This window comes from Pan troglodytes, chromosome 5 (assembly GCF_028858775.2).
Source record: "Pan troglodytes isolate AG18354 chromosome 5, NHGRI_mPanTro3-v2.0_pri, whole genome shotgun sequence".
Taxonomy (NCBI): domain Eukaryota; kingdom Metazoa; phylum Chordata; class Mammalia; order Primates; family Hominidae; genus Pan; species Pan troglodytes.
Window position 1 is genome coordinate 38,811,980 of NC_072403.2, and position 69,790 is coordinate 38,881,769.

The following is a 69,790-nucleotide window of genomic DNA, read 5'->3' on the forward strand; positions in this document are numbered from 1 at the left end:
AACCCAGATGTGATGGACAGATGGCTAAACTAACTGTGCTATACCCATACCATATAATACAACTAGGCAATAATAAATTATTGATATATGCAACAACCTTGTATGATCTCCAGAGAAATACATTGAGAGAAAAAAAAGTCAATCCCAAAAGTGTATATACTATATGTTTCCATTTATTAATCATTTGTTTTAAAATGACAAAAAAAAATTTGTCTTGAAGTGACAAAGTCATAGAAATGGATAAGAGATTAGTGATTGCTAGACATTAAGGAGGGTATGGGATGGTAGGGAAGTGGGTGTGTCTAGAAAAGGGCAAGGTGAAGAATCCTTGTGATCATAGAAGTGTTCTGTATTGTGGCTGTATCCATGTATCCTAATTGTGATATTGTACCATAGTTTTGCAAAATGTTACCATCAAGGGAAACTGGGTAAAGGATACACAGGATTGTTTTTATTATTTCTTACCACTGCATGTGAATCTACAATATACAGCAAAATTTATACTTAATGCAGAATATTTAGGTTTATTTCCTTTAAGAGTAATGCTCATTATCGCCCTACTGTTTGACACAGCATTGAAGATCCTAGTCAACAACATGAAAAATAAAACACTAAGGATTAAGAGGGAAAACACAAAACAATGCTCGCAGATGATACTATTATCTACCTGGAAAAAGAGAGAGACAGAGAGAATATCAATAACAACAATGACAACAACAACAACAAAAACCCCACTAAAACCAATAAGAGGATCCAGCAAGGTTGTCCCATATAAGATCAACTTACAAAAATTATTAATTTCTAATATTTGAAAATCATATATCAGTATTTGAATATCATATATCCAATAAAGGGTTAATATCCAGAATATGTAAAGAACTCATAAAACCCAACAATAATTGTTTATACAAACAGTTAAAAAGGGGGCAACAAACTTCAACAGACATTTTTCCAAAGATGATATGCAAGTGGCAAACGCACATATGAAAAGATGCTCAGCATTACTTATTATTAGAGAAGTGCAAATTAAAACCATAACATCATCTAACTCTCATTAGCATGGCTATATAAAAATGAAAGGAAAAAGGAAAGAAGGGTGGGAATGAAGGAGGGAGCAAATGAAGGAGGAAAGGAAAGAAGGAAGGAAGGAAGGGAGAGAGGGAGGGAAGAAATAAGTGTTGGTGAGGATGTAGAGACTTTAGAACCTTTATATGCAATGTTCGTGGGATTGTAAAATGTGTAACTGCTATGGGAAACAGTACGGCAGTTCCTCAAAAAATCAATAGTAAAACTACTATATGACCCAAGAGTCCACTTCTGGGTATAAATGCAAAAGAATTGAAAGCTGGGACTTAAGCAGATATTTTCCCCCATATTCATAGCAGCACTATTCTCGATAGCCAAGAGGTGGAGGCAACAAAATTGTCCATAGACAGATGAATGGTCAAACAAAATATGGCATATACATACAGTAACTTATTATTCAGCCTAAAAAGGAAGGAAGCACTCTTACATGCTGCAACAAGTATGAATTTTAAGGACATTATGCTAAGTGAAATAAGCCAATCGCCAAAAGACAAAAACTCCATGATTGCACTTGTACAAGGTATCTGAAGTAGTCAGATTCATAGAAACAGAAAGTAGAGTGATGGTAGCCAGGGGCTAGAGGAAGAGAGAAATGAGGAGTTGTTGTTTAATGGGTGTGGAGTTCTGGTTTTGCAAGGTGAAAAGGAGTTCTGGAGATTGGTTGCACAAAAATGTGAATATACTTAACACTGCTGAGCTGTATACTTCAAAGTGGTTAAGATGGTAAATGTTATGTTTTTTTTAACCACAATTTTTTAAATTAGATACATTCTTCTACATCAGAAATTACTGATTCAAAAGTAGAATTGCAATAAGATACCAATCACAATAGCAGCAAAAGCTACAACATGCCTAAGAATTAACTGAGCATACTCAGGACTACTATGAAAAAGTAAAATTTAAAAACCATAATAAAGAGCAAACAAAATGATTTCAATAAATGAGAAAACATCCTGTTTTTGCATGGTATGATTTAGTAATAAAAACAAGCCAGTTAACCCCAAATTTCTATAAATTCAGTATAACCACAATCAAAATTCAAGTGGGGAAGACAGAACTAGAAGTGAGTGTCCTCCCAAACTCCCCAGTAGGAAACTACAAACTTAGTTTCTGTTGCTACTATGCGCTTGTCATTGTCCAAGGCCAAAAGAAGCCCAAATTTTGCACCTCTCTCTCCACCCCACAACACTGACGTTTTTCCTTCTTGTTGTGAATGTACTTCCTGTCCTCCATCTGTCCTTCTGGACCCACTCTCAATACTTCTGCACCTGGGGTCTGCCTCAGGTGCTGACCTGCATGACATTGAATGGCTCCCATGCTCCCTGGCTTCTTCTTGCTTCCAGCATCAGCCTAAGAGCAGAGGGAGGAGGGGAGTGAGGTCAGTGTTTCTAATCCCTTGGCTTCCTCCCTACAATGTCACCTTAAGCTGTTGTGTCCCTTGACTGAAGGGCACTGCCCTTGGCAAGGTGGTGACTGTACAGGGCTTGCTGTCCTTCTGAGTCCTGATAACCCCTTCTGTCCCTGGCCTCTTTGGACCTTGGGGTAGTAACAGCTATCCTCCACCCACTTCTTTGTAAATACTTTGCTAATAAATAAACTTTCCTTGAAATGCCCTATTTCGAGTATGCCATCTGTTTTCTGTTGAGACTCTGATACAATAAAAGCCATTTCTTTATTCCCTGCCCCAGACCAGCACGGCCAGGGGCCTCTTGGAAGCCTCATATGAAATGGAAGAGGAAGGGTCTGGAGAAACAAGGAGCCCCCCATCTGGGAGTAGTCTCTATAGGTTTGGGGCCTCTCCACTCTCTGAAACCCCTGGAGACTGGTCTGGCCAAGTAGTGGCAGGAAGCACCACGGAGAAATCCCCCATGCCTTGCTTCAAGGCAGTTGGAGGGCTCTTGGGAATGACAGACACTCAAGCCAAAAAAAAAGGATTTGAGGATGGGGTTGAACTCCACCCTCGTTTGTCATCTGATTTGCCCAATTTTACTTTGGAAAGAGAAAAACTTGAGAAAATGGCCTAAAGATAATTTTCATAAATAGACATTGGGATTAAATGTCAATCTTGTCTGTTTCTTTCACATGCATGTGTTCGTGGGTAGGGAGGCAAAGAGAACCTGGAACCTAGGAGCATGCTCTCCCTCAGGGAAAAAAAAATGCCAAGGATACCACCTCCCGTGGTGTATTTGAGATTTATTCTCATTGTGTTTAATGGTCAAAAGAAGAAGCTCAAATGTGGGGTCCACGCATTTCTCTAAAATATTGTTATCTGCCCCAAGTGTTGAAGGAACTCCCTGCACTGTGTGTGCCCTTGTTAACACAGGCCCAGTTCTTTCATGGGAGGGGAGTTGGACTAGATGACCTTTAAAACCAATTCTAGCTCCAAGTTCAGTTTTTAAAACAACAAGACATTGAAGGGCGAAAACAATTCTTTGTGCAGCTTGGATTACGTATAAACCAAAAGTCCAGCTCTCTCTCTCTTCCCTCCCTCCCCTCCCTCCCTCTCTCTATGTCTCTCTCCTTCTTTCTCCCACTCCACTTCTCTCCTCTCACCCTTTTGCTCCCTCTCTCTTACTCTCTTCCACTCCTCTTTTTTTCCTTTCTCTCACATGTGCTCAAGTGCACACACACACACATACACACGCACTCCTTTTTTGGCAATCCATTATGTTTGACATTCCATTCTCCTCATGCAGCATCCATTCTCTTCTCCTCATCCTCCTACAATTGGTGCACCATTACCCTTCTTCCACCTTCAAGTACCACTCATTCCCCTGTGTAAGAACTCCCCTTTCTACCTATAGTATTCTGACTTTCTGGATCCTAGGAGACCTACATATACTTTTCCCTATTCCTTACCTGGAAGGGGACAGCCTTTCCTATAAAACAAAAAACCTACAAAGTTAGGGCAGAGAAAAGCCTGCACTGGGAATCTCTAGAAAAGGAACTGGAAGCCGTCCCGTTAGCTAACTCTCTACTTCCTTTCTCTGGGATCCTGTCACTTTGATTCCCACTGCTGTGACTAGAACTAGACCCTTCAGATCTGCAGCTTCTCCTTTAAAACTGTCCAGATAGGCCTAGTGCGGTGGCTCACACCTGTAATCCCAGCACTTTGGGAGGCTGAGGCAGGTGGATCACTTGAGGTCAGGAGATCGAGACCAGCCTGACCAACATGGTGAAACCCCATCCCTACTAAGAAAATACAAAATTAGCCAGGCATGGTGGTGCACGCCTGTAATCTCAGCTACTTGGGAGGCTGAGGCAGGAGAATCGCTTGAACATGGGAGGCAGAAGTTGCAATAAGCCAAGATCACGCCATTGCACTCCAGCCTGGGCAACAAGAGCAAAACTCTGTCTCGAAAATAAATAAATAAATAAATAAAATAAAAATAATAAATAAAACTGCCCAGATATAGACAAGGCCCAAAGCCCCCCATTCCTAGACTAAACTAGAATTTCAAAAGGAATTTGCTTTGTCAAACAAACAAAAATAAAAACAAAAACAGTGAATAGAAAAAAATGAAAATGAAACATAAAAATGGTAAAATGTAGAGATTAAGTTCCTTCCACTGACTTCTTCTGTTAACCCCTTCCAGAATAGATGCTCTAATTCCAAGGATGCTTCTGAAGAAATTATGGAGGTGTTCCAAATCAACTCATTTCTTGGTTTCTTTTTCTTACCCATATTCTAGTATCTAGCTCTAATTCCAAAAACAATTCCACACCCTAGGTTTCTGTGTCCAGCAGGTGTCGCCCTTCACGGGCCAACAAACCACCAGCCAGCATCCTCTCTTCCTTAGGGTGGAGTCCATTCCCCCAAAGGGCTCTCCTTGGTCTTGGGGTAGAAGGGAATGGAACAGTGGCTCTGAAGAGATGTGTGCTCACCAGCATGACGGTCTTCAGAATAAAGTAATCTGCTACTTCCAGCTCAGGTAGACAAACATCCTACAGAAATCTGTTCTTTGACCTTGGACAAGTCACTTAAATGTCTCTGAGCCTCACATCTTTTGTCTGTAACATAGAGGGAAACAATCTGTCCCTTGTGTGGTTATTGTGAGAAGAGAATGAGCTACAAATATAAAGGTCTGAGACCAGTGCCTAAGACATAATAATCACTCAAGCTATGTTCCCTTCTGCATTCAGGGTATGGAAGAAATAACTGTCTAGAACTCAATCTGGAGTTAAGCTCTGTCCCCTGAATCCTGAGGGGTATGAGGGGTCTGCCTTACGGTTGTGATGAGGATCAAAGCACCTGGTACAATGCCTGGCCAGAAAGTTGAATAATCGAAAATAGCTAACGTCACTATTGCAGGCTGGCTATGTGCCTGGCAGTGTTCTTAGCCATTTACAAGTATGAACTCATTTAATCCTCATAAGATCCTGTATGAGGTGAGTAAGCTGTTAATTCCCTTCCTTGCCCATACTCTGTGACTCCAACCCACCACAGTTGAATTTCTCCTTATGAATTATAAATCAGAAAATGGCCCCAAATTCTCTCATGTCTAAGTGGGAAAATGGAAGAAGGCATTGATTTCTCCCCTACTCAAGCAGAAGAGAATTAACCTCAGTCCTTGCTTTGCCCATATTCCTTCCCCAGGGCCCCAGGAAGAAGACACGAAAAACAATATTTCCACCAAAGTTTATTTCTCTGAAACAATCATCAGTTGCTGTCCTCTATGGCACACTGAGGGCCCCAGGAGGGTCTTTAACTCCCTTCCTCAGATTATATTCATCCCAGAAATATAGCCTTGGACAATAATTTGGTTACAGCATAGTCCCAGGAATGAGGTCCCCCAAGTTGCTAAGTTTTACATAGGGGAGACTGGGAAATTCAAAGAATTGGATGGAGAAACCATACGATCCAAGATAATGTCAGGGGGTTGAAGATGTTGGAGAGGTATGGTAGCATCATTGAGTTTGAATCTCCTTCTCACTTGGAGTGGAAGTTGTAGGATTCTGCCTCTAGGAAATGTGCCGTCCTACAGAATAAATAAAAGGGAGATAATGAGGCTTCAACCCAACTTGCCCCCATCGTTTGTCACTGTAACCATCCCATGCCTTAATACAGTGATACTGAAAACTCCAGGGCACCAACAACTAATACAAAGGAAGCACCTTCAGCCTCCTCTCCACAGACATCCCACTTGGTAGAAGAGGAGGATGCTCCTTCCTGCTCTTAATCCTAGCAATGGCAGCTTAAATCATGCCCTTGCCTAGATCCTCATGGAAGCTCACCCATATAATAATCAAGATTAGTTGAACCCAACACTAACCCCTCTAACCCGCACCCCTACCAAAGGACAAGTAGGGAAACAGACCAACAGAGATGTTACCTTCTGAATAATTGGACCCAGGAAGAGGAGTGTAACCTAAGAGAGGAAGATACTTGATTATACCAGTCTTTGTGGATGAAAATATCTAGCAGTGTTCACAGCAAATGCGGTAGGAAGGAGAGAGTTAATCACAAACAGAAAGTAAGCAGAGAGTGGGACCAAGAGTGGGGATGGGAGTTCAGAGAGTCACTCACTAGAGTGGCCAGCTCTCCGCCAGCTGATCACACCAAGAGAGAAGATGATGAGGCCCAGGCCCAGAGTCACTGCAGACACAGAAACCTTCAGGGTCTGCATGGGGGACAGCCCAGGTGCTGCAAAAAATAGAAACTTACTTGACCCAGTTCCTGTTGCTCACCCCCAGGGCAATTCCATTTATTGCAGCCACCTCTCAGTGGGTTAAAAGGTCCTTTATCCCAGCTCCAAGGGTCTAGCTCACACCACCCACTCCCAAGAAAATGATCTTTCTCAAATCAAACCCTCGTCCCATGGACCTCTACTCCTAGAGTAAGCCTGGGGAACCCATCTCCCCAGAATTAGCATCCTGGCTTCCAGGTCCTCTCTAATACAGTGGGGCCTCTCAAGGCATCCTCTTTCCTTCCTTTACCCCAAAGCCATCCTTATCAGGATAAAGGGCTCCTCACTGTCCTCTCCATTGCCCCCATGGTAACAATGTTTGCTTCCTTACTTTCTCCAACTGAGCAGCTTCCTATTACACTGTCTTACCACATGTCTTAACCTCCAGTGGATCCATCCTGTGAGTTATCCTACTACTTGTGTACCTTCTACATCTAGGTCTCCCATGTGTCCTTTCAGAGCTTGTCTCCATCCCACTCCACAGCCCCTGCACTTCCTTGGGCTGGTCCTGTTCTGTATCATGTCCCACTCAGATTCTTTTCCCATGATAAAATGAACACTCCACTACTAAAGGGAGGTTCTTGTGCACGCTGTGAGGAGACGTTCCCCAGGAAAGTTCAAGTGAGCATGTGATTTCCACTCTCTTCACTGTTCTCCATTCCCTTCCCAACTGCCCAGCAAGAAACAACACTTCCCACAAGGGGAAACCTGGTTACAGCAGCTGATCTGAGATCCTGTTCTCTGGCCCTTTGTAGACACCCTTCCTCTTCCTCATTTCTTCCTCTTTCTTTTCCAAGAGTCCCCAAAGCTGTGTGCAACTTCTCACGATACCTTTAACTACTCCCAACACTGAGTTCAAACAGTGTTTGAACTGTAATTAATTCTTTATCCACTGGCCCCTGAGCATGCATGCCAAATGGTCTGCCAGCCGTGGCTTTACTACTCCCGTATGCTTGGTAGAGCAGGCCAAATGTAGTACTGCCCCACACCAAGAAAAGCCCCCCTTCTTCAACCTTCATCATTCCTTCAGCTCCCATCTGCTTCTGGCACCGGAATAGTTGAAATCTAAGGAGGCTAGAATAGTGTATTACAATTTGGGGTTCTGAAAATATGATTGCCAAATTTACATCCTCATTTCAAAGCAAGCACGCTCCCCTCTCACCCTCAAACATAGACGCAGCAACATCAACCACACCACCAGAGCAACAATAGCACAGACTAAATATTAAATTGGTGCAAAAGTAATTGCGGTTTTTGCCACTGAAAGTAATGGCAAAAACTGCAATTACTTTTGCACCAACCTAAATATTTCCATTTCTTTATCCCATTTCCCCGTTCTGGTCCTAAGTCCCCCATAAGTTCCTCCAGACTCAGTCCCCATTTTCAGCACTTCGCTGTCTACCATGTACCATGTATCGATCCACATCTCATTTTCTCTGCTTTGACCCTAATTCCATCCATCTGCCATACACTTACTCCAGTCCCGAAGGATGGGCTCAGGAGCCCCAATGTGCTCTACCACACAGGTGTAAGTGTCCCCGTAAGAGGGGGTTAAGGCTAAATGGGAGAGGGTCTGGTATGTCCAGTCTCCATTGGGCTGGGCAGTCTTGTGCGCACTGCTGTGAGGCATGACAAGCTTCCCGTTCTTCCTCCACGTGATGGTCACTTCTGCTGGATAGAAGCCCCACACATAGCAGGCCAGCATCACAGGCTCCCTCGTGTTAAAAGGAGTGGTTTTGGCTACTTGCACAGATGGTGGCCCTGTATAGGAGAAAAAAACATGTTTAGGAAGGAGGGTGATATTCTGGCTGCTTCCTCAACCTGGTTTCTTTCCTATCGCAACTCTTCGTAGATTTTGCAACCCACTTTCCACCCCAGCCCCCTCTGCCATGCTGCCCCTTGAAGGGGAACTGTTAGAATGTATTCCTGCATTACTCTTTCTTCTCTCCCATTCCTTCATTGCCCCTTTCTTTCTTTCCTCCTCCAGAATTATGTTTGATTACAATTAGTAAAAGCCAGATCTGAACTGCAAGCTGTTCTAGAAGTCGTTGTATTTATTTCAAGTACATAAACTGGAAAGTATTTGAAATAAGGAAGCTAAGAGTAATCCAGAGTTGTACTTTGGGTTTTTTTAAGGTGGAAAAGGAATTTTTCTCCAAATCTTGCTTAATACGTTAATTTGCTAGTTAAAGCCTTTTCTCCTCACATAGTTTGAGGAAACAAGCCTAACTTAGGACTCACTCTTAAATTTGGAATGAATGTAGTCAAACTAATGAGATTGCTAATACTGCCATCTTTTAGTAATTTACTCTCCTAGGTGATCCTCTTGCTTGCCTCTATCTTGACATTTTTCAAACACAATCTTAAATAAAAATCCAAGAAATTATGTTAAAATGCAGATTTCCTAGGCTGTATCCCCAGATACTTTCTTTCAACAGATCTGGAGTGGTACTAAGGGGCTTGCATCTTTAACAAGCACCTCCTCCAGGCAATTCTGAGAAAGGTGGTTCAGAAACCACCCTTGAGACACACTGTTCTGTACTGTGGAGATCTTCAAGTTTACTTTCACAAACTTCAAGCCATTGTCAATGCAAGAGTTTAAGGGTGAGAAAAAGCATGTGTCAGAATCCCCTGGGATTCCAAATATTCCCATGCCTGGGCCCACATCAGATCTGGAACATCAAAATCTGGGATAAGAAGGCAAGAACATCTTGGGTATGCATCCTGAGATGCCCCAGCCTCTGCATAACCTCCCCACATGGCTCCTCGCGGTTCAAGCCTCACCTCCCCTTCTTTACTCCTGTTCCACTCACATCAGCCACCTTGTTCCCCTTGAGGTTCAATCCTCCGTCTTTCTACATTTCAGATCCACACATTTTCTCTTATTTGCTGCTCAAATCTCAAACCCCTGGGCCACTGTGGGATCCTCCCTGGCCTGCCCTCCTAACTGCACTTCCTGGTAGCCCCTCTGCACCCCTCTCTCCTCACGTGTCCTGTTGGTCAGTGATCCCCAGAAGGGCTGGGTGTGTGTGGCACAATTCTGAAGCCCATTGCGCAAGCGCTGCATCAGGGTGTCTTGTTGGTTGAGGTGCTGTGAGAGGAAATTCGCCAAGCTATTCAGCACCCCAAATTCGCAAGGGGCCATCTTATTCTCCTCTGGATCCCAGCAGGTCAGCAGATCCTTGTTGAAGGAGATGCAGTATGTGAAATCCTTTGGAGTCCCAGCATCATCCAACAGACAGGAGCTTTCCACGTGGGCCACGAAGCCACCTAGAGGAGCCAGGGAAGGGAGAACAGGTCAATGTCTTCTACTGGCCTGGCAATAAATAAATAAATAAATAAATAATAAATATACACAAATAATAAATATATAAAACATACAGACGTATATTTAGGAGCTCTGCACAGAGCTTTGTCTTTGACCCTGGTTCCTGACATAGAGTGCCTAATCGCTTAGAATTTCCTAGATAACAGGAGTGTCTTTTGTTCTAATGAGGTACTCTTGGTGGGCTCCTGGAGGAGGGGCTGGTCACCAGAAAGACCAAGTCATGATTAGAAGCCTGGAACTTTTAGTCCCATCCCCCATACTCCCTGAAGGGGAAGGGGCTGGAGATTGAGTTAATAATCAGTCATGCCTATGTGATGAAGCCTCCATAAAAATCCCGGAACTATGGAGTTCAGAGACCTTCTCAGTTGGTAAACACATCCACATGCCAGGAGGTGAAGTACCCCAATTCTGTGGGGACAGATCTCCTGTGATTGGGACCCTTCCAGATCTGGTATCTCTTCATCTGGATGTTCATTTGTATCCTTTAAAATATCCTTTGTTAAAGGATGCAAAATTATGATCTAGTGTTCTATATCACTGTGGATGACTATCATTAACAATAATACATTATATCATTTCAAATCGCTAGAAGAAGGATATGGAATGTTTCCAACACAAAGAAATGATAAATGAGATGATGATCTGATCTGATCACTGTACATTACATGTACTAAAACATCATTATCCACCCCGTGAATATGTATAATTATTATTATCAATTAAAATATCCTTTGTAAAAAATCTACAATAATAAGTAAACTTTTCCTGAGTTCCATAAGCCACTTTAGCAAATTATCAACCCCAAGGAGGGGGTCATGGGAACCTCTGATTTGTAGGCAAGTTGGACAGAAGATGTGGGTAATTTGGGAACCTACTACTTGTGATTGGAGTCTGAAATGGAGGCGGTCTTACGGGACTGAGTCTTTAACCTTTGGTGTCTATGTTAACTCCAGTTAATGTCACAATGGAATTGAATTATAGGATATCCAGCTAATATAGGAGAATTGGTTGGTATGAGTAATAAAAAAAAAACCTTACACAGTTGGTCAAAGAAGTGTTGAGTGTGAGCATATAGAAGAAAAAAAGTTGATTTTTCCTATATTCAGCTGAGAACCTAAGCCTTGGTGACATCCAGCTAGTCTGGAACAGATTTCCTGCTCAGGGAACATCTACTGACCAAGCTCATACACTGAAGTTTCTGAAAGTCTGATTTGAGGGAGTCAGTAGAAGTAGTAGATAAGTTTTTAGATCCAATCTCCTCTTTATGCAAGACTAAGCACAGGGATAGGAGTAGCCCCCCGAGATTATTTGCATGTTTAAACATGACAATTTGCCCAGAACACAGACCTTCAATAAGACAAATTATTGAGAGAGTAAAAGGGTCAAGAGAAAGAGTCAGCCTTGTACTGTGCTGGAAATATTAAATATTCACTTAGCACATATTTATGAAGCACTTGCTGCATGCAGGCACTGTGCTAGGAGCTGAGGAGGCAGCAATAAATAAGATGAACATTGTCCTTGCCTATATTCCAGCAGGGAATATACACTGCACAGATAATTATACAGATTAATTACATTAAAATTGCTACAAAGGTAAAGTACAAAGTGCTATAGGAATGTATACCAGGGAGACAAACTATCTGGGGTGTCAAATGCAATTACAAAACGGAACACCCTTACCCTGAAACAGGAGCAGGGGAAGGGAGAGTCCCCAGAAGAAGTGTCCTTACCTGCTCCTGTGCAGCCCAGGCTGAGCCCCAGCAGCAGCGGCAGGAATGTGATCATGCTCTGCTCTGTAAAGATGCCGGGAGTTCAGTCCCCTGGACCAGCTCTTCCAGCGTCCGTGGGTCCTCGCCTGTCCCAGAAGCCCCAGCCTGGGTAGATGATCTCCAGACACTGAGCAGAATACTATATTGCCCGGGTCCCTTGACCCCCCAAATGAGTGATTTGGGGATACCCAGTCCCTAGATATTAAATCTGTTCCTTCCAGCTCACGGGAGTCCAGTGTCCCAAACAGGGACAGATTGGCTAGGTAGGCAGGGACAGATGTAGAGACAAATCGCTGAGTGCCTCAGCCTAGCATCATCAGTTACTAGGTAAACCTCATCCTGCCTTAGTCTTAGACAACAGGTTTCCTGGTCTCTCTTAATTCTTTTTCTGCAGAACAACCAGTAGATTTCCGTAGATTACTGGAGAGAATAATCGCAATATTCCCAGGATGTATGCAGCCTGGGCTGCCCACTGGTTTAACTTTTTCTTCTCAATGCTCTCTCAAAAGACCAGGACCAGATAACCTCTCCTATTCCTTACAGGGAGGTTACCCAAGAAGATAATTACAAAAACCCTTGTCTGTCCTGAGATGAGAGGACCCAGAGCCCTTCTGGGGCAGGTGGCAGAGGCAGGGCTGCTGAGAAGGAAGAAGGCACAGACAGAGTACAGAATTGTCTGGTCTCAAAGCAAGACTGCAGAATAAGGGAAGCAGCGCCACCATAGAGATCAGGAATAGGGGCCTGGAAAATCCCTCCATGGGCCTCCATTGTTGCTTCTGTTCTAGCCAGTCAAGCTTCATTTCCTCCTCAGTTATAATAGCTGCTTTCCGGAGCTAGTAAACCATATCCTCCTACACTCTGAGCAATCTCATGGGGTAGACCGCAGGTTAACACCTCTCAGACTCCTTGAAAAATAGCTGGTGATGGGTCAGTGCCCAGAGCTCACCTGCCTTCCGCCAAACCCTAAACACCCCTGTGTTTCCCCTACTATACCCTGTTCCCTGGGGGCAGGTCCCTGCATTATGAAGCCACTAGGAAAATGAGATAAAGCTTTCCTACTTTTCTTCCCCTGAAAAGACAGATTTTGTTTTTTATTTTTTGAGAATATCAAGTAAGATTTTATTTTTTATTTATTTTTAATTATTTTAACCTTTGTTTTAGGTTCAAGGGTACACGTGCAGGTTTGTTATATAGGTAAATTGTGTGTCATCGGGATTTGATGTAAAAATTTATTTCATCACCCAGGTAATAAGTATAGTATCTGATAGGTAGTGTTTTGATCCTCTCCCTCCTCCCATCCTCCACCCTCAAGTAGGGCCCAGTGTCTATTATTCCCTTTTTTGTGTCCATGTGTACTCAATGTTTAGCTCCCACTTATAAAAGTGAGAACATGCAGTATTTCATTTTCTGCTCCTGCGTTAGTTTGCCTAGGATAACAGCCCCCAGCTCCATCCATGATGCTGCAAAAGACGTGATCTCGTCCTTTTCTGTCTGTGTAGTATTCCATGGTGTATATGTACCACATTTTCTTTATACAGTCTACTGTTGGTGGGCATTTAGGCTGATTCCATGTCTTTGCTATTATGAATACTGCTGCAATGAGCATTTATGTGCATGTGTCTTTATGGTAGAACAATTTATACTCCTTTGGGTATATGCCTAATAATGGGATTGCTGGGACGAATGGTAGCTCTGTTTTAAGGTTCTTGAGAAATTGCCAAACTGCTTTCCTCAATGGCTGAACTAATTTATGTTCCCACCAGCAGTGTATAAGCCTTCCGTTTTCTCTGCAACCTCTCCAACATTTGTTATTTTTTGACTTTTTAATAATAGCCATTCTGACTGGTGTGAGACGGTATCTCATTATGATTTTGATTTGCATTTTTCTAATCATTAGTAATGTTGAACATTTTTTCATATGCTTGTTGGTCACGTGTGTGTCTTGAAAAGGCAGATTTTATGTATTTGCGTATTTATTTTTTTCACAGGTTTTTTTTTGAAAGTCTCACTCTGTTGCCTAGGCTGGAGTACAGTGGGATAATCTCGGCTCACTGCAATCTTCGCCTCCTGGGTTCAAATGATTCTCATGCCTCAGCCACTTGAGTAGCTGGGGTTACAGGCATGTGCCACCACTCCTGGTTAATTTTTGTCTTTTTTTTTTTTTTTTTTTTTGGTAGAGACAGGGTTTCATCATGTTGGCCAGGCTGTTCTTGAACTCCTGACCTCAAGTGATCCACCCACCTCAGCCTCCTAAAGTGCTAGGATTACAGGCATGAGCCATCGTGCCTGGCCTGAAAAAGCAGATTTTAAACGGCAATTCATTCTTCTATCCCATTGTGAACTATACAGTTGATGGATTTTCCATCACTAACTTGAAACTCTAAATTGGCTTCCTTCTGCTCCCCAGTAGGTTTCAGGGCTGCCTCTTCACATCTTAGTTTCTGAGAACTCTTGGATTTTATTAAATAGTGAGCTAAACAAAAGAGGATGTGGAAGGGGCCCCTTGACACCACACTTACCTGCCCTCCCTCAAAGTCCCTGATCTCAGGAAAATCTAATACCTATGAAGAAAATGGGGATAGAAAAATGCATACAAAGATTATTACCAAAAACGAAAGATTCGTTGTGTAACTAATTGAGATTAACTGAAGCTCTGCCATAGCTCCCAGCCACTGCCCCCACTCACCTTGCTTATGTACTCTAACTCTGCTAATGAACCGTCAAGTGTGTTGGAATGGGCAGAATATGGGATGGGGAGTGCATAATCTGTAGAGCTTCTACAGATACAGTGCTAGGTAGGTCCTTTCTATAATATCTCATCTCATCTTAAAAGACTTGTTGGCCGGGCGTGGTGGTTCACGCTTGTAATCCCAGCACTTTGGGAGGCTGAGGAAGGCATATCACCTGAGGTCAGGAGTTTGAGACCAGCCTGGCAAACATGGTGAAACCCCGTCTCTACAAAAAATACAAAAATTAGCTGGGTGTGGTGGCGCGTGCCTGTAATCCCAGCTACTCTGGAGGCTGAGGCAGGAGAATCGCTTGAACCTGGGAGGTGGAGGTTGCAGTGAGCCGAGATCGTGCCACTGCACTCCAGCCTGGGTGACAGAATGAGACTGTCTCAAAAACAAACAAAGAAAAAAAAACTTGTTAATTGTCCTCATTTCCCAGGTTGGAAAACAGGTCCAAAGATTCACACCCAAGGTCTAAAGGCTGTAACTCCTCTTCTTATACAGCTGTTACACATGCATGTGTGTACACACACACACACATACGCACTCTCTTGAGCATGCCCACACACTCACTACATCCTGGAACTGGGATGGCTCAAATAAAGGGAGTTAGTGAGGCCTCTGCTGAGAAAGGGAGAAAGAGAAGAGTCACAATCCATAACCCAATTCACCCAAGTCTTATCTTTCCTGTCCTCAGAGTTCCTTCTGCTCTGAGAACCACCTTCCCTTCCACTTTCTCTTTTGACAAGTTTCAAAACTGTATTTTCCCCCACACACCCCCAGTACATTTCCCCCTCACATTCCTCCCCATCCTGCCCAGGTAAGCTGTTAGCCTAACCTTATAGGAACCAAGTCCTGGGATCCTTTTCAATGTCTACAAAGCCTAGCCCTGGCAAGGGAGCACCGGCTGTGTGGTCCTGTGCCAGCACTGAACATGGCCCTAGCCAGTAACAGTGAGGCTGAATGTAGTTCCCTCTTATGTCTAGATCTCTGCTCCGGCAGTCAAAGGAGATGTGAAACCTTCTGTGAGGCCACAAAAGGAAATGGTAGGAGAGGATTTCACTTCTCTATTAATTCAAACACTGAGGGAGCTTTTTAGAATAAAGAAGGACAGAAAACCCAGACACCTGTGCTCAGCAGTGTTTTCCTTCCTCTCCTCCTCCCAACCCTTCCATTTTTACAGATATAGCTCTGTCTTTCCACCTCTAGCCAATTCAAAATAACATTTCAGTTGCTCTGTCCATTGTTACTTATTTGTTAATTATTGATATAGCACCGGGACCAAAGAGGTATGGAGCCCCAACCAGGTTCCCACATGTTGCCTTTCTTTTATTGCCTCTACACAACCACCCAAAGAGTGAGTCCTCTCCTTTCCCATTGCCTCTGCCCTTAGCCTGACCACCACATGCCTGCAGTAAACTAGTCCCAGGGTTTGTGTGCAAAGCATTACCGGGAACATTCAGAGTGAGAAGATACGGATTCTGCCCCCATATCGCTTTGCTTGTAGGTCAGCTGGGGAGTGAGAACAAACACTTTAAATAGTTTATATTAAAGTAAGTAAGCAATAAGAGAGCAATAAGGCCAGTGGTCTTAAAAGAGAAGAGAGAAATCACCATGGACATGGTAGACAGGGAGTACTCTCAGTTGAGAGGGCCTGGAATGAGCCTTGAATACTGGGCTGGATTTGTGTTGGAGAGGAGGAAGGCAGTTGGCATTGTAGGTCTGGTGTATAGCTCCACAAGCTTGACAATGCTGTGAGGTGCCATCAGGGAGGAGGTGTCCTACGAGAGCCTGGGTTAGCTAAAACAAAGACAAGCTACAATAATGTCACTGGCACTGCACGTTGGAGGAAGTCACAAATGTGATTTCTTGTTTTTTTCTGAGAGTATGGCCATAATAATAAATCTCTTCTAGGCACTTCCTAAAGTTGCTCCATGTCAGTTCTCAGGTTCTTGGGGCAGATGGTTTTAACTGAAGTCTCCATTTTATAAACACAAAATTGCTCAACCAGTTAATCATGCCTCATAGCATAAGACCACATTCGTGACTTCAGTGTCTTTTCAAAACTACACACACCTACATCCTGCCAAGATTATATTACTTGCCCAATCTGTCCAATCCCCACCCCACCCCTGCCATCTACCCCTTACCTCACCTCTGCCCACACACACACCCTCCTCCCCTGTCAGGATTCACTGCTCTAGACTCTGACCTTTGGATTATAGTTTCTGTAGTCAGTTCACCATCCTTCCAACCTACAGTCAAATTATTTGAACTACTAGGGATAGTCTATCTGATTTGCCACTATTTTCCCTTTTTTAATGTTATTTTTTGCCACCACAACTATTGAAGAATGCTATCTTCATCTTACCCATGAGAAAATGGAGGCAGAGGGAGGTTAAGTGGTTGCCCAGATTTACCCAGATACTGAGTAATAAATCCATTACTTGAACTCAGGATTTATTACTTTAAATCCTGTATTGCCAATAATCAATTGGAAAATAACTGAAAATTGCCTATTTATAACAATAAAAACCATAGCATATTTATGAATTAACATATCAAATATAAGAATTTTAAGAAAAAAGAAAACTTTATTGAAGTGCACAAAGAACTGAGAGGTGTAGAGATATACAATATTCATGGATAGGCCATGCTAACATAATGACAACCTCTCCCCACATCGCTAACCTAAATGCTACCCCAATTAAAGTAACAGTAGGATTTCAGGAGAATTTAACAAACTGATTATAGAATGTACATGGAAATAAAGTCCAAGAGTATCTTAGAATATTTTGATAAAGAAAAGGAAAATAAGTTTTTTGGGAAGGTGGTGAAGGAATGGAGACTAGTTCTACTAAATAGTAACACATATTAAAAAGCCAAAATAATCAAACAATATGATACTGATTAGTAATGAGAGAAAAGCAAATTAAAACAACAAAATACCACTCTACACCCACCATGTTGCCAACATTTGAAAGTCAAATAATTACAAGAATTAGTGAGCATAAAGGGAAATGTGAACTATCTTGCTCTGTTGGTGGGAGTGTAAACTGTTTATGATCCCTGAATTATAGAAATTATAAACTAGTTGGGCAAAAAAATTAACACATGAAATAAAGCGGCATATCCCAATCCTTAGGTTGAGTGCTTTAAGTCTTGGAAGATTTCAATAAAGAGAAATTAGGGGCAGGTTCATGGAATAAGTTGAACTGGAGTTGGACCTATGAAGTGGGTTAAGACAGGAACAAGATGAGCAGAATAAAGAAAGCATTCTTGTGAGAGGAAAGAGCCTGGGCAAATGCCCTAAACCAAAACCAGATATAATACCTCAAGGAAGAGTGAGGAAAAAAGATTTATTCAAGAATAGCATTCCTGCTGGGAATAGTGAGTAATATTTTTTATTAGAAAAGGGGCACCAGACTAGAGAGGATACTGAGTGCTTCTAGAGTACTTAAGTAACAGTATCATAGAAGGTTTCATCAGAGAGCATCTAATCTAAGCCCATCATTTTACAGATGAAGACTTTGAGGCCCAGAGAGGGGAAGTGACTTGTCTAAAGTCACACAGCATAATAAAGCACTTTTAAAGCTTGCCTGACAGGAAATATCTAGATAAGTTGGAAAACAGAGAGACAGAGAAATTAGGAAGAACTAGAAAGCACCACATCTAGAATTACTAACGTGAGAATAAAAAGAAAAACATCTAAAATGGAGAAAATACAATACTTGAAGCTAGTATTGAGGTATATTTCAGAAAAGAGAAAGAAGTCTATGAGGCAACTAAGTTCTCCTCTGAAGATCAAGACCAATAATGATAAGGTTAGGTTATTCAGCACATTTTCTATATGCCAAACACTATTTTAAGCATTCTGTAGATATTAACTTATTTAAGCTTCACAGCATGAGAATATGCTGCCTTATTTCCTATATTAATTTTTTCACTCAACTAGTTCATAATTTCTGTAATTCGGGGATCATAAACAGTTTACATTCCCACCAACAGACCAAGATATTACAGTTCACATTTCCCTTTATCCTCGCTAATACTTATTTGACTTTCAAATGTTGGCAACATGGTGGGTGTAGAGTGGTAAGGTGGACACCATTGTTATCATCATCCTTTTACAGAAAATGACACCAAAGCACAAGTTAAGTAACTTGCCCAAGGGCTCACAGCTAAACGCTGACAGTTACGATTGAATCCCCAGCAGTCATGTTCCAGAGCCCATGCTTCTTAACCGGTACACATGATGCTGTTAGAAATGAGATGGTTCAGAGACAGTGCCAACTTCTCTTAGGGAGAATTTAATATTTTCTTTTAGATTAGACTTTAGTACAATGCCGAGAACAGAAACTCCCTCACCAAATAATTGCCCTCTCAACTTTATTGCCACCCTGTCATCCAAAGCAACTCCCAGACCCTAAGGAATGCAAGAAAGCAAGCATATGCAAAGCAATTTACCACCAGTGGTCATGTGCTGCCACCTTTCCTTATCTTCCCAGGACAGCACCTGTGCAGTTCTCCTTGGACAGTTCACTCAGGCCAAGGAACAGATTGTCAGGAAAGACATGTGAATTCTTTGCCTTTCCAGGCTGTTTTCACTTCATGTTAGGGGCTTCATGATACTGTTTTCCCAGAACTGACATAACTGATTGGTATAGCACTTGGGGGCTTATTCTTCCCATCCCTGAGCTTCTGTTTCCCAGTTACGGTGAGGGTTGAAGGGAGTTGTATGTTCCTCAGGGCAGCCTCTACGAGACATAAACATTTTCACAAACAGTAAAATACACAACACCACACACACACACACAAAACACACAAGCAGCTTCCTTAACCATTTTGTAAGCAGATTATTAGAAAATAACTCTGCCTTCGTTTCGCACATATTTTGCACAAACCAGTAGACGGAAAAACATCATGTACCGCCAAGACCAGGGAATAAGAGCTCAGCTGGCAAATTAGGGGTTTTCCCTATTTCCCTCCCTAACGAGGTCAAGCTGTGTTCAGGTTAAGGCATGCTGAATTTGAAACGACAACCCACTCAAGTTGAGATATCCAGAAACAAATACCATGAGTTAAGAAAGAAGCCACACTGATATAAAGAAATGAGATTTATTGCCTTGTGGAAGGAAGGGATGTGGTTGTGACAGGCAGGCCACTCTGGGATCCCTGGGATGCAAGCCCAGGGACAGCAGAGTCCCCAGGTGGGAAATCTACACACACACCCCAGGGATGTCCCAGAGACTTCTTCTACCCTAAGAAGAGATCCTGGGCAGGATGTGAGAAATCTGAGCATCCTCTGTTTGGATGGCCAAAGCTGTTGGCATCAAACTCTGATCTGGAAGAATCAGTCTGGGGGAGAGACAGGGATGGAGGAAAGGCATCAGGGGATCCATCCTCCTCCTCCTCCTCCTCCTCCTCCTCCCCAAAGGCCTTGCTCGCCCTGCCTGCACCACACCCTGCAGAAGTTGATCTCTCCTTGTTCCCAAATCATCTCCAAGCACCCTTCCTACAGCACCCCATGATTCCTTTTTTCACTCAAAGCAATTCTTGTGACCCATAACTGTGTGTGTGTAACTGGGTCCCCAACTGGGAAGATGTGCCCCCATGGTGCTGGATACAGGCCCCCACACCCAAGGGCCTGAGGATCGCTATATGTCCCCCCATGCCACAAAATAATCCTGACACATGCACACATGCACCACTGTATCTGGCTCCCACAGGCTCACCCGCCCCCTCCAGATGACATACCACCTGAGCAAGGCTTCCGGAAGTAGATGATGAGAACAATGCCCACGATGATGCCCAGCACTCCCAGGCCAAAGGCCACACCACACAGCACATTCTCCAGCAGATCTGAGGGCAGTGCGTTCCGGGGCACTGGAGGAAATAAGGAGTGGCTCAGCCTGGGGACCTAGTTAGGGAGCCTCCCACCGAGGGAAATGACGTGGGTGTCTGGGATGACATGGGAGAAACTGAGGCATGGGAGACTGGGATGGGCTTAGGGTAGGAATGGACTAAACAAGGTACCAGTGGAGAAAGAAGGCTCCTCCCATGGATCTATCCCTTTTTGCCCCCAAAAGGACCAGAATTCCAGGGAGAAAGCCTCACCCCAATAGGCAATTGCTGTGTAGCGGTCAATTTCGTGAGTCACAATGCAGGAGAAAATGTCAGAAGGTTCTGGTGTGAAGTTTAAGTAAGAAAAGGCCTGGAAGCTGAGTCCATCGACAGCTGAGACAAAAGTAGGCCCAAATCCTTCCACAGGGACGGAATGATGCTGCCAGTTCACTGTCAGCATGGGTGGGAAGAGATTACTGACAAAACAGACCAAAGTGTTGGGCTTGCCAAACTCCAGGGGCTTCAGCGTGAACACTTCAGCGATAGGAAACCCTGGTGGGGGGATTGAAGTGGGGGGGGAAAAAGAGACTAGTTTAGGTGGCATCTCTGTGTTTGGAGGGGCCATGGCATATGGAGGGGAGGGCAGAGAAGAACACAGTGGGTCAGGCTTTGGGAGACAGAGATGAGGGAGGAGCTGGGCTCTGAAAGGAGGTCTTCTTCCAGGCAAGGACTGCAGCCAGACCTAGAAGCAGAGCCAGACCTAGAAGCAGAGCCAGATCCAGGCTACTCTGGACCCCTCCACCATGACTTCCTTCAGCACTTCCTGTCTAGAGCTCACATTGATGTCTAACCATGCACTGTCTTCTCACTAAGACATAGTCACGTCATCAGATATTTCCACTCTTCCCATCATCTTGCTGGGCATAGTAGCACAAGTGTTCATATTCAGTAGGTATCAGTTGGTACCTGTTGAATTCATCACATTCAATACATAGTTCTGAATGCCTACTACATGCTAGGTACTTCTGCCCACCAGAAGAACACAGGGTGCAGACCAAGGCTGGTGGAAAAATTAAGGTGATGAAGAGAACCAGAAGGTATTTGAGATGGGGAGCTGGTATCAAGGGGAATTATTCAGTGTACAGATCAATGAGGTTAAGAATGCAGCCCTCCTCCCTTCACTCCCCAGAAAACTCCTGACCTCTGGACACCGGGATTTTCCCATCAACTTTTGGCCCTATTTGCTGGATCATCGACTCGCAGAACTCTTTGTCAAATAAAATGGCAGGAGCATCTCCCTGTTCCTGAGCCCAGTCAGCAAATTCGGGCAGGCGAGGCACCCGAGTGTTCTGGGAAAAGTCGAAGAAGAAAAGCTGGTCCTCGTCGTAGGCCTCAGACAGTCCCACACCGGGACTCCCATCCTGGCAGTACACTGTGTGCAGGAATGTGTGGTTTTGCAGGTCATCTCGCCACATTGGAGTAGGAGCTGCAAAGGACACAGGGTGAGGTTCAGGGAGGTGGGAGCCTTCTCCTCCAACTTAAAAAACAGCAAGGTAGGGCTAGGCGCAGTGGCTCATGCCTGTAATCCCAGCACTTTGGGAGGCCAAGGTGGGTGGATCACGAGGTCAGGAGTTTGAGACCAGCCTGGCCAGCATGGTGAAACTCCATCTCTACTAAAAATACAAAAAAGTAGCTGGGCATGTTGGCATGCGCCTGTAGTCCCAGCTACTCGGGAGGCTGAGGGAGGAGAATTGCTTGAACCAGGGAGGCAGAGGTTGCAGGGAGCTAAGATTAAGCCACTGCACTCCAGCCTGGGTGACAGAGTGAGACTCTGTCTCAAAACAAAACAACAACAAAAACAAGCAAGGCCCGCTTAAGGAGCGTGGGCTGAGGTGAGACCCTTTCCTGTGTCTGTTATTTAGACTCCTCCTCCCAAAGGGGGTGAAGAACAAATTATGGCATCTCTCCAAGCTTCCCCTGCCTATAAAAAGGCCAGTTGGCAAAAGTAAAAAGAGTTCTACTTTCTAAAGTGACAGATTCAGGCCAGGCATGGTGGCTCATGCCTGTAATCCCACCACTTTGGGAGGCTGAGGCAGGCGGATTGCTTGAGCCCAGGAGTTCAAGACCAACCTGGGCAACACAGCGAGACCCTGTCTCTACAAAAAATACAAAAACTTAGCCAGGTGTGGTGGCAAACACCTGTGGTCTCAGCTACTCTGGAGGCTGAGGCAGGAGGATTGCTTGTGCCTAGGAGGTTGGGGCTGCAGTGAGCCATGATTGTGCCACTGGACTCCAGCCCAGGTGACAGAATGAGCCCGTCTCAAAAAATATATATATAAAGGCCGGGCACGGTGGCTCAAGCTTGTAATCTCAGCACTTTGGGAGGCCAAGGCGGGTGGATCACCTGAGGTCAGGAGTTTGAGACCAGCCTGGCAAACATGATGAAACCCCATCTCTACTAAAAATACAAAAATCAGCCGGGTGTGGTGGCATGTGCCTGTAATTCCAGCTACTTGGGAGGCTGAGGCAGGAGAGTCTCTTGAACCCCAGAGGCAGGGGTTGCAGGGAGCCGAGATCGCGTCACTGCACTCTAGCCTGGGTGACAGAGCGAGACGCCGTGTCAAAAAAAATAAATTAAATAAATCAAATAAAAAATTTAAAAATGTATATATATAAAATAAAGTGACAGATTCAGAGTCACTGTTCATTGTGTGTTTGGGGGCTGCACAAAGACACCTAGCCAAAGAAGCAAGTGAAAGCCTGCATTCTGCTCACCATGCCATACATCCTGGCATAGCGCTGTATCCTCCAAAGGGGATTCCTTTGTCTAATTCATACCAGGCCACTGTATTGACTAGAGAAGGCCATGGATGGGTTTCTCACTCTTAGAAGGGAAAGAGGAGGAATGGCTACAGCCTCCCCAAGCCATAGATGGGACTGCCTCCCACTACCCCCAGACACAAATGGTAAATTGGAAAACCTGTATCCAGACATTTCTTCAGCCACTTCATTGGCACCAAGCGTCTCTCAAAATGTCTTCTGTTCCTTAACCTACCAGGCCTCCCAAAGACAGCACTGGAAGAAGTGACCCCATAACTGCATAAAATAATCCCTCTTCTTTGAAGCTCTTGGCAGGAATCGCTCAGCCAGCAGGAAACCTTTAACCCAATACCCAGAAAAACAGACATTTGGAGGAAGAGGGATCTTCCAGATTATTCTTCCATTCTGCCCCATCCTCTACAGAGAAGGAAACTAAGACACTTTTCAAGAATCACAAGATAAGTTAATGATAGAAAGCAGAGTAGAATCTTGAGTGGAGGAGTGAAAATAACACTCACTTTGTTCAAATCCCAGCTCTACCACTTTCCAATGGTGTGAACTTGCACAAATAACTCTGAGTCTCATTTTCTTCATTTGTAAAATGGAGAGAACAATCTCCGCTTCAAGAGATTGTCTTAAATGGAACATGCAAAGCATCTCTGATATCGTTTACCAACCACACATAGCAGCTGTCTTTCCCCACTCCCCTGTTGTTTCCACTGCCTCATAAGACTTCCCACCACTCACAAAGCACAACGCTTTTCCTCACAAAGCTGAGTGGGCTCCCTGGGTTCAGGATGGAAGTAAATAGGAGTACCATCTTACCTTCAGGGACGGCCCAGGAGTGGGGTAGCAGCCACAGAAGTGGTAGCATCTGTAGCAGCGCAGCTCCTTGGTTCTGTTCATGACCCATACCTTCTCGCCACACAGTAGGTAGGAGCTACCAACCCAGCCAACCCAGCTTCCCCAACTCCCTCCCCCAGAGGGTGGCCTTAGATCATGTTTTGCCAGATCATTTCCAATAGGTGCCCTTGTCATTTTGTCTAAACCAATCAGAGAAGCGTAGGGTTTAACATCATCAGTCACTGGGGAGACGCCTGGGGCCAGCAACCTCCTGAAGACTTGGCTGTTTGACCAGGGCAGAGTATGGCATGTAACTGGGCTGGGAAGCCCAGTGGAGGAATGTTGCTTCCTGGTGGAGTTCCCTCTTTGGTTTCAAGCTGTCAGCCTCAGTCTGTAAGCGACCAGCTGGCTCTTCAGAGCAGTGCCACCTCCTGGCAGAATGCTGCAATGGGGAACCGCATCTTCCCCAAGTAAACCCCCAGGGCTCTTCGGACCCTGCCTTCTCCTCCCTCGTGGCTCTTCCTCTTTCTCAAAAAAACTTATTCTCCTTCAGGCATTAGCTCTAATTCATTTGGCAGACATATATTGAAAATACAAGAAATTCTGGGTGTTGGGCCCAGGGCTAGAAATACAAAGATGAATAGGCATAGTCTGCCTTCAAAGAGCTTAGAGTCTAGTGCTGGGGGAGGGGGCCAAGGGATAATTACGCAACAATGTAATGTATTCAAATAAGAATGTGCCAAGTGTTTTGGAAGTCGCAATAATTGTATGAGGATGCGGAATAGGAGGAACATAATCAGGCAGGCTCCTAAGTCTTGAAGGAAAAACAATTTGGCCAGCAGAACATGAAGGAAGAGAAAAACACGCCAGGGCAAAGGGTAGGCAGAAGTACAAAAATCACAGGCATCCAGATGTCCTCTTTGGAGACCCTGTGTACTAGTTGATATGAATGTTGTGAAGGTCGCTTGGGTGTTCCTGTATAATAGGAGGTAATGGGGGGTAGAAGGATGTTGTGATGAGCTACAAATTCGGGCAAGGGCCAGATCACGTGGGCCCTGCTACGCCACAAGGAGGAGCTTGCTTTTACTTAGCAGATGATAGAGATATTAAAACTGGGGAATGACAATCATTTTAGCATTTTGGAAAAAATGTTCTGATTGATATTTCAAACAATGAACTTTTAAAGAATTGAGGCAAAACTGCTGGGCAAGAGTCTATAGCATACCAAGACGAACAGTTGCACATATACACACCACTCCTGTAGCAATACAGCAATAATTTAAATGACAGATAGTAAGAGCCTGAATTAAGTCATAATTAGAGGAGGCGGAGGAGATAGAATATCAAGATAATTAGGAAGTAGAATCTAAAGGGTTTGGCTACTGATTAGCTGTGGGAGTGGGAAGGTGGAGGAGTCAAAGATATCTCAGATTTCCAGCGTGGGTGGCTGGGTGGGTGGTCAGGGATGGACTGAATTGAAGCAGAAAAGAATGCCATGGGAGCAGGTTTACAGAGAGAAAGAGCTTGATTTTGTACATGTTGAATTTGAAATGCCAGTGGAACAGCCAGCTGAAACTGCATGGGAGCGCAGTGAGGCGTGTGGGTATGGACCCCAGGTATGGTCTGAAGACCCTGATTTGAGAGTCATCAGCACAAATGTCGAAGCAGAGGCCATGAATAAGATCACCCAAGTAAACTGTGCAGAAGGAGTGGGAAGTGAAACAAGGACAAAAGCATTCATGGGCTCAAACCCCAAACCTCATACCAGTTATCCAGGATCCAGTCAGGAGCATTTAACTACTTTATGTGCTTCAGACTGAAAGAATTTAATATAGAGAATTGGTTACAAAGGTGTTAAAAGGGCAAGAAGTACAAAAAAAAAAAAAAAAAAAAAAGGAGAGTCCTAGAAATGTACATTTTAAAAAAAGATTGCTATCTGGAAATCAGAAGCTGCCATCATCCCTGAGCTGGAATCTGTAAATCTACTCATTGCCTTGTGAGAGACACTGTCATAGTCAGTTCCAATCTACTAGAAAGGTGCCACCTCCTTCAAGGCTAGAATCCTTGAGAAGGTACTTCTGCTCAGGAGGCTGGAGTCCTGAGTCTCCCATTCTTCCTGCTGCTACATGTACCAGCTATTGCCAGCCACTGTCACTGTTTAGAGGCTGAAGCAGGATGCTTCTCAGTTTCTCTTGCCTTCTGATCTCCCATCAGTGCCTCCTACTGGCAGAATCGAAAAGAAAGCCAGATGTCCAGGAAGGCTGGGAAATACACACCTGGCTGACTCCTAAGCTAAGCAGTTCAAAACACAGTAGAGGAGGGTGTGTGTGTCACTGAGACAAAAGATAATAACGAGTACACTGAAATACCCTGGTTTGTAAGAATCTGGTGGCACGAGGACCATCCAGAGCACTAAGAAAAGAACAAGGTAGAAGCAGATCAGAGAAATAAAAAAGAGGTGTGCCATGAAGGAGGGCAAGGTCAGCATTTTTAAATGCTACTCAAAAGTCAAGAAAGGATTGAAAAGTGTCCTTAGATTTGGTGATTATGAGATGGGTGACAAATTTATTGAGAGCAGTTTCAGTGTTGTAGTGGGAGTCAACTCCAGATTGTGGTGGGCTGAGAAGTAAGTGGGAGGTGAGGAAGAAACTGTCAGTGTATATGCTTCAAGTTTGTTAGACAAAAGAAAGAGAAAGACAGAAGGGGTGGGGGAAGAGGCAGTGAGAAAGCTCTAATGTGGCAATCAAGTAATCTGAGAAATTAATATATGTGAATATTGTCCATCAGTGTTTCTGAGGCTTTCAAAATTCATACCTCCCATCTTTTTTTTTTTTTTTTAAAGACAAAGTTTCCCCTGTTGCCCAGACTGGAGTGCAGTGGCTACTTACAGGTGCAATCATAACTCACTCCAGTCTTGAACCCCTGAGTTCAAGTGATCCTCCCACCTCAGCTTCCCAAGTAGCTGGGGACTATAGGCACATGCCACTGTGCCTGGCTTCATATCCTCTTTTGATAAACAAGTAATAGCAGCAGTAATAGCCAAAAACAAAAACAACTCTATGACCTCCTAGATATTCTGGAACAGCAATGTGTATATATGTGTGTGTGTCTGTGTGGTGGAGGCAGGGTGCCAGGGAAGGACTAGGGTTTGGAAATCATTGTAACCCTCCAAAAAACAAAAGAACATTTCCCAGTATCCCAACATTTATGCACTAACCCATCAGCGGTTCTGGCAGTGGGGAGATTCAGGCCCCTGCACAGTAGAAAAGAAGTTTATGAGACTACCAGTGGGGAGACATATGGGACACAGCCACCTAGAGTCCTAAACCAGGGGTTAGCAAACTTTTTCTGTAAAGGGCCAGATGGCAAATATTTTAGACATTGTGGGCTATCAGATCTCTGTCATGAGTACTCAACTGTGGCACGAAAGCCTCCATGCACAATATGTAAATGAAGGAGCGTGGCTGTGTTCCTAGTTTCCTCCTAGCTTTTCCTCCCACTTCTTGAGCATCTCCTTCTCAGTCTCCTTCATAGACTCCTTCCTTTCAGCTACTCTTTAAATACTGGTGTTCCCTGGAGTTTTTGTCCTCAACCCTCTTTTTATTTATGGACACTAAAATTCAAATTTCATGTAATTTTCATGTGTCACGAAATATTCATTTGCTTTTTTTTCCCTAACCATTTAAAAATGTGAAGACCATTCTTAGCTTTTAGGCCATTTAAAAACAGGTGGTAGGCAAGATTGTGCTCACAGCCCATAGTGTGCTGAATGATGCTCTACACGTGGTCAGAATTGGTACGAAAACCCCAAATAAACCCACCCTTCAAAGCAGGTGACATATGTCATCTGCTTGATGATCTCTGGTTGGTCACTTATCACATATTCAAATTACATTTATCATGTGATTCAATATTGATTTATTAATTTAAAATTATATATTCCACGAATTTCCTTTGAATCTGACTAAAAAGGCTTTTTAAATTTTACTTTGAAAAGCTCCAAGCACACACAGAAGAGAAGAATCTAATAAACTCCAATGTACTCATGAATGTCAACAATTTTCAACATTTAACATTCTTCCATTCTTGTTTCATCTATTGTTCTGCATTTTTTGGAGTATTTTAAACAAATTCTGTCATTACATTTCACCAGTAAATACTTTTAGGCATATCTATAATAGATAATAACCTTTCCCTTAACAAAACTATAATGCCATCACCACAACCAACAAAATTAAAAATTACTTAACTTCATTTGACCCAATCTGTTCATTTCTCCTAGTTATCTCAAAAATGTCTAAGAGAATGAAGTTTTAAATGAAAAGCAGTGTCTTATAATTTTCAAACCATGCCATTAGTTTAAAAAAATTGGTGAGTTTTCTATTTTATATTATGTTTCATAAGCTATTGATGGTTCAATAATGAATTCTAATTAGGTATTCCATAGGCAAATAAAGTTAGCAATTGTTACTCTGAATGTATCTCCATCTCAAGATTACAAGAGTACACTCATCACTTTCCCTTCCCAATATATTGCAACTCCTCTCCTATATTTAAGACTTCAGTGAATAACAAGATGTCCACCCGAGTTACAAATGTGGGTCATCGTTGATGACCCCATCTTCCTCAAACCTTCCCATTCAATTGTCCTAACAATTCTACCTTTCTAATAGCTCTTGAATCTTCCTTTCTTTTCCTTCCATTCCTACTGGTCCAGGCCTTCAATGGTTGGTTTTCACTGATTATTGCAACTTTCTTATAATTGGTCTCTCTCTCTCCAATCTTATTATTTTCCACAGTGCTGCCAAAAGGATATTTTTATTATGCTTAGTTGACCATATTATACTTCTGCATGAAAACCTTCCATGATTGTTAATGATCTACTTTCCTTGTCATGACCCATAATGACCTGAAGTCTACTTACCTACTTCTATATGTCTTTTCAGGTGAAATCTCACTCCTCTCAGGAAGCCTTCCTTGAACCCAGAGTTGAGATTAATAGCCTCTTCAGTATGTTTCCAAAGCACCCTGTGTTGGCCATTATCACTGTTTTAATTGTATTATTCTCTTCCATTTATATGTCTCTTTCATAGTCACCTCATCTCTACTGCAAAGTCCTTAGGGGAGGGTGTACTATATATATATATATATATATATATATATATATATATCTCCACCAAGAAGCCCACTAAGTGACCTTTCACTCAATGAACAAATGGGCTACCAGTCTCTGAAGGTGCTGAACTGAGAATGGAAGAGCCTTCAGGTATTAGATGATGATGGATTGTCCCTTCTAACAGATGTTTCAAAGGTAAATCTTATCAGGCTTATCTATAAGCCATTCTTTTTTTTTTTTTTTTTTTTTTTTTTGAGATGGAGTTTCACTCTGTTGCCAAGGCTGGAGTGCAGTGGCACGGTGTCCGCTCACTGCAACCTCTGCCTCCCAGGTTCAAGTGATTCTCCTGCCTCAGCCTCTGGAGTATCTGGGACTATGGGCACGTGCCACCATACCCGGAAAATTTTTTTTTTTTTTTTTTGTATTTTTAGTAGAGATGGGGTTTCACTGTGTTAGCCAGGATAATCTTGATCTCCTGACCTTGTGATCCACCTGGCTCGGCCTCCCTAAGTGCTTTGATTACAGGCATGAGCAACCACACCCGGTCTCTATGAGCCATTTTACACCTCCACAGCCTTCCCTATATACTCTACTACCCTTCCAATTCCATTCTAGGCCCTTCCCAAGCTCCTTGCCAACTACCATTTTCTTCCTACTCCCTGCCACCTCCTGTTTCAGAGAGCAAACCTAGCCATCCAGCTCCCACATTTACTCTTATTTCTACCTCAGTACATTTCTCCATACCCATATTCATCCTCCCTTTTAGTGACATTACTATGATGCAGCAATCCTTACAACTACTCTACAAGGTTATAATTTATTATCCCCATTATATAAACAAGAAAACTGGGACTCAGAAAGGTTCATTTATTTAGCAAATATTTATTGGCCACCTTCTGTGTCTAGCAGTATGCTCTGTATCAGATACCTGCCATCATCACACTTAAAGTCTAATGAAAATAAAGAGACATTAAACAAGCAAACATACAAATTTATAAACTAAAAGGTCCACACACACACACACACAAAATCTCTTAGAATTGATAAATTCAGTACAGTTGCAGGATACAAAATTATCATATAAAAATTAATGGTGCTTCTGGATACAAACAGTAAACTAGTGGGAAAAGAAATCAAAGAAAGTAATCCCATTTACCATAGCTACAACCCCTCCCCCCACCAAAAAAACAAAATAGAATACCTAGAGTAAACCAAGGAGGTGAAAGATCTCTACAAGGAAAACTATGAGACACTGAGGAAAAAAACTGAAGAGGTCACAAAAAAATAGAAAGACATCCTATGTCTTCGGAAGAATTTGTATCGTGAAAATGACTGTACTACCAAAAGCAATCTACAGATTTGTTGCAATTCCTATCAAAATACAAAGATATTCTTTGCAGAAATAGAAAAAACAAACCTAAAATTAATAGGGAACCACAGAAAACACAAATAGTCAAGGTAATTCTGAACAAAAAGAACAAAGCTGTAGACATCATACCACCCAACTTCAAAATATACTACAAAGCTACAGTAACTAAAAGAGCACGGTACTGGCATAAAAACAGATACACAGACCAATAGAACCGAATAAAGGACCCAGAAATAATAGATCCACATCTTAACAGCCAACTGATTTTCAACAAAGGTACCAAGATATTCAATGGGAAAAGGACACACTCTTCATTAAATGGTGCTGGGAACACTGAATAACAATATGCAGAAAAATACAACTACACCCCCATCTCTCATCAAATACAAAAATTAAATCAAAATGGATTAAAAACTTAAATGTAAGACCTGAAACTATAAAAGTTACTGTAAGAAAATACTGGGGAAATGCTCAAGACTTTGAGCAAACATTTTTTGGTTTAAGACTTCAAAAGGAGAGGCAATGAAAGCAAAAATACACAAATGGGATTACATCAAGCTAAAAGGCTTCTGCCACAGCAAAGGAAACAATCAACAGAGTGAAGAGACAACCTTCAGAATGGGAAAAAATATGTGCAAACTATCCATCTGATAAGGGATTAATAACCAGAATATATAAGGAACTCAAACTCAACAGCAAAAATCCTCCAAATAATCCCATTTGAAAATGGGCAAATGATCTGAATAGGCATTTCTCAAAAGACATACAAATGGCCAACAGGCATATGAAAAAATTCTCAACATTACTAATCATCAGGGATATGCAAATCAAAACCACAATGAGATATCATCTGAATCTAATTAAAATGGCTATTATCAAAAAGACGCAGATAAGAGATACTGGTAAGGAGGCAGAGAAAGGGGAATGCTCATATACTGATGGTAGAAATGTAAATTAACATAGCCACTATGGAAAACAGCATAAAGGTTCCTCAAACAACTAAAAATAGATCTACTATATGATTCAGCAATCCCACTGCTGGGTATATATATATCCAAAAGAAAGGAAATCAGTGTATCAAAGAGATGTGTACATGCCCATGTTTATTTCAGCACTACCCACAGTAGCCAAGACATGGAATCAATCTAAGTGTCTATCAAGTGACTGGATAAAGAAAATGTGGTGTATATATATACAATGGATACTAGTCAGCCATAAAAAAGAATGAAATCCTGTCATTTCCAGCAACATGGATGGAACTGGAAGTCATTATGTTAATGAAATAAGTCAGACACAGAAAAAAAAAATCACGTTCTCATAAGTGGGAGCTAAAAAAGTTGATCTTATGGAGGTAGAGGGTAGAATGATGGTTACCAGAGGCTGGGAAAGGGAGGGGGTGGAGGGGGGATGAAGAGAGATTCATTAATGGTTACAAAAATATAGTTAAATTGAAGGAATAAATTCTATAGTGTTTGATAGCACAGCTGGGTGACTACAGTTAACATTAATTTACTGTATATTCCAAAATAGCTAGTAGATTTGAAATGCTCCCAACAGAAGGAAATAATAAATGTTTGAGGTGATGGATATCCTAATTATCCCGATTTGATCATTACACATCGTATGCATGTATCAAAATATCATATGTACCCCATAAATATGTACAATTATTATGTATCAATAAAAAATAAAAAAAAACAATTCAGAGGTCCGTAAACTTGGATGGAATAAAAAAAAGTCAACTTTATTTTCAAAAAACTCTCACTGAAATCTAATTTTATGAATGTAGAAAATAAATCTTTGTAGTACCAGCCAGCAGCTGTAACACTGTCATCAATAGAAAACACCATCAATTAATATTTTCATAGCACATTATAGTTGTTACAGACATCTTAAAATATCACTTACAATTATGGGAGCTGTTAAACTTGCCAATAAATCGTGCTTTTTAATGTATTAGTAAAGAAACACTGTATTGTATTAATACAGAAACACATACTACTAGATCATCACACGTTTCTTTAAATATAGTAGTGTCCCCCACATAGCACCAAATGTGATTATACAGTTTCTTCCTATCCATAGATATACCTATGATAAAGTTTAATTTATAAATTTGCACAGGAAGAGATTAACAACAAAATAGGACAATTATATTGTAATAAAAGTTATGTGAATATGGTCTTTCTGTCTCATACACAAAGTATCTTATTGTACTTATTTTCAGAACAGGTTGACCTTGGGTAACTGAAATCACAGAAATTGAAACTGCAGTTAAGGGGGCACCACTGTATTTTGATAACTAGTTTATATTTTATTTTATGCATTTACAAATATCATCAGACAAGATCCAAAGGCTTCACCAAACTGCCAAAAAAGCTAATGGCACATAAAAAGCTTAAGGAGTCCTGATTTAATCAGTCATTCAATAAACATGAAATCCTTCCTGGAACCATCTCCTGTTCTAGCTTCCTCACATTATGTTGCTCTGCTTCTCCTTGAGATCTTCCATTGGTTCCACTTCCTATTCTTGCTCCCTGTATGAAGATGTAACCCAAAGCTCAATCCTTCACCCTAAATTGTTTTTATACCCCCTCTTTTACAAACCTCAGCTACCTTCGTGGCTGATTCAAACATCACCTCAAAGGTGACTCTCAAATCTACTTTTCCTAATCTTTTTTCTCTAACTTCAATCTTGGATCTTAAACTCCCTGCTGTGCCTAGTAAACAGAATAATATGCCACCCAGAGTCAGCTGGGTTCAAATCCCAGTTCTGCTACTTACTAAAGGTGTGACCTTAGGTAAATATTACCTGCTATGGTTTGAATCTCCCCTCCAAAACTCTTGTTGAAAATAATTGCCATTTTGACAGTTTTAAGAAGTGGGACCTTTAAGAGTTAATTAGGTCATGAGGGCTCTGCTCTCATGAATGGATTAATGCTACTAATGTAGGTATGGGTTCCCATTTAAAAGGGGACATTCTGAGGCCGGGCACGGTGGCTCACACCTGTAATCCCAGCACTTTGGGAGGCCGAGGCAGGTGGATCACGAGGTCAGGAGATGGAGACCATCCTGGCTAACACGGTGAAACCCCGTCCCTACTAAAAATACAAAAAATTAGCCAGGCTTGGTGGCGGGCACCTGTAGTCCTAGCTACTTGGGAGGCTGAGGCAGGAGAATGGTGTGAACCCGGGAGGAGGAGCTTGCAGTAAGCCAAGATTGCACTACTGCACTCCAGTCTGGGCGACAGAGCGAGACTCCGCCTCAAAACAAACGAACAAACAAACAAAGGGTACATTCTGGCCTCTATTCTCTCTCCATCTCATGTGCTTGTTTGCCTTTCTGCCGTGGGATGATGCAGCACAAGGCTCTCACCAGATGCCAATGCCATGCTCTTGGACTTCCAAGCAACTGGAACTGAGCCAAATAAACTACTGTTTATAAATTACCCAGTCTGTGGTATTCTGTGATAGCATCAGAAAACAGACTAAGATGTCCTTTGCTTCTGTTGTTTCATTTGAAAACTGAGGGTGATAATATTAGTATTGACTTTATAGGGTTATAAGGATTAAAAGAGTTACTACATGTACTCATCGCAGTACCTGACACATTTTAACTACTCAATAAATGTTTTGTATCACCAATCACATCTCCTTCCAACCCCGACATTTTAATTTGTTGTTTATTAACATGGACAGTGCCAGCCACTGGAAGACAGAGTTTCTATCTAACAACAAAATTCTGATTAAGTCATTAGTCAAAAAATTTCAGTGGTTCCCCACTGATTCCAAACTTAACAGCACTGGAAACCTTCCATAATGTGTTCTCTCATATAAATTTACCTCCCATTTTCTCTTCTCCTGCTCTACTTCTTGTAGCTTATGTTCTGGCCAGATTGGACTAGACTACTCTCTGTGACAATAACCTGTGCTGTTCTACGTCTGTCTTTCCTCACATAATTCTAATGTCTCAGGTTTGAAGGCAATAATTTTGTCTATGATTATTCCCCTATACATGGCACCCCATAAAACATACACGTTTCAATCTTACCTAAGTCACATACTTACACATCAATTCACCTCCATATTTGCTCAATTTGTGAGAACCTAATATTGGCCAGATACTGTGCTAGGACCTAGGGATATTAAAAAAAAAAAAAAAAAAGCAAAGCAAGAAAAAGAATGCATCATGGCCCTGCTCTCAAAATCAAGGTCTAGAACTAGAGAGAAACATGTAATCACATAAATGCCATTCACTGTGGAAAGTAAAATCATAAGGGGAAGGGACACCAAAGAATGAGCAGTTAGCTCAACTTGAACAGTAACATTAAGCTTTTCAGAGATGTTATTTGGGCGTACATAGATTGGGGAAAAGTCTACTCCATATAGAAAGTGCACATGTGTAAAACACAGAGGCATGAAACAAAATGATGTGTCTGGGAAACAGTTCAATACAGCTGGAATATAGGGCCCAAGAGGAAGTGGTTAGACATGAGGCTGGAAAGCTAGGCAGACTGTTTTGGCAAACATAGGAATTTGGACTTTATCACATAGCCAATAAGGAATAACACAGAGTTTTAAAAAGAGCTATGGCCAGGGCTATATTTTGGAAAGCTCTCTCCTGGCAGTATTGTGGCAGAGGCAGAGAGGAAAGTCTAAATCAGCACTGTCCAACAGACCTTCTTGCAATGAGGCCGCGCGCAGTGGCTCACGCCTGTAATCCCAGCACTTTAGGAGGCTGAGGCGGGCGGATCACGAGGTCAGGAATTCGAGACTAGTTTGGCCAACATGGTGAAACCCCGTGTCTACTAAAAATACAGACACTAGCCGGGTGTGGTGGCAGGCGTCTGTAATCCCAGCTACTCGGGAGGCTGAGGCAGAATTGCTTGAACTCGGGAGGCAGAGGTTGCAGTAAGCCAAGACCGCGCCACTGCACTCCATCCTAGGCCACAGAGCAAGACTCCGTATCAGGGAAAGAAAAAAAGAACTTCTCGCAATGACACAAATGTTCAATAATCTGTGCTTTCCCATATGACAGCCACTAGTCACATGTGGCTATTGAGAACTTAAAATGTGGCTAGTGTATTGAGGCACTAAATTTAAAATTGTATTAATTTAAATCCAAGTAGCCATGTGTCTAGCAAATAATTTAGGAGACTGTTGGTATAGCTCAGGTGATAGAATTAGGACAGAAGGTTGAGTTGATGGATAGTTAAGAGGCAAAATTATGAGTCTGTAAGGGTGAGAGAAAAGGAAATCAAGAACAGGCTCCCAGATTACAGACTTTGTGGTTAAATAGCCACCATTACTCAGGACAACAGAAGAGAAAGAGCAGGTCTAGAGTGTATAGTGATTTCATCAATTTTGAACATACTGGTGTCTGAGAGTTATCTCAGTGGGAATATTTAGTAGAAAGTTTAGCTTAGCGAGCTGTCTGAACTAAAGATTCAGACTTGAGAGGCTTTGAGCCATAGAGTCAGATTACCTAGAGAAGTTGAACAAAATTAGAAGCAAACAAGAATCACAGCAAATATCAACACATAAAAAGGGGCTAAGGAAGAAAAATCTACTGAGACTGGAGAGGAACAGTTACACAAATAGGAAAAGAAACAAGTGAGAGTGGTACAGAAGTCAAGGGTAGAGAGAATGTCAGGAAGGAAACATGATCAAATGTCGAATGCCTCAGAGGTCAAATAAAGTGAGAACTGTAAAGTGCTTCCTGACTTTGCCAGTTAGGAGGTTCTTGGTGACATTTGCCAGAAAAGTTTTGGTGGTAGCAGCCTGACAGAAGTGGCTTGAAGAGTGGGGATGGGGAAAGAGAATGTGACAAAGAATTGAGATAGTAAGGATAATTTCAATTTCAGGTCTTGGCTGTGCAAGGAAGCCGAGAGACATGAGTCTCTAAGAGGGCACGATATTGAGAGGGTTGTTATCTTTCTGTCAGCGGGGAAACCAAGAGAAAAGTTTTAAAAGGTCAAAAGGGGGAGAAGGGAAGACAGCTTCCGGGTAATAGAGAAGGCTGACCAGGTCAATAGTAAAGGATTTCCTCAAACCGAAGGGAGGACCTCTAGTGAAATGAGAAAGGAATACTCAATTGACCCAGTTTGCAGGTGGGAAATGGGAAGCCAGTTCTGCAAATTGGCCTTTCTGTTCTGTGAAGTGCCATCTGTCGGTGAGGAGAGATTAGGGTCTGCAGCGTGAAAATCTGGACCATACTCTGGGTAATCAAGGGAGAGGTTATCGGCTAATGACAAATTAAAGGCTTACTTTTTAGCTGGCAACTGAATCACCATAACATTTTATGTTACCAGTTCCAAAATTTTGGGGGGAATTTACTCAAGCTTGGGAGAGGAGAGATCATAACTTTAAGAGTATAAGAGGTTTAAACGGTCCACTACGAGATAAATAGAGAAGGAAAAGTTATCAGCTGGTAAATATCGTAGAAGGTAGAGCGGTCCAGGGACTCACAGGTCTCACTAAAGAAAAGTCTAGCGTAGGTTCACGGCACGGAGAGATTTTAAGGCTGCCTAAGACTAATTTTAGCCAAATACGAAGTCCACATCTGCGGTCCGCACCTTATCTCTCCGCGCGGCAGGCGCGACGAGGGCGAGAAACTCCCTCTCCAGTGGTCGCACCACACGACACCAGGGAAGGGGCCCCTCTCTCCAGACCCTCATATCTCCAGGTCCAGGCCCCATTTTCCTCCGCTGACAGCTCAGCAGCGTGCGCTTCCGCTGGATTCAGGACAGGACCAGCCAAGCCGCACCTTACACCCACCGAGGAGGAAACAAGCCTGGCCGCCCGAGGCTACCCCGCTAGGCCGCGGGTAGTGGGGGAGGGGGCGCTGAGGCAGGAGGTCAGCACCCGGGCGCGGGCTGCCGCCCCACGAAATGCGCGCGCTCCAATCCCCGCCGCCGGAGATGCGGTTCCGGTCCGGACGCCTGCGCACTACGGTTCTCCCCGCAGCCTCTGGCCCTCCTTCCCCCTCCCCCAGTCAGGGCGCACCCTTGCGCCTGCGCTGTGCGTGTTCCTGGTCTGCGGCAGCCATGCTGAACCCGTATGGAGAGGCGAGTGGGGGGGACAGAGTCGAGGACTGCGGGATAGGAAGCTGGGGATATGGACAAGTAGCAGCATTATAGCGCTCTGGGTTTCGGGACATAGGCCTGGGCCATGCGGCCCCCTTGGCCCCTTGCGCGACCCCCAGGAACGTTCGGAAAGCTGGTCCTCGTGGCTGGGGGAAAGGCGGGGGGTGGGGGGGGAGCGGGCACGTGACCCCGGTCAGCCAATCTGGGTGCTGCTGACGTGTGCGCGCGGCCCCGATGCTCTCCCCATCCCCCCAGCCCGTTCGGGAAGGGAGGGGCTGGGGGCTACGCCCCCTCCCCCAGCACGGCTTCGTTTTCTGGGGGGGGTTGACACCCCGGATTACATACCCCGTACCAAGCCGAGGGCAACTTTGGAGGCCCCCTGGAAGGCTTTAGGATCCAGGTGAGAAGGGGCCCTTGTGGGGCGGAGATGTCAGTCAAGTGCTTAACCAATGGTGGGGAGTCCGGGAGGGGGATTCTTGGGGTTCAGAAAAGAATCCTGAGAGTGGGAAGATTTGTCCTTCAAACCTTTTACAGCCAATGGGAGCGTGGAGGGGGGGCGAGCGGGAGAGGGCCATGGGGGGGGGAGGGGAATGGCCGGCCTCATGCCTCCATACCAATTGGAGGGCAAAGGGGTTAGGGGGCGGTGTGGCCCCCCCTATTCCATTCGTCCCCTGGGGGTACAGCAGCCGGGAGCCAGGTGAGAAGGGATCCATCGGCGGCCGAGGGAGGGGTGACCTGGCGGTGGGCTGAGTGGTGGTGGCTGTGGCCCCTACCCGTGGATGTGAATGCTTTAGGAGTTGGCCACCCATGTTGTGAACTGAGGTTGTTCCCAGGCGCCAACTTCTTTCCTCCCCAGAGCCTCTGGAGGGAGCATTGCTGTGCGCCCTTTGTGTCCGCGGTAGGGGAGCTCCAGTCGTCACACCGCAGGCTGGAGGTTACGCTTCGAGTCGCTTACCGAATTTGTGTGCATTCACGTGGACACGGCCTGTGGGGCCTTTTGCCCCTGTAGGGTCTTTACTGAGCACGTGTCTACTCCAGGCTGGGGTGCTTACAAGCTGAAAGCTTGAACTGCTTAGGAACAGAAACCAGGCCCAAGGTGGGTGCTGGCAGTAGGGGGTCTAGACAGCATGGTCTGAGATGCGAGGGAGGCTCGGGACCTGGAATGATTTCACAGCTCCCAAGGTTTCGGGTGTCTCCAGGGTGGCCTCTTCCATCGCCTCCCTCATCCCCTCCCCCAGTCCTGAACAGTTCTGTCCTTGTGTACTGCGGGGGAGGGAACGGAAAGGAGGAAAGAGTTACTTTCCCAAATTGCAGTAGCCTCCCTGGTGACTCATGTGGGGGAAGGGAGGATAGAGGATCGGGAGGCAGTGATTTTCCGGAATGCAGGGAATAAACGAGAGCAATGTCTGGCTGCCCTTTTCCTAAGGCCTAGTATTTTCTCAGCCTCCTAAGTTTTTATTCCATGGCCGGCCCCCTGATGGGCCTCTGTCCTGGCCTGCAGAGCCCCGGTGGAGAAAAGCAGATTTGGGAGGTTGGGCCACTAGGGGGAGGGGAAAAGGCCTCTGCAAAGTTGCTGTGTCATTGCCCTCCCTGCTGCAGCCACCCAAACGGGGCCGCTTGTACTTTTGGGGGCCAGGGCCTGATCCCTGGCTGGGGGAAGGGGACTCTGCTCTCCTGACGCTCATTTTCCCCCGCCCTCCCGGGGTTTGCCCTACTCCGGGGGTCAGAAGACAGGAGATTGGCGGCCATTTTAGACGCAGTAACCGAGGCTACTGCAGAGGAGGGAGGGTGGCGTGGTTGCAGCTCAAGGACCTAGGCCCTTACGAGCCCTTCCCGGGCGAGGGGGAATCTTACCGTATATTTATTTGTTTACCTACGTTGATTATTTTTCCCAGATACGTACACAAGTTTGTTTTCTCCCTGGTAGCGAAGAAAGGGGAAACGGGGGAGGGGACGCCCCACCAAAGCCCAGGTTTTCTCGGGTGGGGGAAATCCTTTCACTCTCTTGTAAGGGGGCGGGGACGGCCCCAGAGATGCTCTGGAGATCCTGATCTCTGGGCTCTGGTTGATTCACAGAGTCTGCACCCTTATTTAGATAACCAAGTTAGGAGGAAGACTTAAGAGTAAGTTGGGGGGAGGGGGCGAAACTGAGCTCCCAAAATGGCTCCTGCCCCTCCTCGGAGGCGGACGGCCGGGGGGAGGGGAGGAGGGGAGGAGGGGGAGGGCTAGTCTGAGCCGCAGCCGCCGCCTCCTCCGCTCGCCCTCCTCCCTGGCGCTGACCGATGGACCAGCCGCTCCGTGGGGAGGACTCCGGACCCTGGTGGGGGGGCGGGGGGGTTCTTTCGCCCCCGTGGCGGAGGGCCCCTAAGAGGCGGATACGGGTCTGCCCTTGGGGGTAATGTGGCGTGTGGGGGGAAAGGTCCGAGCTCGCCTGGAGGGGGAGGGTTTTTCCCTTAAGTCATCCCTCCCAGGACTTGCTTTTTCTGCTCTGAGCCGGACGCCGGAATGGAGTTTTGAGGAAGAGGTGAGGTGTGTTGCATTGTATAGGGTAGATGGATGCGTTTGGGGATTTTAATCCCACTTTAGGGTTGCTGAGGTTTTTTCGAACGAGCAGAAATGTATTGGTAACTGTAGGTGTGAGTGGGGAGGGATTAGAAAGGTGCTTGGACGTGCAAATTTGGGAGACGTATTTTAGCTTTTGTGGTCTTTGGGACTAAACAGTAGTAAATAATGTTTTGCTCGTCTTTCCATCGTTTGGCTTGAGGGAGGGAGTGGAGTATTATAAGACTCTGGCAAGACTGTGTTTTAGACTGTGGGGCATGGGAACGTTAGATCCCCTCATCGCCGTTCTGAAGCCCGTAGCTGTTCGCCATAGAGGAGCAGGCCGCGGCTTCTAAGATGGCGTCTTTTTCCTCGTTTCAGATTCTTCGCTGCTGCTGCCTTACCGCCGAGAACCACCACCCGCCGGGCGTCTTGCGGCCACACCCCTGGCGGGCTCAGGCAGGCTACGCCCACGCGACCCCTCCCGTTTCCCTGCTCTGGCCAATGGAGGAGCTACGAATGGCACGACCTGCTCGAGCTTGGCAGTCTCCAGTTGGGCTGTGCATGGAAGCTTGGGAAGACTTTGTTGGAAGGGGAGGCGGGGACAGAGTGCTGGAGGCTCTGGGGCGATGGCTTCCGCACCTCTTCCAACCACCCTCTTTCCCTGGAGTCGGCGGACCACAGCTCAGCCAATTGGCTTGGAGATGTGGCGGGTTGCCACTTCCCTGTGGGTCTCTGCGGCACTCTTCTGCCTGGTGACTGACACCTTGGAAATGAAGTTTATGACGTCATCGTTGCGGCTGGCCAATAGAAAAAGCTCCCGCGGAGAGGTGTTCCTTCCCCTTCGACTCAGCTTCTTCACCCGCGTGAGCGAGCGCGCGCGCGCGGAGGGGGTGGGGAAAATCTCAAGCAGGGTGGCGCGCATGAGCGGCGAAGCTCCTCCTCCCCGCCTATATATAAAGGGCTGGCGCGGGGCTCGGCGGCGCCATTTCGTGCTGGAGTGGAGCAGCCTCTAGAACGAGCTGGAGGATTCTGCCTACCGATACAGAGCCTTCGAGTCGTCCGGGGCCGCCATTACAATCCACCTCCATCCACTTGGAAATGGCCTTCGTCCCGGCCTATGACTGGTCCCAGCGGGCAGTACAGACCCCATAGAAGCCCCTGGAGCTCCCCTTTTTCGGGCCCCGCCCAGTCCTCGGAGTCTGTCCACCCCCTCTACTCCGCCCTCAAGAGGATTTCAAAGATGGAGGCGGCGGCTCCCTAAACCACTTTTCGTGTTCATCCGCCTCCATCCGAGATCGAAACGGGACCTCGTCGGCCCCGTAGGGTCCCGACAAGAAGAGGGAATCCCTGCAGACCAACAGCGGGCTATATTGACGACGGTGTCTGAGATCGGGGACCGTCTTTTGAAGTCAGTCCCTCCTTAGTTGCCCGCCTCAGCTGAGGCCGCCGCCATTTTCTTGCTGTCCGCCGTCTGCAGAGCGCGCCAAGCTGCCCGGAGCTCTCCGAGAGGCCCCAAAGAGACTGCTTTCGTGCCGGCCAGGCAGGGGGTTTGTCGCCTGGAGGCCCAAGAGGAACGGCCTCCCCCCAACTTAGCGGGTTATGCTGGACCGGGCGGTGAGGGGAACCGAGGCCACCCGGACTTTCCGCGGCTGAGGGCAGCGCCGGTTCCCTGCGGTCAAGATGCTGCAAAACGTGACTCCCCACAACAAGTACGTTTCCGCGAGCCGCGTGTGGGAAGGGGATGTTGCAGGGCGGCGGCACAGGGGTGTGGGGCGCCGTGTTGGGAGTACGGAGCGGCCCCGGCGCGCTGCTGTTGCGGCGCAGCTGTCGACTCGGCCGCGCGGAGGGAATTGAGCGACGGTTTTGGAACGGTGGTGGCGGCTCGGCTACTGCTCGTGGAGGGGAATACAGGTTGTCAATTTATACACTATTAATGCCGCCGTGGCCCAGTCTTAACCGAGTCAGGCAGAGCTAGTTTGACGGTGGAGTGTAGTGAGGGTGGACAGCAGGTCTGGCGTTTGATGGGTCTGGTATCTAGCGGCGGTCTGTTAGCCTTTTAGGGGGGATTCACGGACACCTCTAGCGCCCTGTAGGGTTGCCATGGTGACGGAGCGCTTAAGGGAATGGCAACGGGGATTCCCAGAGAAGGGTAAAGAGATCACTCTCCCGTGTGTGCAGGTTCCTAATGCCCAGGGCATGTCATTAAATCTTTTGCTTTCTTTGGGTGGGTGGGTTGTGTGTGGTGTTTGTTGGTGCAGGGATTGTTTCTTCCTAACATTAAAAGTTTGATTCAGGGCAGGAGGGTAGAGCTAAGGTTCCTAGTTCAGCTCTGCGATGTAAACAATGAGATTCCCATATGATGTCTTAATTCTTAGGTGGTAGGAAACACTGATCGGAGGAGCACCAGAGGGACTGTAAATGAACCACTGTTAGCGTTTGGTGTCCGGAGTTGGTGCTACAGGGGGAACTGGTAGTGGAATCGTGTTGTGTAGTGGGTGGGTGGAAGGGGGCTATCACTTGGTGACCTTGACTGTTTTGTGTGGCTTTTTGACTTCCTTGGAGTGAGGAGACTTTGATTTGGTGCGAATAATTTTGAGGGCCTGGAAGTTTCGGGCTGTGAAGTCTGACAAATTCTTCCTTGTCTGAATTTGTTTTTAAGTTGATATGGTTCTTCTTCTGGGTTTCTAGTCTATGTTCTGTTGTGGCGTGAACTACCCAGACCTTGTGGAAGATGGTGCTCTCTCTTCTATCTAGGTGGATTATTCTGTGTCTTATCAGCATTTTATGGAATTTTTTATAGCCATAATTTGTTCTTTTCCTCCTTACCGGCGCTCAACCACCATGGCAACCACCAAAACCCCTAGTGAGGAGGAAGCTTGGGGTTTGAGTTTCTTAACTCCACCCATTTTGCTTAAGCCCCATCCCCATAGGGCTGCAGTTCTGAGATGTCGTGCCTTGTCAGAAACAATTTGGGAGTTTTTTGAAATATGAAAAAGAACAGATAGAGCCCATCAGACTTAAGAAGGTGGGGTCTAGATAGTATACTAAAAATATTAATAAAAGGAAGGTGGGGCCAGCAATAAAAGCTCCACAGATTGTTTGGATATTGTTTCTGCTTAAGAAGCACTTGGCATAAGCTTAACCACCTCACTAGGGCCAGCACCTGGATTCATCAGACTATTGTGCAGATGCACTTTTTCCTCATTTGGACGATATTGCCCTAATTTTGTTTCCCATCTTTACAGGCTCCCTGGGGAAGGGAATGCAGGGTTGCTGGGGCTGGGCCCAGAAGCAGCAGCACCAGGGAAAAGGATTCGAAAACCCTCTCTCTTGTATGAGGGCTTTGAGAGCCCCACAATGGCTTCGGTGCCTGCTTTGCAACTTACCCCTGCCAACCCACCACCCCCGGAGGTGTCCAATCCCAAAAAGCCAGGACGAGTTACCAACCAGCTGCAATACCTACACAAGGTAGTGATGAAGGCTCTGTGGAAACATCAGTTCGCATGGCCATTCCGGCAGCCTGTGGATGCTGTCAAACTGGGTCTACCGGTGAGTAGAGACATTGGAGCCCGGGAGGTGTGGGATGAGCAAGAATGCGTGTGAATGGGGGTGGTCTGCCTAGTGTAGATGGCTGCGGCCCCTAGGGAGTTCCCATTTCTCCCCTGTAGGGCAGTTAGCTACCAGACTTCTGGATATCTTGGTCCTTTGTGATTGATCCGACCGCTTGCTGTAACTATCTTGGCATCTTTCCTTGTGCCCTCCATGTGTCCTTCCTTAACTTTTGTGCCCTGGCTCCATTTTACAGATTCCCACCTCGGGTTGGGAGAGGACCACGGTGGCCAAAATTCTTAGCTTCTTCCTTTCCCTCATGCAGCCCATGGATAGCCAGCCCCAGAGGTAATGTCACAGGATGGGAAGTTTCCAGAGTGGGTGGGAGGTGGGTGGTTAGAGAAAGGCAGCAGGGGCCTCCCTGTGGATGTCAAGAATCTTTTTTATTTATTTACTTATTTTGTCCCACAGTTTAACTGGGGCCGCAGTTTAAGTAATTATTCCTTTGATGCATAGGGGGTGTGTGTGTGTGTGTGAGTCGGGGATCGGTAGTCTCCCTATAGGCATTTATTTTTCTGTGGTTCTGACCTAACGTTTCTTTATTTAGGATTATCACAAAATTATAAAACAGCCTATGGACATGGGTACTATTAAGAGGAGACTTGAAAACAATTATTATTGGGCTGCTTCAGAGTGTATGCAAGATTTTAATACCATGTTCACCAACTGTTACATTTACAACAAGGTGAGTTTTTCTGTGTGTTCATTTAGTAGGTGGGGAGAAACGGTAACTTCTATTATTGCTGGATATGTTGTCTACATAAAGTTTAAATCCTTTGCTACTGAAGGTGTTATCCAGGTAGGGTAGTCGGAGTCTTAAAAACCTGACTCTAGATGGTACTATTGAACACAGTGATGTGACTTCAGAGCTCTAGTTGAAGGTTATTTAGAACACTTCATACTTGGGGGTGGTGGTCCTGTTTCTTAGAAATCACCAGAGACCTGAGTAGACCAGGGATCTGTTTTCTTGTCAGCTCTCAAGTTTTTTCTTCTTTCGGATTTTGGGAGACAGTTAGGAGAAAGTGAAAATTAGTAGTGGCCTGGAGTAGGAAATTTTCTTTAAAATTTGATGACAAGATGACTGGTGGGGGTATGGTAATGGCCTAGGGCCTGAATGCCTCTGAGAAAGATGGTGTGTATCTATCTTCTGTTGGCATTTTTTAACTTTCTTTATTGCTGTCTGTGTTCTCATAGCCCACTGATGATATTGTCCTAATGGCACAAACGCTGGAAAAGATCTTCCTACAGAAGGTTGCATCAATGCCACAAGAAGAACAAGAGCTGGTGGTGACCATCCCTAAGAACAGCCACAAGAAGGGGGCCAAGTTGGCAGGTAGGAAGAGTGGGAGTTTTGCAAATGGACAACTAAAGATGGGGAAGAGAATCAAACTACACTTTTTTCCTTTTTTCTAGCGCTCCAGGGCAGTGTTACCAGTGCCCATCAGGTGCCTGCCGTCTCTTCTGTGTCACACACAGCCCTGTATACTCCTCCACCTGAGATACCTACCACTGTCCTCAACATTCCCCACCCATCAGTCATTTCCTCTCCACTTCTCAAGTCCCTGCACTCTGCTGGACCCCCGCTCCTTGCTGTTACTGCAGCTCCTCCAGCCCAGCCCCTTGCCAAGGTATGATCTGTGGATTTTCTCTGGGCAGCAGGGAGGCAAGGGTCTTAAGTAAAGTGGGCTTGGAGTGACAGGTTCCCTATCTTGTTTCTTTCTGCAGAAAAAAGGCGTAAAGCGGAAAGCAGATACTACCACCCCTACACCTACAGCCATCTTGGCTCCTGGTTCTCCAGCTAGCCCTCCTGGGAGTCTTGAGCCTAAGGCAGCACGGCTTCCCCCTATGCGTAGAGAGAGTGGTCGCCCCATCAAGCCCCCACGCAAAGATTTGCCTGACTCTCAGCAACAACACCAGAGCTCTAAGAAAGGAAAGCTTTCAGAACAGTTAAAACATTGCAATGGCATTTTGAAGGAGTTACTCTCTAAGAAGCATGCTGCCTATGCTTGGCCTTTCTATAAACCAGTGGATGCTTCTGCACTTGGCCTGCATGACTACCATGACATCATTAAGCACCCCATGGACCTCAGCACTGTCAAGGTACCCACTGCATGGGGCAGATGGGATGCTCAGGCAGTGATGGGAGCCTAGGTGCAAAACAATAAGTCTATGTGGACACACAGCAGTCTTTGGTTCTTGGCATTTTACTTTTATAAAATAATAGTGGAACAGAAGGTCTGGTGTTTTGAGAATTCGTATTTCTTGGAGTTTGAAACAGTAGGGTGGGGTTTCTTTGTCTTGAGAAAAATACTGTCTATAATTAAGTACTAATGTTGTGGCAGTGTTGGGTTAAGGAAGTTATAGGGTGGAAAGACAGGCATAGGCCACCTCTCTGTCACTTAGAAATGATTTCTTTTTCTAGACATAAATATTTCTTCAACCCACCCAAATTCCTTTGACTTCAAACTTGAACCCCAGGGCGCAGATCCTTAAGGTCATCCCCACTGTGCTCTCAAGAGAGGGCTCTTCTTGTGGTGTCTGGGGTTGGCAGGGAAAGGTGAGTCTTCCTGCCTGTGCAGCTTCTGATGCTGCCTCCTTCTGCAGCGGAAGATGGAGAACCGTGATTACCGGGATGCACAGGAGTTTGCTGCTGATGTACGGCTTATGTTCTCCAACTGCTATAAGTACAATCCCCCAGATCACGATGTTGTGGCAATGGCACGAAAGCTACAGGTGAGTGGAAAGGTTGGAGTTTGAAAAATAAATGGTATGGGGAGTTATTTTGTCATCTGTGCTGCATAGCCTCAACATGAGGGTCTCACTGTTCTGTACAGTTGTAAATTGGAGCTATATCACTTGGTGGCTGGGTATGTAGGGCACTGTTTATCAGCATAGTTTTGAGTTTGTGCTTCTTTCTAGGATGTATTTGAGTTCCGTTATGCCAAGATGCCAGATGAACCACTAGAACCAGGGCCTTTACCAGTCTCTACTGCCATGCCCCCTGGCTTGGCCAAATCGTCTTCAGAGTCCTCCAGTGAGGAAAGTAGCAGTGAGAGCTCCTCTGAGGAAGAGGAGGAGGAAGATGAGGACGAGGAGGAAGAAGACAGTGAAAGCTCAGACTCAGAGGAAGAAAGGGCTCATCGCTTAGCAGAACTACAGGAACAGGTATTTTGTCACTCTTGAGAGTTTTTACTGGGTAAGAGGTTCATGCCCTTTGTCCTCATTTTTTCTTCTTGTTATTTTATCTTTATTTACTTTTTCCACTTCATGTTTTTTTTCCTTTAGCTTCGGGCAGTACATGAACAACTGGCTGCTCTGTCCCAGGGTCCAATATCCAAGCCCAAGAGGAAAAGAGAGAAAAAAGAGAAAAAGAAGAAACGGAAGGCAGAGAAGCATCGAGGCCGAGCTGGGGCCGAAGAAGATGACAAGGGGCCTCGGGCACCCCGCCCACCTCAACCTAAGAAGTCCAAGAAAGCAAGTGGCAGTGGGGGTGGCAGTGCTGCTTTAGGCCCTTCTGGCTTTGGACCTTCTGGAGGAAGTGGCACCAAGTGAGTTAGAGTAGGAAGCAGAGACTAGTTTGGCTATTTCTGTGTCTCTGGGGGATGCCATCTCTCTTTGCAAAGATACTTCTAAATGGCCAGTTAACAGATACAATAGGCTTTGAGCAGTGGTCCCCAACCTTTTTGGCACCAGGGACCAGTTTCGTGGAAGACATTTTACCACGGACAGGGTTTGAGGGGATGGTTTTTGGGATGAAACTGTTCCACCTCAGATCATTGGGCCATTGGATTCCCATAAGGAGCATGCAGCCTGGATATCTACCACGCGCACTTCACAGTAGGGTTCATGCTTCTATGAGAATCTAATGCTTCTGCTGATCTGACAGGCAGTGATGCCCACATGCCGGCTGTTCACCTCCTGCGTAGCCCAGTAACAGGCCACGGACTGGTACTGGTCTGGGGGTTGGGACCCCTGGCTTTGGGAGTCAGGGTGTTTCACAGCTACTCTGACAGTGAACTCAAAGTAGCCATAAACTAGAAACATGAAGATGGCTGTGTTCCAAAAAGACTTTATTTGCAAAGACACGTGGTGATCAGATTTGTTCCCTGGGCCATATAGTTTGCCTGTTGCTCTAAATCAATGAGTCTAGACTTGTTTTTCGTGGCGTAGTAGTTTTTGGTTTTTTGGTGTGGTTTTGTGTTTTGTTTTTTTTTTTGTTTTTTTTTTTTTTTTTTAAAAGACTCCAGGCTGGAGTGCAGTGGCGTGATCTTGGCTTACTGCAACCTCCACTTCTCGGGTTCAAGCGATTCTCCTGCCTCAGCCTCCCAAGTAGCCAGGATTACAGGCATGCGCCCAGCTAATTTTTGTATTTTTAGTGTGCAGCTAGTTTATGTAGTTTTAGTGGAAACGGGGTTTCGCCATGTTGGGCAGGCTGGTCTTGGAACTCCTGACCTCAAGTGATCTGCCCGCCTTGGCCTCCCAAAGTGCTGGGATTACAAATCTGAGCCACTGCAGCTAGCCCATGGTGTAGTTTGGTAGTGTTTAAGGGAGCAGAAAGACCCATGTCAGTATACCTAAACAGGTATACCTTGTTTTATTGTGCTTCACTTTATGGAGTTTTTTTTAGATACTACTTTTTTTTTAAATTGAAGATTTGTGACAATCCTGTATGGAGCAAGTCTTTCAACAGTTTTTCCAACATGTTTGTGTGTCACATTTTTAGTAATATTTTTTCATTAAGGTATGTACGTACATTGTCTTTTTAAAGACATGTTATTGCCTACTTACAGTCAAGAGCATAGTGCAAATAAAATGCTCTGTTTCACTATACAGTGTCCCAGTAGCCCACCTCTTACTTGGCCATTGAATGGAAAAACAGAAGCTCCACTCTGGGCAGGAAATAGGATCACTGAATTATAACAGTGGGAACATACTGGAAGAGGTTAATGAAGCTTCTTTTGCTGACAACTCTTTTTGCCCTTAGGCTCCCCAAAAAGGCCACAAAGACAGCCCCACCTGCCCTGCCTACAGGTTATGATTCAGAGGAGGAGGAAGAGAGCAGGCCCATGAGTTACGATGAGAAGCGGCAGCTGAGCCTGGACATCAACAAATTACCTGGGGAGAAGCTGGGCCGAGTTGTGCATATAATCCAAGCCAGGGAGCCCTCTTTACGTGATTCAAACCCAGAAGAGATTGAGATTGATTTTGAAACACTCAAGCCATCCACACTTAGAGAGCTTGAGCGCTATGTCCTTTCCTGCCTACGTAAGAAACCCCGGAAGCCCTACAGTACGTATGAAATGAGGTTCATCTCATGGTTCTGAGGACGGTTTAGGAAAGATGGTGGGGTCTGTTCGCATTCAGGATTGTCAGCTCCCAGGATAATGGGATGTGTTGGTTGGCACCTGACGTTCAAGAAGGGAACTTGGGAACCTTAGGGGCCCATAATAAGATGCTTGGGGCAATCTTAATGTATCCTGATAAATTTCTTTCACTAGCCATTAAGAAGCCTGTGGGAAAGACAAAGGAGGAACTGGCTTTGGAGAAAAAGCGGGAATTAGAAAAGCGGTTACAAGATGTCAGCGGACAGCTCAATTCTACTAAAAAGCCCCCCAAGAAAGGTGAGTATATACTTTCATGCCACTACAGATTGACTGCATTCTGCCTTCTTGACTGTCTTTTATTGACAAATGAAGATTCAGACTTGAACGTCTTTAACTTTCGAATTTGTTCTGCAGCGAATGAGAAAACAGAGTCATCCTCTGCACAGCAAGTAGCAGTGTCACGCCTTAGCGCTTCCAGCTCCAGCTCAGATTCCAGCTCCTCCTCTTCATCATCGTCGTCTTCAGACACCAGTGATTCAGACTCAGGCTAAGGGGTCAGGCCAGATGGGGCAGGAAGGCTCCGCAGGACCGGACCCCTAGACCACCCTGCCCCACCTGCCCCTTCCCTCTTTGCTGTGACACTTCTTCATCTCACCCCCCCTGCCCCCTCTAGGAGAGCTGGCTCTGCAGTGGGGGAGGGATGCAGGGACATTTACTGAAGGAGGGACATGGACAAAATAACATTGAATTCCCAGCCCCATTGGGGAGTGATCTCTTGGACACAGAGCCCCCATTCAAAATGGGGCAGGGCAAGGGTGGGAGTGTGCAAAGCCCTGATGTGGAGTTACCTGAGGCCATAGCTGCCCTATTCACTTCTAAGGGCCCTGTTTTGAGATTGTTTGTTCTAATTTATTTTAAGCTAGGTAAGGCTGGGGGGAGGGTGGGGCCGTGGTCCCCTCAGCCTCCATGGGGAGGGAAGAAGGGGGAGCTCTTTTTTTACGTTGATTTTTTTTTTCTACTCTGTTTTCCCTTTTTCCTTCCGCTCCATTTGGGGCCCTGGGGGTTTCAGTCATCTCCCCATTTGGTCCCCTGGACTGTCTTTGTTGATTCTAACTTGTAAATAAAGAAAATATTATTCAAGTTTTGAGTTACCTTAGTATTTGCTTTTGTAGTGTTTCAAAAGGAACATCATAAGAATTGTCTTGATAATTTTGAGGGAAATATTACTGCAGTGAGAAAAGGCAATAGCTAACCTATAATTGGATTGTCTTAATTTTTAAACCAGTAGGCTTTTGCTGTGTTTTTAATAAAGTAAATATGACTTTTGTAAACTGAGTCCTTAGAAGTAATCTTTAGGTCTACAATTTGCTCTTGTTTAAATGAAAAATAGTTCTGTGGCTCATTCATGCTTTAACCAAGAACTCAAAATTTTGAGGTAGGCTTTAGGTTTTTCCCTGTGGCACTGGATGTGTGAATTTTCTCCTGAGCAGACTTAAAATATGAGAAAAGGGTGGGAGGTAGCCGAACATAAGTACTTTATGCATTGAGTTTATTGCCTTTTAAAAGGAAATTGGCCTGTAATCCCAGCACTTTGGGAGGCCGAGGCGGGCAGATCACGAGGTCAGGAGATCGAGACCATGGTGAAACCCTGTCTACTAAAAATGCAAAAAATTAGCTGGGCGAGGTGGCAGGTACCTGTAGTCCCAGCTACTCAGGAGGCTGAGGCAGGAGAATGGCGTGAACCCGGGAGGCGGAGTTCAGTGAGCCGAGATCGCGCCACTGCACTCCAGCCTGGGTGGTAGAGTGACACTCCGTCTCAAAAAAAAAAGTAATTGGGCCTACTACATTGTTAAACGTTGTTAAATTTTGCTGCCATGGTCACACACAAATTTACAGATAGTTTATTAGTAGAATACTAAAGAGTATTCCAACAATTAAATCACAAAACTATGCTTTCTGCATACCCCCTTGTCTTGCTAAGGGGAGAGAAGGGTTGTATAAAAAGTTTAGGGGGTTGGGATGTGTGCATTCTGGAATTTGGGGCTTTAATACTGGAAAAGTGAGACATTTGCTTAGTATAGTGTACCATAGTAGGAAACCTGGATAGAGACGTGGAAATTAGAATCAGGAATGTAGTAAAGCAAATGGTTTATTTTGCTGTAAATGACACCACAAACTAAGTGTAGGGCAACACCACAAATTAAATGTAGGAAGCAATAAATTTTACTAGTGATGCTCAGCCCTCTTTAGGAATTCCGACTAAACTGGGGCTTGAGCAACAATTTCCAAAAGCTCGGGAGATGGTAATAAAAAATTAGGTTTGTGAGCCACCTGCTACTGTTTGCCAAGCACTTAGTTTTGGAGGGAAACAAACCCTTGTTTGGGCTTTCTTGCTAACTTGTGTGCACCAGTGAAAGCTCTTGAGCTCCCTTTGAGCTCTGGTTCCCTTTTGAGAATAACAGATGTTGAGGATTCGTAAGTACTTAATAGAGACGCGTTGGGCAATAGGTGATGAGATACAAATTAACAAAGTTCTGAAAATCGGAGTAAATAGATTTAAGCTAAGTGCATGTCTATGTGAAGGATTACATCTCATTTCAGAGGGAATTTAAGGATTTAGTTGGATTAGTTTTGGGACAAAATATAGAATATTTTGTCTGACTGCAGCCCCTTCTGCTCATGTACTTTTAAGGTTTGTTTTCTGTAGTTCGGAAAAATAAAAGTTTCAACCTGACATTGGAGGCCCCTGAGTACTTAATTCCCTGTAAATGGAACCCAGACCGCCCTAAGTGCTTTAAGAGAGAGAAGGGCTGGCTGACACAGGGGCTTTAGACCTGCCTTAAACCAATTGGACTAGTCTCTTAATTGACTTTAGTTTGAACTTATTTCAAGCCTGTCTCACTCAGGGATTGTAATTGTTTCAGGAGTTTGGTTGAGTTCCATCTTGGTTGCCAAAGGACTTCATTCCAAAATAGCAGTCTCCAGCACAACTCAAAGGACTAGTGGAGTCCTGTGGGCATTATTTCCCCCTATGCTCCTCTCAGCTCTTGGAATCATGGGTTCTATTGCTGCTGCTTTTTCCCTCTCCCCTCATGCTGCCATTTACTCCCTTTTATTGCATCCATAGGAAGCCTTTTGTTGGGTTGTGGTGGAAGGTGAGAGTCGGTCTTATTTACTCAGTCACACATTTATTGAGTTCCCTTGATTGCCTTTTCAGCAAACTGTTAGGCCCGTAGACCTGGACGTTGCCAAGCCAGAGGGTATAAGGTGAAGATAAGACAAGGTCTTATCATGGAGTTTGCTTAGCACGAATAGAGTGCAATTATTAACCATCATGGTGTGGTAATTATACTGATTGAATCCAAGATATAGGCATGACTTGGTCTTCACAGACCATCCTTATTGTGCACCCATATGTGGACCCCAGTTCCAGCCTGCCTGTAACCTTCCCCAAAGTCCTGCTCTTAGGTTCACTCGGGACTACCTTGATTGGAAGGCCCTGCTTCCATGAGTGACCAGCATGAAGGACTCCCAGGACAAGGACCAGAGGTGACTGGTGTTACTCTGGGGCTTAGTGCAAGACTGGAGGAAGATTTTCCTGAGCAATTAGAGAGTGGCTGTAATGGAGAGCTGGGAAGGAGATGTGGGAATGGTAGCATGGAACTAATGTGTTGTCACCATGATTTCATTTTTTCCTGGGTCATCACCCTAAAGATACTTACAAAATCCCACTAGCTGGTCTCCAGCACTGAATGAGATGACAGCTTCTTGCTCTCAATTTATATTCTAGGATCGGGGAAAGGGGCAGCATTAGACAACTAGTCACACGATTTTTAACAAAAATAATTCTAACAGGACAATGTGCAGAGGTCTAGCAAGAATTTAGAAAAGAGGGTTCTCTGGTCTAAGCTGAGAGCTATTCAGATATCTCAGAACGATGAGTTCCTTCCTGTTTGTAAGGGGTGGATGGGTGGGAGCAGGGAGTAGTGAACATTGCCAGCAGAAGAAACAGCAACTGAGAAGGTAACTAGGTGATGCTGAAGCAGCAAGGATGAAGGTGAGTGCTTTGAGATGCTTTGAATTTGCATCTCAAAGACTAATAGCTAACATTTATTGAGCACTTACTGTGTCCCATGCACTGTGCTAAATAAAAACTTACTCTGTAAACTCATTTGGTCCTCACTATAATCCTGTGAGGTACATCTTGTCTGCATTTAACAGATGAAGAAATGAGGCACAGAGAGATTAGTCAATTTGCCCAACATCACCACATTGTCAGTGAGCACTGGAGGTGGGTTTTGAAACCAGGCGATCTGGCTTCAGGGTCCACATTTATAACCACATTTATAACTAGACTTCCAGTGCTGTGGGCCAGGAGGGAGCTAGGAGATAGACATGCTTTAAGGAAATTGCACTAGGGACAATCATGTTAGGGTTGGTGGGGTGTTGAGAGTGGATAGTTTAGAAAGCAATTGCAGCAGTTAATCCCAGCCAGTGAGAATAGTGGTGTAGAAGAGAAAGGCAGCAATGTAGATGAAGAAATGTAGATAGATTTGAGAGCTATGTAGGAGTTAAAATAGATGGGACTTATTCTCAAAAGGTTCTTGTCTCCACACATTAAAGGAACAGCAGAGCACACGTGCACTTGCAGACATACAGCTCTCAGAGTCCCTAGCACAGAGCTTTCCAATAGTGGAAGCTTGATATTTTGTTGACTAAAGGAGTGCCACCTGGCTGACTGGCAGATTTGAATGGAGCTCCCTCCAGCAAGGCTTGCCGAAGGGGCAGGGGTTCTGAGGCTCTTGTAGACTGCCACTGAGGGTATTTGGCGCCACCTGTTGGGTGTGTTACCCACGATTGGCTCCTGAATCTATTGTCATTTTTGTGTCCTGCCCCCGAGGTTAGGTGGTTCTTCCCTTCTTACTTTCCTATACTTCAACTCTTAAAATGTGAGCCTTCATTTTTATGACCCAGAGGGTCACAAAAGAAGGAGATTAGGCCTTTTTAGTCCTTATCTCCCTTTACCTCTGAAGCATCCCATGGGGCTTCCCTAGCATTTTATTTTATATTGATTTATTTATTTATTTTTAAGAAAGAGGATTTCTGTCACCCAGGCTGGAGTGCAGTGGTGTGATCATAGCTCACTGTAGCTTCGACCTTCCGGGCTCAAGTAATGCTCTTGCCTCAGCCTCCTGAGTAGCTGGGATTACAGGCATGAGCCACCGCACCCTGCATCTCCTGACTTCTTTGACTTGACACCACTTGTTCCTAGCTCTCATACTTTTCAGACAGCCATTTCTTAGTCTGCTTCTTTAAAGTCTCTGCCTCTGCCTCCCATAATATATTGTCCCTTATGACACCTTCCTTTGTCCTCTTTTTATTTGCACAGTATTTTTAAGCAAGTTTACCCATTCCTCTGGAGGCAACTCCCACCCATAAAATCTGTGTCTCTGTTTAGACCTTGTATTAGTCCATTCTCACATGGCTATGAGGAAATACCTGAGACTAGGTGATTTATAAAGGAAAGAGGTTTAATTGACTCACAGTTCTGCATGGCTGGGGAGGCCTCAGGAAACTTACAATCATGGCGGAAGACACCTCTTCACAGGGTGGCAGGAGAATGAGTGCCAAAATGAAGTGGGGAAGCCCCTTATAAAACCATAAGATCTCGTGAGAACTCACTATCACGAGAACAGCATGGGGGAAACTGCCCCCATATCAAACCTTGAGTCAAAGTTCCAAGTGCCTAATGCAATGCCTAATGGCAAGGTCCCATAAGCTCGTGCACACATTTTTAGAAAAGATTCTACCTTTTTCCCCAAACATGTCCCTCGCAGTGAGTTCTCTAAGTCAGCAGTCCCCAGCTTTTTTGGCACCAAGGACTGGTTTTGTGGAAGACAACTTTTCTATGGATGGAGGCGGGGAGAATGGTTTCCAGATCAAACTGTTCTACTTCAGATCACCAGGCATTAGATTCTCAAAAGGAGTTTGCAACCTTCCCTCGCATGCTCAGTTCACAATAGGGTTTGCAGTCCTGTGAGAATCTAATGCTGCTGCTGATCTGACAAGAGGCAGAGCTTGCTCACTGCTCACCTCCTGCTGTGCACCCCAGTTCCTACCAGGCCACGGACTGGTAGTGTTCAGTGGCCCAGAGGTTGGGGGACCCCTGCTATAAGGAACAAGCACTTATATAGAGCTTACTATGTACCAGACACTTATGAGCACTTTTGCAATTTAGTCTTCATAATAATCCTAAGAGGTACGTACTCATCACCATTTTATACATGAGGAAACAGACATTTAGTAACAGTTCTATAGCTGCCTAGTTTCTTCCCCTTATTCTCCCCCAACTCCCTGTTCAGCCATTGAGGACTGTTGAGCCTTCCTCTGTCCCTTCTCTCAGTGCCCCTCATCAGCCTGGACTCTCACACGACTCTGTCACTAGTCCATGTCTTTCAGCTATACTGTGTTGTTTCAGGGCCCATCACTCACCTCTCCCTTCATGCCCTGCCCTATCCCCACCACACCAGTGAAGACCTCCCTTCCTGGGTTATCAGGCCTGTCACTTGCAGTGAGGCCTCACCTCAACTAAGGAGGTCAAAATAAGAATAACCTCTCATGTGAGTAAGAGGAACTCATCATCCTTGCCAAGCTTTCCAACCAACCCCAAACTTCAAGTATTTTTGTGTCCTTGTACAGTAAGTGAATATTTCTACATAATAAAATATTTCTTACATCTCTTTGCCAAATGAGGACATTGCTCATTTTGTCAGACAAGCTAATGTTTGATTTGAGGTTGAAGGAGAAAAGGGATTTATTCTCCAGCGATAAGCATTTTTGCTGGTGTTTGACAAAAAAAGAGCAGTTCTTCTATTAGCTGCCACTGTCAGACCTCATGGAGTCAGTTGCTATTCTAATTGCTGAGACTATGAGAAGGTAACACTGGTTAATTGATGAATACTTTCCCCTCTTCTGCCCCTGCAGAAGATGTGTTGGAACTGGCTTCTCTGTGAAGGCAGGTTGTAGAGACAATGACAGTTCTTCCAAGAAAGACAGTTATTACCTTGTCTTCCTGCATGGTTTTCTTTCTCACCCAGAGTTCCTGCAAAAAAAAAAAAAAAAAAAAAAAAAAGAGACATTTTGCAGTTTCATCTACCCATTTTCTCCTCTCTCTCAAAAATAATTTTTTTTAAAGACAGAGTCTTGCTCTGTAGCCCAGGCTTGAGTACAGTGGCACAATCTTGGCTCATTGCAACCTCTGCCTCCCAGGTTCAAGCAGTTCTCGTGCCTCAGCCTCCCAAGTGGCTGGAGACTGCAGGTGTGCACCACCGCACCCAGATAATTTTTGTATGTTTAGTAGAGATGGGGTTTCCCCATGTTGGCCAGTCTGGTCTCGAACTTCTGATCTCAAGTGATCCGATCCACCCGCAACTGCCATCCCAAATGCTGGGATTACAGGCATGAGCCACCATGCCCCACCTAAAAATAATTGTTTTAAAGCAGTTCTCAAGGTTTTCTAAGTTTACTTATACTCTTTTAACTCTTAAGTAACCCCAGGTAAGTGGAAGTTGAAAAGTTACAAAATGATAGTTACAAGGGCCAAGCACAATCCTGCATCCCTGTCAGAGTGAAACTTCATTCTCTCTGATGCAAAATAAAATGATGCTTGTTCTTCCAGATCCATGGTTACCATGACATATTATTCTGTATTCTTGATTTAAGAAAGCACTGGCACTGCCCAATCTCTGTGCCCTTTGATTGCTATGTCAAGCTTCAGGTTGCACACCCTGCCTTCTGTAAGGAACTTTCCTTACTTGGCCCCCAATTCCCTGATGTCTGGTCTGTGACCTGGTGTTGAAACTGGCTATGAATGACACTGTGCTTAGACTTCCTCTTAAAATTCTGCATTCTGTTCTGGACCTGTTTCCAACCACAATGACACAACCCACTGATTTACTGTTCTTAAATCCATCTCTGCTATTCAGGCTGATTCCCAGTGATCTCATGTCCTTCTATCACTGCCTTTGGTCTTGCAAATAGACCCTACAGAGCCCCACAACTATTTAACCAATCATTTGGCCAGGGAGTAAGGCAAGAGACAAAAATTGAGGGAAGGAGAGAATGATGAGCAACTGAGGGAGCAGCTTGGGGTTGAAAAGCTACCTCAGAAAGCAGTTCTGTGATTGGGAGGAAGGTGGCTGATGTTACTGCAGGGGGTATCAAAAGCATCTGTCCTGAACTTCAGAGTCAGGTAGAAAACAAAACAGAAAGAATCTTCTTTTGCTCTGAGTCTGGGGAAACTGAGAGAGAAGGAGAAAGCCAAGGAAAGGGAACTGACACTCACTGAGCCGTTGCTATCTGCCAGGTGTATATTGATGGGCACTTTTCATAGTCATCTTTTTTGGTCCACATGACGTTCCTACCACACATATGTTATTATTTTTATTGTAGAGAGGAGGAAACTCTAAGTTAATGTGCATAAGATCACAGAGCTAGTGAGACAAGATAAGGCTAATTTCAAAGTTTATATCTTTACATACCAAACATTTCTAGTTATATTCTAGATATAAGCAAACAAGGAATTCAGAAGTAAAACTTAGCAAAAACTTCCAGATATTGTTAACTCCACCAACCTGAGCTAAAGAATGAGGCTAGAGATGAACACACACACACATGCATGCACACACATACACACAGTCACACACACACCTCAATCTTTTTAGAACTTTATTTTATTTATTTACTTATTTACTTATTTATTTATTTTGAGACAGAGTCTTGCTCTGTCGCCTAGGCTGGAGTGCAGTGGCACGATCTCGGCTCACTGCAACCTCCACCTCCTGGGTTCAAGCAATTCTCCTGCCTCAGCCTTCCAAGTAGCTGGGATTACAGGCACCTGCCACCATGCTGGACTAATTTTTGTATTTTTAGTAGAGACGGGTTTTCGCCATGTTGGCCAGGCTGGTCTCAAACTCCTGGCCTCAAGCGATCCGCCCACCTCGGCCTCCCAAAGTGCTGGGATTACAGGCATGACCCACCAGGCCCAGCCTAGAATTTTATTTTTATTATTTTTATTTCAATAGCTTTAGGAGTACAGGTGGCTTTTATTTACATGGATGAATTGTATAGTGGTGAAGTCTGGGCTTTTAGTGTACCCATTACCCAATAGTGTATATTGTACTCAGTAAATAATTTTTCATCCTTCACCCCACACCCCACTCCCCACTTCTGTGTCTCCAATGTCCGTTATACTACTCTGTATGGCTTTGCATACCCATAGCTTAGCTCCTACTTACAAGTGAGTGTTAAATTAGGTTTAGCCTAAAGCTGCTTCCTTACTTGTTTTAAGTTCAGCCTAAAGGTTTCTCCATACATAGTAAACTGAAACCTAACTTGATGTGTAATCAGACTGAAACCTACTCTAGTGCCAATCACTGAGTTTTGGCCAATCAAAGGTGATCAACTGTTCAAACTGTGTTCAAATAAGACAAATGCCAAGCTTTAACCAATCCTGCTGTTTCTGTACCTCATGTCTGTTTTCTGTACATCACTTTACTTTTTCTGTTCATAAATATTCCACCACTTGGCTGTTCTGGAGTCTCTCAGCTTACTCTGGCTCAGAAGGCTCCCCAGTTCACAAATTATTCTTTGCTCAATTAAACTCTGTTGAATTTCATTCATCTAAGGTTTTTTTTCTTTAACAATGAGAACACGTAGTACTTGGTTTTCTGTTCCTGAGTTACTTCACTTAGGAAAATGGTCCAGTTCCATCCAAGTTGCTGGAAAATATATTATTTCATTCTTTTTTATGGATGAGTACGATTTCATGGTATATACACATCACATTTTCTTATCCACTCATCAGTCTATGGGCACTTAGGTTGATTCCATACCTCTGCAATTGTGAATTCTATGTCTTTTTGATATAATGACTTCTTTTCTTTTGGGTAGATACCCAGGAGTGGGACTGCTAGATCAAATGGTAGATCTACTTTTAGTTCTTTGAGAAATCTCCATAGTGTTTTCCACAGAGGTTGTACTAATTTACATTCCCACCAGCAATGTATAAGCTATCCCTTTTCACTGCATCCTTGCCAACATCTATTGCTTTTTGACTTTTTAATATCAATGATACTGGCTGGGATAAGGTAGTATCTCATTGTGGTTTTAATTGGCATTTCCAGGCTGGGCGCGATGGCTCACGCCTGTAATCCCAGCACTTTGGGAGGCTGAGGTGGGAGTTCGAGACCAGCCTGACCAACATGGAGAAACCCCATCTCTACTAAAAATACAAAATTAGCTGGGCATGGTGGTGCATGCCTGTAATCCCAGCTACTCGGGAGGCTGAGGCAGGAGAACCACTTGAACCCAGGAGGCGGAGGCTGCAGTGAGCCAAGATCGCACCACTGCGCTCCAGCCTGGGCAACAAGAGCAAAACTCTGTCTCAAAAAAAAAAAAAAAAAAATTGCATTTCCCTGATGATAGTGATGTTGAACATTTTAACCTATGTTTCTGGACATTTGTATATCTTCTTTTGAGAAATGTCTGTCAATGTCGTTTGCTCACTTTTTAATGGGATTATTTATTGGGTTTTTTTTTTTTTCTCTCATTTGTTTGAGCTCCTTCTAGATTCTGGATATTAGTCCTTTGTCAGATATTTGCAAATATTTTCTCTCATTCTGTGGTTGTCTGTTTAACTCTTGATTATTTCCTCTGCTGTGCAGAAGCTTTTTAGTTTAATTAGGTAGGTCCTATTTATTTATTTTTGTTTCTGTTGGATTTGTTTTTGAGGTCCTATTCATAAATTCTTTGCCTAGGCCAATATTCATAAGAGTTTTTCCAAGGTTTCTTCCAGAATTTTTATGATCACAGGTCTTAGATTTAAGTTGTTAATCTATCTTGAGTTAATTTTCGTATATGTTGAGAAACAGGGATCTGGTTTCGTTTTATTATTTTTATTTTTTATTTTTTTTGAGATGGAGTCTTGTTTGTCACCCAGGCTAGAGTGCAATGGTACAGTCTCGGCTCACTGCAACCTCCACCTCCTGGGTTCAAGTGATTCTCCTGCCTCAGCCTCCCAAGTAGCCAGGACTACAGGTGCACGCCACCACTTCTGGCAAATTCTTGTATTTTTTAGTAGAGACAGGGTTTCACTATGTTGGCCAGGCTGATCTCAAACTCCTGACCTCATGATCCACCCACCTCGGCCTCCTAAAATGCTGGGATTACAGGCGTGAGCCACCACGCCCGGCCCTAGTTTCGTTCTTCTACCTGTGTCAATCCAATTTTCCCAGCACTATCTATTGAATAGGGTGTCCTTTCTTCAGTGTATTGTTTTGTCTGCTTCATTGAAGATTAGTTGGTTGTAGGTATTTGGTTTTATTTCTGGGTTCTCTATTCTGTTCCATTGATCTACTGTGTACTTTTATACCGGTACCATGCTGTTTTGGTTACTCTAGCCTTGTAGTGTAATTTGAAGTTGGGTAATGTGATGCCTCCAGATTTATTCGTTTTGTTTAGGATTGCTTTGGCTATCCAGGCTTTTTTTTGTTGTTCCATATGAATTTTAGGATTGCTTTTTCTAATTCTGTGAAAAATGATGCTGATATTTTGATAGGAATTGCATTAAACCTGTAGATTGCTTTGGGCAGTATGGTCATTTTTCATATTGATTCTTCCAATCTATGAGCATGGCATGGTTTTCCATTTGTTTGTGTCATCTATGATTTCTTTCATCAGTGTTTTGTAGTTCTCATTAGGGAGATCTTTCACCTCCTTGGTTAAGTATATTCCTAGACATTTACAATTTTTTTTGTAGCTATTGCAAGTGAGATTGAGTTCTTGATTTGATTGTCAGGTTGGTCGTTATTGGTATAGAGCTGTGTTATTGATTTGTGTATGTTGATTTTGTAACCTGAGACTTTACTGAATTCATTTATCAAATCTAAGAGTCTTTTGGGAGGAGTCTTTAGCGTTTTCTAGGTATAAGATTATGTTATTGGCAAACAGAGATAATTTGACTTCCTCTTTTCCAATTTGGGTGTGCTTTCCCTTGTCTGTTTGCTCTGGCTAGGACTTCCAGTACTATGATGAATAGGAGTGGTGAAGGTGGGCATCTTTGTCTTGTCCAGTTCTTAGGGGGACTGGACAAGTTCCCCTGGACAGTTCTTGTTTTTTTGTGTGTGTGAGACGGAGTCTCACTCTGTCACCCAGACTGGAGTGCAGTGGTGCAACCTCAGCTCACTGCAACCCCTGCCTCCGAGGTTCAAGCAATTCTCCTGCCTCAGCCTCCCAAGCAGCTGGGACTACAGGCATGCAGTCCCACCATGCCTAGCTAATTTTTTTTTTTTTTTTTTTTTTTAGTAGAGATGAGGTTTCACTATGTTGACCAGACTGGTGTCGAACTCCTGACCTCAGGTGAATTGCCCACCTTGGCCTCCCAAACTGCTGGCATTATAGGCGTGAGCCACTGTGCCCGGCTGGGTTTCAACTTTCATCCATTCAGTATGATATTGGCTGTGTGTTTATCATATCTGACTTTTATAAATTTGAGGTTTGTTCCTTCTATGCCTAGTTTGTTGAAATTTTTTATTATAAAGGGATACTGGATTTTACCAAATGCTTTTTACGCATTGATTGAAATGATCATATGACTTCGTTTTAAATTCTGTTTATGTGGTGAATCACATTTATTGACTTGCATATGTTGAACCATCCTTGCCTCCCTATGATGAAACCCACTTGATCATGGTGATTTATCATTTTGATGTGCTGATGGATTTGGTTTGTTAATATTCTGTTGAAGATTTTTGCATCTATGTTCATCAGGAATATTGTTCTGTAGTTTTCCTTTTTGTTGTGTTCTTTCCTGGCTTTGGCATCAGGTAACACTGGCTTCATAGAATGAGTTGGGGAGGATTCTCTCTTTCTTAATCTTTTGGAATAGTTTCAATAGGATTGGTACCAGTTCTTCTTTGAACATCTGGTAAAATTCAGCTGTGAATCTGGTCCTGGGCCTTTTTTTTTTTAAAAAAGATTTTTTATTACTGATTCAATATCAGTACTTGTTACTGGTTTGTTCAGGATTTCTATTTGTTCCTGATTCAAGCTTAGAGGGTTGTATGCTTCCAGGAGTTCATTCATTTCCTCTAGGTTTGTTCAGGATTTCTATTTCTTCCTGATTCAAGCTTAGAGGAATGCTTCCAGGAATTCATTCATTTCCTCTAGATTTTATAGTTTGTGTGCGTAGAGGTGTTTATAGTAGTCTTAGATGATCTTTTGTATTTCTATAGTGTCAGTTGTAATGTCTCCATTTTCTTCTATGTTCTTAAATGCAGCTTCTACACAAGATTCCTGCATACTGTAGAAAATTTTATTTTTTTCACCAAGCCCAATTAATTTAGCTTAGCTGGAGAACTATTAAGAAGTGTGAAGACACAAATAAGAAACGAACGACTTCATTCCATAAATATAAGTAAAGGAAATTCCAGTGATGGCTTTTGCTGCACGAAGAGAAACCAGGCTAAGTTGAACTATTAATATTCGCTTTAGACTGCGTAATTTCTAAATGGTAACTATTCATACCTACCATTCATCCTAACCATACCTTCAGGCTTGGCTTAGACACTGGGACCTTTGTGAAGGAAGAGAGGCCTGAGGGAACTGGATTGTAGGAGATGGATGGTGAGAGGAAAGCTGGGGGTAGGGGTAGGCGTGCGTCTGGGCTTGCGTTGACTACATAAGAAGGAGAGTAAAAAACTATAAAGACTTTTTAAGATTTTGGAAACTTAGTACCTTCTTCATTTTTACTTTTTTTTTTTTTTTTTTTTTTTTGAGATGGAGTCTCGCTTTGTCGCCCAGGCTGGAGTGCAGTGGCGGGATCTCAGCTCACTGCAAGCTCCGCCTCTCGGGTTCACGCCATTCTCCTGCCTCAGCCTCCCGAGTAGCTGAGACTACAGGCGCCCGCCACCACGCCCGGCTAATTTTTTGTATTTTTAATAGAGACGGGGTTTCACCGTGTTAGCCAGGATGGTCTCGATCTCCTGACCTCGTGATCCGCCCGCCGCGGCCTCCCAAAGTGCTGGGATTACAGGCGTGAACCACTGCGCCCGGCCCATTTTTACTATTTTTTATTCCTCTTTTCTGTTTTCTGATTGGGATTGGCAATAAAATCTCAAATATGGGGAAAATAATTTTTTACATAACATTTTTATGTTTTATAATTTTTATATAACATTTTAATGTTTTATAATTTTTTATATAACATTTTAATGTCTTATAAAAACAAAATTACATAACACTTTTCTAGGTGAACTTGTTCTTGGTGTTCCTGGGATGTCCATAGACAATGTTACAGTAACTTTTGACTACAGATCATTTTTTTCAAATGATATAATATTGATAAAGTAATTGTAGGGCTCCTAAAATAAAATGAGTTGGTTTTGAGCCTATGGATGAGAAATCTGCTGGGTAAATGGTCAAATTTTATGTATGTATTTAATAGCCATGTAGTGGAACAAAAATTTAAAGGCATTACATCATGTTTATTTTATTTTAATTAAAACAAAAGAACAACGCATTTACATTATTTATTTAAATTATAAAATATTACAGAACAGGCTGGGAGCGGTGGCTCATGCCTGTAATCCCAGCACTTTGGGAGGCTGAGGTGGGTGGATCACCTGAGGTCAGGAGATCGAGACCAGCCTGGCCAACCTGGTGAAACCCTGCCTCTACTAAAAATACAAAAATTAGTTGGGCGTGGTGGTGGGCGCCTGTAATCCCAGCTACTCGGGAGAGTGAGGCAGGAGAATCACCTGAACCCAGGAGGTGGAGGGTGCAGTGAGCTGAGATCGCACCATTGCACTCCAGCCTGGGCAACAGAGCAAGACTCTGTCTCAAAAAAAAAAAAAAGTTATTCAATTGGTGACATACATCAACTTGTGAGTTCAGGAATCTAGTGCTCTCTCCTTTAATTTCCTGCTATTTTCAAGTATAATAAAGCATTACACACACACACACACACACACACACACCTCTTTAATTGTGAAAATTTCCAAACCTGCAGAAAACTTGGAAGAAATAAAATAATACTTGAAAGCTGCTATGGTTTGAATGTGTCTCCCAAAGTTACTAGGCTCTTCCTTTTGCTAGAGCTAGGACATATATATTAGTAAATCATTAGTTAAAACTGACATTTCTAGTTCAAAATATTTTTCTAGTTCAAATTTAATATTATTGTTTTAATTCAACTACGTTTACTTGCTTTTCATACATTAAAAATCTCAGTTCTGAATTACATGAACATAATCACTGATTTGCTTTATTTTATACATAACATAAAGTTGTTATATATAAAACATTGGAAACTTAATCCCCAATGCAACAACGTTGAGAAGTGGGACCTTTAAAATACGATTAGGTCATCTCTTAAAGAGATGGGCAGAGCCCTCATAAAGGGCTTAATGCCATCATCTCTAGAGTGGATTAGTTATCTCATCTCAGGAGTGAATTCCTGATGAAAGGATGAGTTTGACTCCTTTCCTCTCCTTCATCCTTTCTCTCCTTCTTTTTTCTTCTGCCTTTTTTCTTCATCACAGCAAGAAAGCCCTTGCCAGATGTTGGCACCTGACATTAGGCTTCCCAGCCTCCAGAACTGTGAGAAACAAATTTCTTTCTTTTCTTTTCTTTTTTTTTTTGGTAAATTACCTAGTCTGTGGTATTCTGTTATGGCAACACAAAATGGACTAAGACAAATACCCATCATATAGATTCAACAACTGTCAAGATTTTGCTGTATTTGTTTGAACTGTGTGTGTATTCTGAATTCATTCCGAAGTAAATTAGAGATCTAGCATTTCATCCCTGAATACTTTAGCATAAAGATGACTTGATACATAACCGTGGTACTGTAATCATACTAAACAAAACTGAAAACAGCTCTGTAATATCATCAATTACCAGTTCATATTCAAATTTCCCCATTTGTCTGAAAAGTGCTTTTATATCTGTTTTTCCTCAAAGATATTGCCAAGAATCATTCACTAAATTTGATTGTAATGTCTCTTAATTCCCACTATTCCACCCATTTTTTAAACAGCATCTTTTTAGAGAGACCAGGCCAGTAGAATCTCTCACATTTTGAATTTGTGTGATTGGTTCTTTGTGGTTTCATTTGACTTATTCCTCTATCCAATGTATTTTTTTTATAGACTAGAACTTTTTGAAACAAAGGCTTGACTAGATTTAGATGAAAGATTTTTGACAATAATTCTTCATAGGTATTGCTGTGTACTTTGCATTTCATCTTATTAGGAAGCATATGCTTAATGTCTTGTCCTATTATTGGTGAGGCTAAACTTGATCACTCAGTCGAGGTGATGACAGCCATCACCTCTGTAAAGGTATTTCTCCCATTTGACAATAGCAAATAATCTATGACCATGATACTTTGGCATGATGTGACTCTCTTGTTCCTCACTGTCTATTCTCCTAATGGTTTTAACATATATGATGCCTTCCCTGAATCAATGATCACATTAGGCTTACAAAATGCTGGTTTTCTAATTCTGTTATTTTTCCCAACATTTATTCACTGGTACTCTGAAGGGTAGACCTTTTTTCATCAGTGGAACATTTCCTTGTGAAATGTCAGGATATATACTTGTTTTCTTTAAGCACCAATTTCCTGTGTTATGAATTGGAAGATCACATCCAGTGGTAATATCAATGGGTTGTTGTTGCTTACTTTTTAAAATCTGTATTCGACTATTAATAGGAACCCATGGATTTTTATATACTCAATGTGTTTAATTATATTATAGTCATCTTTTTGATGTCTGAGTTGTTCCAGTTTTGGCCAATGGAAGCTCCTTCAAACTGGCTGACCTGTTTTTTTTGACATGACTCTATTAGTCTTTGAACAGTGCCTTGTTTTATGAAAACAATGAGATACTCACACTTGCTTTGTATTTTCCATAACTCAGGCCTGGAACTGGTCACTTCTCCAAGAAGCTCTATTTCCTTTGAGTGGGAAATGATATTTACAAACTACAATCTGTGCATTGAGGATGCTCATTGCTACAGGGCTACTATTAGGCTCTTTCATTTGCTAGAGCAGGGACATATATGTTAGTAAATCATTAGTTAAAATTGACAGTTCTAGTTCAAATATTTTTTCTAATATTATTATTTTAATTCAGCTACTTTTACTTGCTTTTTTACATGAAAATCTTAGTTCTTTTTTTTTTTTTTTTTTTTTTTTTTTTTGAGATGGAGTCTCTCCCTGTTGCCCAGGCTGGAGTGCAATGGTGCAATCTCCGCTGACCTCAACCTCTGCCTCCCAGGTTCAAACAATTCTCCTGCCTCAGCCGCCCGAGTACCTGGGATAACAGGCGCCTGCCACCACACCCAGCTAATTTTTTTTGTATTTTCAGTAGATACGGGGTTTCACTGTGTTGGCCAGGCTGGTCTTGAACGCCTGACCTTGTGATCCGCCCTCCTCGGCCTCCCAAAATGTTGGGATTACAGGGATGAGCCACTGCCCCCGGCCTAAAACTCTTAGTTCTTAATTATATTAACATAATCACTGATTTGCTTTATTTTATATATAGTATAGTTTCAAATAAAGATACAAATATTACTTAACCATAAAACAACTGAATGATGTTCAAAGTTCTGATAGTTCTTTTTGTCCTTAGAATATATTCTATTAAGTCAGCTGGGGCAACATAATGAGACCCCATTTCTATTTAAAACATGTATTTTAATTAACTGGGTATGGTGGCATGTTCCTGAAGTCCCAGCTACTGTACTTGGGAGACCGAGGTGGGAGGATCACGTGAGCCCAGGAATTTGAGGGTGCACTGAGCTATAATCACACCAGCGCACTCCAGCACTCCAGCCTTGGCTGGCAACAGAGCAAGACCCTGTCTAAAAAAACAAAAAACAACAAACAACAACAACAACAAAAAATAGAGAGAGAAGAGAGAGAGTAAATGTATTCCACCAAGAACATACAGTAGTATCTTTTAATATCACTTGGGATACTTATTTTTTCTGTGTGGTTCAGTTCTATTTGTTTTAAATTTTAGAGGTTTTTGTCAATTTTTTTTTTTTTTTTTGAGACGGAGTCTCGCTCTGTCGCCCAGGCTGGAGTGCAGTGGCGCGATCTCGGCTCACTGCAAGCTCCGCCTCCCGGGTTCACGCCATTCTCCTGCCTCAGCCTCCCGAGTAGCTGGGACTACAGGCGCCCGCTACCACGCCCGGCTAATTTTTTGTATTTTTAGTAGAGACGGGGTTTCACCGTGTTAGCCAGGATGGTCTCGATCTCCTGACCTCGTGATCCGCCCGCCTCGGCCTCCCAAAGTGCTGGGATTACAGGCGTGAGCCACCGCGCCCGGCCGGTTTTTGTCAATTTTTTATTAACATTGTAAATTATTTATACGTTTCAAAGGTCAATATTCACTTCTCACTTCTCCCTTCCTTCCTAAAAGTAGCCATTTTTATTAATTTCTTGTTTATCCTTCCAATGCAGCTTTTTTCCCCCTTTGGAGACATGGTCCCACTCTGTTGCCCAAGCTGGAGTGCAGTGGCACCATCATAACTCACTGTTGCCTCGAACTCCTAGGCTCAAATGATCCTCTTGCTTCAGCGTCCTGAGTAGTTAGGACTACAGGGGGTACCACCATGCCTGGCTAATTTTTTTATTTTATGTAGAGACAGAGTCTTGCTATGTTGGCCAGGCTGGTGTTAAATTCCTGACCTCAAGTGATCCTCCCACTTCATCCTCCCAAAGTGTGGGGATTATAGGCACAAGCCACCACATCTGACCCAATCCACCTTTTTGAAAAAATATGTATCTTTCCTCTTTCTTACCCCAAAGGCAGTACATAGTTTAATCATTGTATTGCACTGTGAATTTTCCACTCTAACCTAGAGATTCCTCCGTATTAGTTCAAAGAGATCTTTCTCATTCCTTTTCGTTAGACTTTTTCCTTTAATTGATACATGATATTTTACATATTTTATTTATGAGGTACATGTGAGTATCTGTTACATGCATACAATGAGACTAATGATCAAGTCAGGTATTTGGGGTATCCTTCACCTTGAGCATTTATCATTTCTATGTGTTGGCAACATCTCAAGTCCTCTCTTCTAGCTACTTTGAAATATACTATATATATATATATATATAGTTGCTGACTACAGTCACCCCAGTCTGCTATCAAACATTGGAACTTATTTTTTCTATCTCCTCATTCTTTTTAACAGCTTTGCATTACTCCATTGTGCAGATGTACTATAATTTTTTCAACTATTGTACTCTTACTAGGCATGTTTCCAATAATTTTCAATTGTTACAAATAATGACATATCATTTTTAAAAGGCAGATTACTATATAATAAAGATACATACTTCACTTTGGGAGGCCAAGGCGGACGGATCACAAGGTCAGGAGTTCGAGACCAGCCTGGCCAATATGGTGAAACCCTATCTCTACTAAAAATACAAAAATTAGCTGGGTGCGGTGGTGAATGCCTGTAGTCCCAGCTGCTCAGTAGGCTGAGGCAGGAGAATCACTTGAACCCAGCAGGCGGAGGTTGCAGTGAGCTGAGATGGCACCACTGCACTCCAGCCTGGGCAACAGAGCAAGACTCTGTCTCAAAAAAAACAAAAAACAAAAAGATACATATTTAAGTTTGGCATTTCCTTACATGTATTAAAATACGTTTTAACAGAAAAATATTACTTCTATTGATTTGTTTTTGGTTAGGTTATTAACACTCTCCTAAACACTTCGGTTTCATGCAACAATTTAGGAAACATCTGGTGTGCTTCTTAGTGAATGTGGAGATACTGGATTTGACAAATATCAGTTGGTTAGACTAGTGTTTGGCACATTGGAAGTGCTCAATAATAATAGTCAATACTATTATGAAAGATAATAGTATTAACAAAACAATACTTGTTAATATCAGAAAAACAGATTTTAATTTATTTTTCTTTATGCGGACATGTCATCAGGGAATTTGAGAGCAGGGTGACTACATTTTGTTTTAGTCAGCTGGGGCTTTAAACATTTATTGAGTAACCACCATGTTTCAGGCATTACAGTAAGAACTTGTACCTGAAGCAGATCCATATACTGAAGGCCCGAGGAAAGGAATAAAGGGCAACTGGGAACCTGACCAGGTCTCAAGAGCGGTGTTGGGACTCTAGGGAGGAGGCAGCAGAACGTTTCTAGTGGATGGAAGTGCCGGGGAGTCCACCTTGGGAGACCTTAGGCTTACTCAGATTTGGAGGCTCCAGGTCGGGTGGATGCAAACCACAAGATGGAGCCAAATTACAAGTCATAGGTAGCAACCTCCTAAACCATAAGGAGGAGAGGAGAGGAAGTGAAGTCGCTCCTCTGCGTGCATGATCACTTGTCTGGAAGCTTTTCTGAAGTCAGAGAGAAAGGAAAGCCTGAGAAGTGGGACATCATTCATTGAAAGGCATCTGTGTGTAGAGATAAATAGGGTAACATGATAGGGAGAGATTGGAGATAGGTGGTTTATTTAGCAAAGTTGGTCAATGAAGCTTCTCTGAATTGGTACCACACGAGTTGTGAATGGGTGATGAATTGGAGGCATT

At 43.9% G+C, this 69,790-nt stretch overlaps 4 protein-coding genes across 10 annotated transcripts; 2 read left to right on the forward strand and 2 right to left on the reverse strand.

Annotated features, from left to right (window-relative positions):
• Positions 1-5,706: 5,706 nt before the first annotated feature.
• On the reverse strand, positions 5,707-12,849 carry PATR-DMB (major histocompatibility complex, class II, DM beta). 3 transcript variants are annotated; one of them, NM_001134342.3, is made up of 6 exons: positions 11,832-12,849; positions 9,762-10,043; positions 8,250-8,534; positions 6,614-6,730; positions 6,420-6,455; positions 5,707-6,065 (listed from the first exon to the last, which is right to left on the reverse strand). In NM_001134342.3, exons 1-6 carry the CDS (start codon positions 11,884-11,886, stop codon positions 6,049-6,051), a joined length of 792 nt encoding a protein of 263 aa, NP_001127814.1. In that variant the 5' UTR covers positions 11,887-12,849; the 3' UTR covers positions 5,707-6,048. The 3 variants fall into 3 exon arrangements, with proteins under 3 accessions (NP_001127814.1, XP_009449068.1, XP_009449069.1); XM_009450793.5 differs by lacking the exon at positions 6,420-6,455 and having other exon boundaries at positions 5,709-6,065; positions 11,832-12,730; XM_009450794.5 differs by lacking the exons at positions 6,420-6,455; positions 6,614-6,730 and having other exon boundaries at positions 5,709-6,065; positions 11,832-12,730.
• A 4,324-nt stretch (positions 12,850-17,173) lies between these two features.
• On the reverse strand, positions 17,174-25,973 carry MAMU-DMA (HLA class II histocompatibility antigen, DM alpha chain). Of its 3 annotated transcripts, none has more exons than XM_054685691.2 (5): positions 24,089-25,973; positions 21,645-21,929; positions 20,717-20,995; positions 20,357-20,485; positions 17,174-19,356 (listed from the first exon to the last, which is right to left on the reverse strand). In XM_054685691.2, the coding sequence occupies exons 1-5, from the start codon at positions 24,174-24,176 to the stop codon at positions 19,223-19,225; spliced, it is 915 nt and encodes a 304-aa protein (XP_054541666.1). In that variant the 5' UTR covers positions 24,177-25,973; the 3' UTR covers positions 17,174-19,222. The 3 variants fall into 3 exon arrangements, with proteins under 3 accessions (XP_054541666.1, XP_054541668.1, XP_054541667.1); XM_054685693.2 differs by lacking the exon at positions 17,174-19,356 and adding an exon at positions 19,704-19,957 and having other exon boundaries at positions 20,360-20,485; XM_054685692.2 differs by lacking the exon at positions 17,174-19,356 and adding an exon at positions 19,704-19,957.
• LOC129144363 (uncharacterized) lies at positions 25,597-41,247 on the forward strand. Its single transcript, XM_063813264.1, has 3 exons — positions 25,597-25,797; positions 37,000-37,657; positions 40,598-41,247. Exons 1-3 carry the CDS (start codon positions 25,597-25,599, stop codon positions 41,230-41,232), a joined length of 1,494 nt encoding a protein of 497 aa, XP_063669334.1. The 3' UTR covers positions 41,233-41,247.
• BRD2 (bromodomain containing 2) lies at positions 40,598-50,292 on the forward strand. Of its 3 annotated transcripts, none has more exons than XM_063812858.1 (13): positions 40,598-41,928; positions 43,465-43,768; positions 44,025-44,116; positions 44,376-44,513; positions 45,023-45,161; positions 45,242-45,456; positions 45,554-45,928; positions 46,433-46,561; positions 46,748-46,993; positions 47,114-47,376; positions 48,813-49,117; positions 49,327-49,449; positions 49,567-50,292. In XM_063812858.1, the coding sequence occupies exons 4-13, from the start codon at positions 44,403-44,405 to the stop codon at positions 49,701-49,703; spliced, it is 2,043 nt and encodes a 680-aa protein (XP_063668928.1). In that variant the 5' UTR covers positions 40,598-41,928; positions 43,465-43,768; positions 44,025-44,116; positions 44,376-44,402; the 3' UTR covers positions 49,704-50,292. The 3 variants fall into 3 exon arrangements, with proteins under 3 accessions (XP_063668928.1, XP_054541662.1, XP_001168036.1); XM_054685687.2 differs by lacking the exon at positions 44,025-44,116 and adding an exon at positions 48,069-48,173; XM_001168036.7 differs by lacking the exon at positions 44,025-44,116.
• Positions 50,293-69,790: the final 19,498 nt, after the last annotated feature.

Bases quoted from the DNA above. Each gene is read 5' to 3' on its own strand.
- MAMU-DMA (XM_054685691.2), bottom strand. From the start codon at position 24,176: ATGGGTCATGAACAGAACCAAGGAGCTGCGCTGCTACAGATGCTACCA. The intron at 20,486-20,716 runs GTGAGGCTTTCT...TATTTCCTCCAG, and splicing joins CACAGCAATTGCCTATTGGG to TGCCCCGGAACGCACTGCCC. The intron at 19,357-20,356 runs GTATGTCATCTG...TATGTCTCGTAG, and splicing joins CCGGAAGCCTTGCTCAGGTG to AGGCTGCCCTGAGGAACATA.
- BRD2 (XM_054685687.2), top strand. From the start codon at position 41,900: ATGCTGCAAAACGTGACTCCCCACAACAA. The intron at 41,929-43,464 runs GTACGTTTCCGC...CCATCTTTACAG, and splicing joins AACGTGACTCCCCACAACAA to GCTCCCTGGGGAAGGGAATG. The intron at 46,562-46,747 runs GTGAGTGGAAAG...GCTTCTTTCTAG, and splicing joins CAATGGCACGAAAGCTACAG to GATGTATTTGAGTTCCGTTA.
- LOC129144363 (XM_063813264.1), top strand. From the start codon at position 25,597: ATGCCATGGGAGCAGGTTTACAGAGAGAAAGAGCTTGATTTTGTACAT. The intron at 25,798-36,999 runs GTAAACTGTGCA...CGAGATAAATAG, and splicing joins CCATGAATAAGATCACCCAA to AGAAGGAAAAGTTATCAGCT. The intron at 37,658-40,597 runs GCGAGTGGGGGG...TCCTCGTTTCAG, and splicing joins TGCTGAACCCGTATGGAGAG to ATTCTTCGCTGCTGCTGCCT.
- PATR-DMB (NM_001134342.3), bottom strand. From the start codon at position 11,886: ATGATCACATTCCTGCCGCTGCTGCTGGGGCTCAGCCTGGGCTGCACA. The intron at 10,044-11,831 runs GTAAGGACACTT...TGGCTCCTCTAG, and splicing joins CCTGGGCTGCACAGGAGCAG to GTGGCTTCGTGGCCCACGTG. The intron at 8,535-9,761 runs GTGAGGAGAGAG...TCTCCTATACAG, and splicing joins ATCACTGACCAACAGGACAC to GGCCACCATCTGTGCAAGTA.